This window comes from Phoca vitulina, unplaced genomic scaffold (genome assembly GCF_004348235.1).
Source record: "Phoca vitulina isolate PV1807 unplaced genomic scaffold, GSC_HSeal_1.0 scaffold12, whole genome shotgun sequence".
Taxonomy (NCBI): Eukaryota; Metazoa; Chordata; class Mammalia; order Carnivora; family Phocidae; genus Phoca; species Phoca vitulina.
The window spans coordinates 3,016,384-3,088,472 of NW_022589715.1; positions in this window are offsets into that span (position 1 = coordinate 3,016,384).

The window sequence follows — 72,089 nt, forward strand, 5'->3', positions numbered from 1 at the left end:
GGCATAAAGAAAGCATGAGTCAGAAAGAAAACGAGATTTTAAATTTATTTAAATTATTAGTAAATTATTAGTAAAATTAGTAAAATTGGTTACTGTCCCATTCTGGTGTCCAGTCTCATCAAATGGAAATGTGGCAAGAAGTGTGGGGAAAGTATTCAAGCACAGTATGGGCAGGAGTATAAGATTAGTATCCAGAAAAACTCAGTTTGATTTCCAGCTACTTAATTTCTGCATGCAAAACTTTAAGCAAGTTGGCAGAAACACCCTATACGTCAGTAGTCACAGAAGCATATTATCTATGTATTTATATTGTCTAATGTGTTAGATAATATAAATAGAAGTGCTTAATACCATGATAAGAAAGTAGGAACCTTTAAACCAGTGCTAACTGAATATGATCTCCCTTGGTCTTTAGTGATATTGATAGAGTCATTCTATAATAAAAAATAAATTTAAAACATCATATATATTTGTAGAGCCCTCACTATTAACTGTATTTTCTATTTAAGATAATTAAACTGTGGGAGATGTTATGGAGTGGAAATTTGCTTAAATATCATAGTGTTCAGGGTCAAATCAGGAGATGGAAACCACAGAGTAATTTGAACAATGAATGCTTAATATAAAGGATTATTAACTTGTAACAGGGAACTAGCTACCAAGGGGATAAACAGAAATCCAAAGAATGCAGGAGCAGAAGATATAGGGGTGGGGCAGAGTGCCAAAGAAGGAGCGACTTGGGAGAAGGGCCCTCCCCTCCAAGGGTAATATTCAGACCTCACGGTAGAGGATATGGCTGTAGCCTCCCAGTCTATAATGTAGTTCCCAGAAGTGCCACAGGCTAAGATTTGCACACAGGAAACTACCCTCTACAATGCTGAAAAACCTTGCCTGGTAGCTGCCTGGGGAGGTGCTGTTGAACTTGACTAGTGTACTGTCTACAACACCAGCAGTACTCATCAGGAAGCCGCCTACAAAAAGACCCTCAGCTGGGATATTAGCTAGGGCATCCATGGAACTCCCCAGTAAGTCATTCATGGGGCAAATACTGAAACACTTTGGGAGTTAGTACCACTAAATGTGTGTAGCTATGTGTCCCACATGCCAGCCGAATGCTGTAATAATAGCAAGAAGAAACAAAGATACACCAGGACAAGGAAGAGAAGGCCCTTTGTCCTGCAGTGTACCTCAATGCCCTCTACTGACAAAAATTAACAGAATTAAAGGAAGGAGAAATGTTTGCAAGGTCTAGCTTAAGTATCATAAGCAGGGTAATGAAGGGCAGAGTTGGAACTGAGAGGCACTAATTGTACACATATGCATACTTATCTCTAATGTATACATATCCACCTCTTGGGAAAATGGGATATTATTTACTGTTTATTGGCTCTTATAATTCAGTATCAGAAGGCTGATATTCATTTAGGAAATAAAATACCACTATTTATTCTTAGACATCAAGTCATTTATCACTTACAGAATAGGAATAGGAGCCCAGCTACTACCACTTTGCCTTTGGAAGCAAGACCTGAGAACGTTGCTGGAGACTGCTGTTTCTTTTCATAAAGTAAATCTGTAGTGAGTGATTAGCTGTTACCAAATGTGTTTGTCCCGATGTAGATGAAGGGCTATAAATCCCTCAGAGTGGAGGGAGAGAAATACAATGTCAAACAAGAGGAGCCTGTCTGATGTCAACAGGTACTACACACATGGGCTTGTTTCTTTGGTCAAAAAGTGTTGTCAGTGATATGCATCAGGGAAACTCTTTCATCCTTTAGGCAGATACATATATTGGCATAGCCAATTTGAAGACCGACTAACAGTATATAGTAAAAATGAAGATGTATACATCCTATTGTTGGCTTAAATCTCAGAGATAATTTTACATATTTTTTAAAAGATATGTACAAGAAAGTACATAAAAACATTGTTATAGCAAAAACAAAATTGGTAACAATATAAGTGTTTATCAGTAGAAAAATGGATAAATAATTTGCTGTATTCTCATACAATGAAAGACTAGAGCAGCAGGAACAAATTAACTAGAGCTATTCATGTCAGTAGGGACGAATGTCATAATTACTTTTAAACAAAAAATGCAAGTTGTAAAATGATGCATATATTTATATACAGTTCAAAGTAAAAAATATACATATACACATATATAGTTTAGGACTACATGGATTGGTAATAAATATATAAAGATATATATAAATGATACACACAAATTTCAGCATAATGGTTGCTTCTGGGAGTGGATAGAGAGGAATGGCATCAAGAAAGGATTCACAGGGAGCTTTAACTTTTCATGTAGTATTTTATGTCTTAAGCTAGGGATAAATACGTTGACATTCAGTTAATGATTCTTTTACTTATGCAATGTCTTTGAAAATTTTAATACTGTATTTTCTTAATTGGAGAAAGGTTTAACACAGGTGTATGACCACAGTGACACTGACTACTGGAGAGGCTTTAGAAGATCATGATGGAGGAACATTTTTATTCATAGCTTCTAAGATCAAGTCCTTGGAAACTACTTACATAAGGAGGAAGAGAAGGTGTTAGAGCTTGAGGAAGTAAATAATTCTTATTTCATAATAGAGAAAACAATTTTCATATAACAAATAAGGAAAAAAAGTGGGATCAAGAATAAAAAGGGAGTCTAGAGCCCAATTCCCAATGAGCCAAGGAGGCACTTCAGAAATTAGACTAGTGGTCCACCACTTATTTTCTTCCAAATTTCTTTCATAGCACAACAGTAAGATCTCAGTACTCTTGTTGAAGAAATTTAATGGACAAGCAGATTTCATTACATGAATTACATCAGTTGAGGAATTCTAAGATTTTACAGCATCCTTAGTCATGAGTCTGATATTACAGCAATTGTAAACTCAAAAAAATTTCATGAATATATGTACAGACAGATGGGTGGGTGATTTAGTATATGAATGAAAATGTAACATTACAGATGATGTAGCTCAGAATATTGAGGGAGAGAAAAGAATCTTATATATAATTAATTTTCTTATATTTTAGTTATCAAAAACCAAGGTGCAAGCTTCAGAAAATATATCCTATTAAAAATGTTATTTCAGTTACTCTTTGCTTTGAAACATCCGTGTAGGACTGCAAATATGTTTTACTCATCTGATCTGACAAGACACTATTTAGCCCGCCAATACTAACATTATGAATGCCAAATGTGGCTGGTGGGCATTACAAACTCCCTTCACTGCTTCCCCAATGACCAGGTTTAGAATACAGGAATCTATTTACAAAGCTAGAACAGGAAGCCATGTTCTTTTTTTTTTTAAAGATTTTATTTATTTGACAGTGAGAGACACAGTGAGAGAGGGAACACAAGCAGGCAGAGTGCGAGAGGGAGAAGCAGGCTCCCCGCTGAGCAGGGAGCCTGACGTGGGGCTCGATCCCAAGACCCTGGGATTATGACCTGATACGAAGGCAGACGCTTAACGACTGAGCCACCAGGCACCCCAGGAAGCCATGGTCTAATATTGATTTCCATAAAATTCAAAGCTACACATGAGAATGGTATGAGAATGACATATTCTTTCCCTTGTGCTTTTTTTTTTTTTTACATCTTTTACTATTATATATGTACTACCTGATTTTTGTCAGTCTTCTTTTTCCCTACTTCCAACCATATTTAAGTTTTGAGTACCTACTTAATAAATGAAACACTTATGATCAATCAAGAAGTAAAATTGGGAGTAAGCAAGACAAACGTAATTATGTACTAAAGTAGAGACAGACCAAAATAAAAATCATTATCCTCTGTCATGAGATTCAGGAAAACTTGACTTGCTTAGAGCAGAAGGGAATTCATCCCAGAAATGAATGTTCTACCCTTAAGACATTAAATTCATGGCCTAGAGATAAAATACAACAATTTAAGTTCAGTGTAATCAGAGGAAGAAAGAAAATCTTGGGCCACTTTCCTAATGGTACAAGGAGCGGAAAAAAAAAAAAACCACAAAGGAAGCAGGGAGGACTATATTCACTAAGAAACAGAGATAGGGACACTCAAGGACCTCAACTACCAACCTCCCCCTCCTCCCTCCCTCCCACCCCCACTTGGCCTTATGATCAGGTAGTTAAGCAAGAGGAAGAGAAGAAATTTTGCACCAGTGGGTAGCAGATTTGGGTGGGACAAGTGTTGGGCATGTCGTTGGCAAAACAATTTTTGTTGCAGCCATTACATGTGATATTGCCATATTACTTTTGAACAAATTGAATTCTAAATATTCTCTACTAATTCTATATTTATTGAGCCACAAAGGCTCATGCTATTCATTCTTCTAATGATTTATTAAGGCATATCAAATGTACTGAGCATTATAGGGGAATCTGTTTTTACTAGTGGTCTCTAACAATATGTGGGAGTTGGGAACAAACCAAAAGCATCCCTGCTATAAATGAAATATATCAATGAAAATAACTTAAACTTTGAAAATAAGAATTACAATCAAAACACTCTGGCCAAGTTTCCATTTTATGGGTCCTTGCCCCACCTCTCTCACTTGCCCTGATTTTTTTCACCCCATCCATTACCTCCCACAAATCCTTCCACCAAATAAAAAAGTAGAAGTTGTATTAAAAAACACTAGTTATTGTACAAAACATTCAAAGATTTGAAAGACTTTTAGTAATCATTAAACCATTGGCCTTGTCTAAGAAATAAATAAAGGGCACAGTCCAAGAAGGCAAGGGTGTGTGAGTGATTCAGAAGGCAACAGAGGAGGGATAACGAATAACACCCTGAGATACAGTGAATTGAATGGGAAGGAGGACTATTAGGATAAATAACCTGTTCATGGGTTTGTAAACCAACCTAATCAATTACCAGCAAAACTCACATACTTGGACCTTCAGAACTAAATCATTTCTGCAGTCTCTGTAATACTAAATAAATTTAGCTACCCTCAATTTCCTTAATAAATTGAAAATGGAGCTATTGGTGTCCAATTATTATACATGATTATAATAGAGGTTTTCTCCTACTCTCATCTTAAAAATATTTAATGACTAAAAACTTCATGTTAGAATTCACATGCATGCTTCAAATTCTATTATTCTATTATGGCTTGAAATGAAAGACATCCAGTTTCAAATCTTCCAAGAATAAATTGTTTCCCTAAATTCATCTGTGACTGTGGTGCCTACAGTACAGACATATGTTGAACAATACAGTTGATCAATACGTATGTGACTAGCAAGCGTTTTAACAATGGCCAGCCTAAACTGAGACATGCTACAAGTGTAAAATGCACATATCTCAAAACCTTAGTATGAAAAAGAAATTTCTCTTTAATAAATCTCTATGTGATTATATGTTGAAATAATATTTTGAATATATTGCATTAAATAAAATATATTATTAAAATGGATTTCACTTTTTCTTAACATGGCTACCAGAAAATACAAAATCACATATACGTCTCATATTTGTGGTTTGTATTATTTCTCTATTGGACAGCACCAGTACAAAGAACATGTAAACATCATAGGATAGGCACTCTTCTTGTTTTGTTCATCGCTGTGTCCCATGCAAACATAACTGTGTCTGTTACATAGAATGCATTAAACAGTTGTTGAATGAATGACAAGAGTTGGGATGTTTTGCCCCCACCCCCCACCATATGACCTTGCAAAGATTTTAAATGCACTACAGAGAATATTGGTAAAGAATTAATTAGTTAATCTAATAGACATTATTTCAGAAAATGCTTCACAAAAAATGGTGCTTATGTTCTGTTTACTTCAAATGTTCATATACACAAAACTCCTCAATGTCAAAATACTATGACCAAAACAACTCTGTGATCAGAAAAGTATACTCAGAATATTTTGTATTTCAACACTGTGATTATTTTAACAATGAATATTTGTTTAGCTGTTAAATTATGCTTAACTTAAAAAATAAAACATATACTGTCTTCTGAGACTTAATTGAAAACATATCAGAAACCTAAAAACTAGAACTTAACTGACATATTGAAAATGGATACAAAAATAACTTGACTTCTGATGGCAAAATATAATAAACAGATCACAGTTTATGTAGTCTGGAATAAGATTCTGTGGTATCAAAGGGCAGATCTATTATAATAAAAGAGTTTATACTCAAATTATGCATAGTTTAAATTCTTTCTAAGTGATGCATTATAAAGATTATTATGGAAGGAGTTTAACCAAATACTAGACAATGCCAAATTTCTTTGCTATGTAAGGTAATGTAATTAAGGTTCATTTTCTATTAGATTCACACCTTTTTAATACAGCAGGCAAAGACTTGCAGGTTCAAGCATTAAGTATTTATATGCTTATAAAACACACACACTGTGAGGTCTAAATGAAAAAATAACATAATGCAGCATTCAAATGCTTATAGTAGGCATCAAACAAAGGTAAACATTCAGCTTAAGTGGTACTTTGTGCATTATGTTTATTGACACAGAAAAACACATAAAATCTAAAATTGTCCCCTGAATAGGGATTTAAGAATTGAAAGAATACATTAAGTGCCCTCTCTCTTCAAAAGGTGGACATGTAAAACACGCACGAAAAATATGGCAGATGGACACAGTAGTCAACTGAAAGAGTTACCAAATGGCCAAAGCTGGAATCATTTGAGCAATGAAATATATAATATAGTATGGGATTATAAACCAAAGTATAAAATAAATTTCATGAGTCCACACTAATATAAGTAAATGATGGAAGGAAGGAAGGGAGGAAGGAAGGTCTATTTACTCCTTGAAAGGAGGTAGAGCATAACCTCAACTCCTTAACTGCAGATTACACATGGTGACTTCATTCTGAAATGTACAGTAGGGAAAGTGGGAGGGGAGAGTAGCTTTAGAGAAGAGAAGCCTGACAAAAACTACCTTAGCCAAGTGATCAAAGCCCACATGAAAGTGATAAATCATGTTGACAGTATGTATCCTTGATATGATGTGGTGAGAATGGCACTTTACCTCTTTGATATTCTTTCCAAAAATCCATAACCCCATATAATCTGAAAAAAATCAACAAAACTCAAAAGACATTCTACAAGCTACAAAATATCTGACAAGTGTCACCTCAACACTTGTCAAGGTCACAAAAAATAAAGACTGAGAAACTGTCACAGTTTAGAGGAGTCTAAAGAGATATGCTGACTAAATGTAATATGGAATCTTGCATGGGATCCTAAAACAGAAAAGGAATATTAGGTAAAAATTAAAGAAATCTGAATAAGGTATGAAGTAATACATCAATATTGATTCATTAGATATGACAATTGTCCTATACTAACACAGGATGTTAACAGGAAAAGAAACTGGATGTGGGATATATGGAAACTTTCTATACTATCTTCACAATTTTTCTGTAAATCTAAAATCATTCTAAAATTAAAAATCTATTTTTAAAAATGAGAATATGGTTGTCTATCCTTTACCATCACTTGGCAAGTAGTAAAGGCAGGAAGTAAAAGAAACAACCTGAACTGTAAAGGAGTTTGTGTACATATCAATTATTCCTTGGGTTCATTTGTAAAATGACTTTCCTCAAGCATGGTTAAAACACCAAAAATTGCCATCATCTAGAATGGGCTCAAAATTGTTACTACAAATATTAGTAGTAGTAGTATTACCACTTTTCCACAATCTCCCAAAAAACTGGCATTTGCTATAGTATCTGAAGTAAATTTTTTATAAGAATATAATATTAGAGTCGTGGCTCATCAGCTGATACCAGAATGAAGGGCTTCCGAGAAAGGTTAGGAGGCTCTTTAAAGTCTGAAGTAGATGTGTTTAGTAGAAGACACGCGATAATCTGATTAAAGAGCATCTGAAACTTAAAAATAAGGTGAAGATAGAGAAAAATGTAAGTAAAATGGTAAAACTCTGAACTACAAAGCATATAAAACATAAGGAAATGACAGAGTTCAATTCAATGTAATCATTATTTACGGAGGTTATTGAGTCCCTGATATATTCTGCTAGACTGAAGGATACCTAAAGATGAGTATGAAGACGTGGTCATCCCACAAGATTTTTCCTCCTGCTGTTTTGGGTAGTAATCCATTAAATCTCAACTGTCCAGCATTATAAAATTCAAAAGACATATAGTATCCAATACCTCTGGCCAATTGTATACCTTTGGAAAACTAAGGGATTAGAAAATTCTGTTTCCAGGAATTTCCATAGTTTGAATGACTTATGTTTAGACTATGTCAATGCAATGCACCTCTGTCCACAATAAAGCTGTATGTACCTTAACCTGTTTGCCTGTGCACCACTTTTTGTCCACCCTTTTTTTCTTCCTTCTTAATGCATCTGGAGATCTAGCTGTAGACCTAAAATTCCAAGATCAGGGATCAGCTATTTCTCCCTTCTTATTCCACAAGCTTGATTTTTTTACTGCATTTGTCCTATTATTATACCCATTTTCAGAACCCCAGAGAGAATAAAATGTGGGAGTTTGTATGTAAAGTTAAAGAAACTTAGAACCAAGCACTTACAGTAATTAGTGGCAGATTGCCAACCACTATCAGTATTGTCTTGCTTACAGTTCACTGTAAAGTTTACACTATAATATTCTCCTGCTTCTACTTCTGCATAATGATAGATGTGAGAGAGATTCCTAAAGCAAGCTGCTTAGACCCTCTAGAAATGAATCTTATCCTTCCCCCATCAGGTCTCAATGGCTGCTTGGCCATGGTTCTAGACAGATTTTTATTCCTTGTCAACATTATTCATTATGCCTATTCCAAATCTTTCCCACTTACTAAAGCCTTCAAATCCCTCATTCTTTTTAGAGCACATTTCATTCATTTCTCTACATGAAAATCTTCAGCTTCTTTTCTCTCTAGCTCAGAACTTTTTTCTAGCTTCCCTCTCACATTTCAAAGAATGGAGCTCCCCTCCTTCCTGTGAGCTTGGCCTCTTAATTCTGATATCATGCTCCCTGCTTATCTCATCGGTTTTCCTTTCTTCTTGGATTTTTCATCTCCCTCTACTAAATTATGTGTGCATACTTAAAGCCATACAGAACTACATGCCTGAATACAGCATGCACATTTATGTAAAAACTATATAGCAGAGCCAGTTCATTCTCTACTCTTAGTAGGATGTGGTATTATAGAATAATTAATTTAGCATTCAAAGCAACTGCTAATTTTTAAATTTTTATTGAGTACTCTTTATAAAATTGCAAAGAAGAAGCATCTTCATTAGACATATAAGTTTTTCTTAAAAGTTCTCTTTTCCCACTGATTTCACTCTGAATGCCTCAAAAACTAGCTGTCTCCAATCACTCACATACAATTCTAAGTTCTGAAAACACTCTTAAAAATCTGCCTGGGTAGGCTTTTGTCTCTTTCAGTTGTCACTGTGGCTCACATTATTATTTAATATATTATTTTAACCTTTTAAAATTTTTTACAATTTCTCTATTTCCTCATTATGCAGATTCTATGAAACTAAGAGAAATTAGAAGGTTAAAGGACAAACCCGAATCCTTTCACACTGGAAAGGTGGGGCTGGGGGAAAAGATTACAGAATTTACAACTTAGTTTTGTTTTGTACATTCTGACTCTTAAAAATCCTTTCTTTGAAGGGGCACCTGGGTGGCTCAGTCGGTTAAGCATTCACCTCTTGATTTTGACTCAGGTCATAATCTCAGGGTTGTGAGATCTTGTTCTGTGTCAGGCCCGCATGCAGGGTTGTGCTCTGGGCACAAAGCCTGCTTAAGATTCTCTCTCTCCTTCTCTCTCTGCCTCTCCCCCTCTCTAAAAAAAATCTTTCTTTGAATCAGTAACCTAAAAATTTGACCCAATCTCCTCTGTTTTACTATCTAATTTCTAAAAGTACAGTCTATATTGACTCCTTCATTTTATTTATACCAACTCACAACTTAACCCATTGCACTTATGTCCCCTTGACTCCACTGGGATCATTCTTTTGAAATTCACTAATGACCTCTTATTTATTTATTTTTGTTAATTTTTTTACTGAGATACTACTGACATGTAACATTGTATAGGTTTAAGGTAAACAATGTGTTGATTTGATACATTTATATATTTCAATATGGTGATCACTGCAGCTTAGCTAACAATACTGTATTATATACTTCAAAATTGCTAAGAAACTGGATATTAAACGTTCTTAACCACAAAAAAGAAATTATAATTATGTGACATGATAGAGGTGTTAACTAATGACCTTTTAAGGATCAAACCAATATCTTCTTTTCAGACTATAATCCTCTTGATCTATAATTCAGTTTTTGATTCTCTTGATAGCAGATTTCTTAATAAAACTTTTCTCCTCCATGCAGTCTTTTTTTTTTTTTTTTTTTTTTTTTTAAAGATTTTATTTATTTATTTATTTGAGAGAAAGAGAGAGAGACAGAGAAACAGCATGAGAGGGGACAGGGTCAGAGGGAGAAGCAGGCTCCCCGCTGAGCCGGGAGCCCGATGCGGGACTCGATCCCAGGACTCCGGGATCATGACCTGAGCCGAAGGCAGTCGCTTAACCAACTGAGCCACCCAGGCACCCTCCTCCATGCAGTCTTGATCTCCAGTTCTCTGACTCTCTGATCATGACCTGTCTGGCTCCTCTCTATTCTCTCACCTTCTGAATAAGTGTATTCCATTGTCAGCTATCCTCTTCCTTTTACCTTCTGCCCTGAGCAACCTCCTAGACTACATACTTTCACTATCATTCCACATATATCTTTCAAAACTCAGCATTTGCTAAAGTCAAACTAGAATTTCTCCTGAGACATATGCTAAGCTTTTAAACCTCCGTTCTCCTAATCTTTGTATTCCTCTCTTTCCTTACATTTTATAAGCCCACTTCCATCTCACTGTCTCTTCTTCCCAGAAACTTTCTTTCATTATCTTAACAAGAAGAAATATTTACCTTCTCTGATATTCCATAGGACTTTATCTACACTTCCATCTTACATTATTGTAAGCATGTATGCAGTGTATCTACCACAACATCTCACACATTGTAGCCCCTCAACTGGACAAAAGTAAACTTGTATACTCTCACATACTTCCTTTTTCAAGGAAAAAGGGCTGGTGAGTAATACTGGTAATACTAACACCTAAAAGCAGCATCAGACAAGTGGAAAATGCTCTCCATTGTTTACCAAGATATGTAGGAAATAACAGGAAGTTCTCCATTTGAGAGAATTTTTTAGGGAAATGTATGAAGAGAAGACGAAGTTGTAATTTGTTGGGAGTAGTAGTGAGGATTCAAGGTAAGGAAGGAACAAGACAGTATGATTGGAAATGGTATAAACTGCCAGAATGGAAGAAGTTTGTACATGGGGAAACCATGGAATAGGGCTATATGGATGGGAGTGAGCAAAGAATGAAATTATACCTAAAGATGGGAAAGGAGTGCTAAACAGAAATAGGATATTGAGAGAAAATGCCAAGACAGTGATGAAAATACCTTCTTCAGTGATGAGGAAGCAGAAGGAAGAGTCAAGAGGACTGGCTGAAGAGGATGGTATTTCTTTTTTTGTTTGTTTTTGTTTTTTTCTTACTTGTGAGTTACAAATTAACTTTATTTTTTTATTATTGTTATGTTAATCACCATACATCATTAGTTTTTGATGTAGTGTTCTAAATTAATGATAATATTTCAGTGCTCAAACTAGATTAGCCAGTTTTTCCCTTCTTTTCAGGTGTTGGTCTCAGCTGTTGTTTTCAGCAGTGTTGTGCCTCCTCAGGGAAAGTTTCCAGATAAGTTTCTCCTGATGGGCTGCCAATGGGTCAGGTTTACCTTATCTTTAGCAGAACAGATAATGCCTTTTGAAAAGTGGAAAATACTTTCCTTTTGCTAAGGGGAGTTGTAGCTTTCCCAGCTGGAAACATAGCTATGAGCAAGAGCCAGAGAATTCTCAGGTACACACAGATCTAAGTCCATGCAGGAAGGGCATGGATGGAACATATCTTCGTTTCCATACCTGAAAGGTTTAATTACAAGCATCCTTTCACCTGTAACCAGAATTGAACTTCATTCCACTTTCTGGAATGAGGTACAGCAAATGATAGCTTAAGAAAAAATAGTTCTTTATATAATGAGTAAAAAAAAATCTATGATGAACACATTAAAACGTGTTTATTACTATGATGCAGAGACAAATACACAAGTCCTTAGAGTAGTGTTTTCCATTATCAAAGGGATACCAGAGTCATTATGTTGTGCCCGCGTACCTGTAGTCAGGTGTCAGTAGATGGGGAGTGTCTGTACACAGTGTGGGTGTGTGGGTCTATGCAGGATTGGAGGGAGATATTTATAATTTGACAATAAACTTCCCCAAAGAGTCTACTATTTATAAACACTACTTGAAAACCACTCTTTCAGAGGCAGGAATTATTTTCAGAGTCCAGATAGGACAAGGACAGCATTTATCTTTGCCCTGTGCACTAAGTGCCCATATTGCATTAGTAAGAAATGGACATTTTATTAAATCTTTTTAGAAGGGTTGTATTTTACAAATTGTTTCAAGTCCCTCTGAAAAACAAAATCCTCGTCAAACATCTCTTCTGGGAGTACCAGCTCCTTTTGGCCTATTTTTCAAATCCCCTGTATCTGTGAGTCATCAGAACTTCCACTCTATAGAGCTCTATTAACTTCATCTTGATATCCCCTTTATATTCAGAGCAATTTAGTTATCTCTCTACTTCATTCATTTTTCATCCTGACTTATTATTCAGTGACTCAAATCTTTTCTAATGAGATGTCAAGGTAAGGGACATTATAATATATATAAAATATATATAAAAATATTAAATGTAAATATTAAATATATTTTTGTGTGTGAGAAGGGGGGGGGATACATATCAGAATCTTCCTTGTTTTCTAACCCATCTCTTTCTGGTCTCTAACAAGGCATGCCCTCTGTATTTTCAGGACCATTCCTTCTCTGAGATAACTCTTGACCTTGGACTCAAAGGCCTAGGCTTAGAATCAACCACATATTTACTTGCTGAAATATAACCATTCTGGTTATGCAGACTTCTTGAGACCCAGAGTCTCTGGTAGCCCAAAATCTTGCCAGGTTTTCTGTTATAATTCTTGCTTTGTGCTCTCTTGTTTCACCAGCTTCTGAACTTCTTATCCACCAGACTCTGTATGTTCTGACCTGCCTGGACTGCCAGATCTTGACTTAATCTTTCCCATGCATTGTTCTTGGTATCAACCATATTCATCTCATCTGTCCCCCAGTGTTGTCTGCTCTTGGCTTGCCCTAGTGCTGCTGTTGCTGAAGTTAATTCTGATACTTCTCTCCATTTGGCATTGATCCCCTAAACCCTCAGAAATGCAGCTACTGACTATACTTTTTAATCCTACTGTGACTTTAACTTCAAATTTTGGACTTTTAAGTTGGAAGGGAACTTAATGACAATACAACCCATCTCTTTTGTTCAAGAGATTAGAAACCTGATGTATAAAAAAATATTTGTCATAGCTAGAAATAAAACTAGAGCTTTCTAATTTCCAAGCCAGTGCTCTTGCCACTAAATCATGATTCTCCTTGTCGAAGACACTTGACCTCTGTGGCCTTAGTTTTTCATTTATTTATTTATTTTAAAAGATTTTATTTATTTATTTGAGAGAGCACAAGAGCAAGCATGAGCAGGGGGAGGGGCAGAGAGAGGCAGAATCCCCACTGAACAGGGAGCCTGACCTGGGGCTCGACATGGAGCTCGATACGGGGCTCTATCCCAGGGTGCTGGGATCATGACTTGAGCCGAAGGCAGATGCTTAACTGACTGAGCCACTCAGGGTCCCCTCTTGTGGCCTTAGGTTTTTCATCTTTAGAGTAGAAATAGCTTCTAAGATCTCTCTTGAATCAGATTTTGTGATTCATTACTGTGTCAATATCACAACTCATTTTTCTTCCAAATATATAGAGAATGATTCTGTGAATGAATGAACTGTGTTTCTTTTAATACTACAGAAAATTATTTGCATATTTATTTCAAATATTTTGCAAAAAAAGTTTAAGATAAAAGTAAATGTAACCATTTTCTTGTGGTGATAGAGAGCCTTGGATGGAATTTCAGCATCTCTTTAAATGAATATTTTAGGACTATTTATGTTTATCAATGAATATAGGTATCTAATAAAGTAAATAAAATCCTTTCCAACAGCAAACCTTTTTTAGTGATGAATTAGTCCTATCACTCTAAAATTTCAAATAATTTCAATTTTATCAGCAAAACTGAAAACATCAAAGCAGCATAAGCTAATGAATGAGGATCTGCTAAATGCTATATAGAGTACTGTAGATGGAATTCTTGTCCTCTGAGGGCTTAAAATTTAAAGTGGTTATATGAAAACTGACATGACCATAAGTAAATGGCATAAAGAAAGCAGAGCATAATTAAGTCAATTCCCATTACACTAAATAGCATTACTATAAAGATCCCTGCATGAATAATTTCTATGTCATAAATAATAGCTTATTTATTTCAACTAGTATTTAGTAATAAAGTTTTATATGCTTAGGAAATGAGGAGTCATATATATGCTAGAACTAATTGCCAGTTTCTACTGCTCCTACCTAGTTAGCAAAAGTCAGCAGTGGCAGGGAAGACAACAGCAAAGAGGTTTCAGAATCTCCTCAGACACTGCTGCATGAAAAGGGCATGATAATATGAAGTTATATGCAGGGAGACACAGAAAATTATCAGAGGTGACTGCAAAGAAATGAGAAATAGGAAGAATGAAGACCAGGAATAATACTGCAATGCCTTCTGTATTATGTTTGTCTCCCTATCTGATAAGAACACTAATAATATATGGTGCAAATTAAGCTGGCGGTTCAGAATAAAAAGCTAAAGACCTGAGGAATGTTTCTGTCTATTTTAACTGCACCCCAACTGACCTCAAGTGTGCAGATTTCAAATATCATCTCCCAAGGACATGGTCAGGGAATGAGATTTATTAAATTCATTATTTCAGAAGTGTGGTAATTCTGGATGACAATAATATTCACGATGAGTCTGTGGGAATGGGTAGTTCAGAATCAACTGCCATGCAGGTCATTGTAGGTAAGAATATATTCTTCACTAGACATACATGAAATAGTTCAATGCCAATATATAGAAATAAAAGAAAACAAAGCCAAGAAATAACCCTGGTGTATATCAATTAAAGAGTCAGCAGTTGGCATGACTCCAGAATCTAAGGTTACAATGTTTTTTGTGGCATTCTCTTAGGAGTGTTGCCTATCAGAACACCTCAACTTTTACGGTTGTTGTTTCTTTAGATGACTGATTTCCTGCTAGGTTATAAACTACTTACAGGTGAAGTTCTAGTGTCTTTTCTTCACAGTAAGTTCCCAACAGACAGCAGCTCATCAATGACCTTGCTGGTTTCTGTCTCCTAGTGCCTCTCAAATTCATCTCTAATGTCAATGCTTTGATGACATGCTTCAGAGTCACATCATCTCTTGCCTAGACTACAATAGCCTATGATCCCATTCTTCTCAAATCCATTCTCTCTTCTTCAGCAAGAGTCATTTTTATAGGACAAATATTATCACTTCACTCCTCCACTTAAAACCCTAGAGAGCTCCCCTTTTCCTACAGGAAAAATTCCAAGTTCCTTACAATGGAATTAAAAGCTCTTCAAGTCGACTCTCAAAAGCATTAAATCCTGCCTCTTCTTTCCTTTTCATGTTGTGCTATTTCAATCATTATTCCTCCCACCTGGGCAGCCATTTTCACTTGACGAATGCCTAATCATTCTTTAAGATATCGTTTAGACTGTCTTCTAAAATAATACCTCCTGTTTTTATAATATTTAAAAAATTCTATTTCTACCACTTTTGGCATTTTATTTGTAATTGTTAATATGACAGACATTATTAATGAACACCTATATCATGGGCCCTTTCCTTCTGGGATGTACTTCCTGCCCCTTCATTTGAAAGTAAGCATGGCATGTGACTTGCTGTGGACAATGACCTATGTGAGGAAGTGACCTAGATGAAGCATTTAATTACCAATGACTAACTCTCTGCTTCTCTCTTTTCTGCTGAGGCAACAGTAAAAGCCTCATTTTGATAAGGAATTGCAATAGTGAGCCATCTCATGGGGAATAGCTGTCCTAGAACATAGGTTGCCTAGACTTTCAAAAGACTGCATTTAAGCCCCTCAAAGCTGAGAGTCAGTTTTTTATTAGTATATACTGAATAGAATTATTAGTTTACATTCCTTCTTCCACACTAGACTGAAGTTCTTGAGACCTAGTACTGTATTCACTGTGTTTTATACAACAAAAAAGGAAAAAAGGAGAAGTCAACTGAACGATGGGACAGCCTAAGTATGACTAATCGATATTTATCCCTTGTTTCTTTTTATCGGCTACAAAGCCTCTTATAGTTTTATTCTTCTCTATTCACACTTGTTCCTGATGATGTGAAGTCAGCCTGACCGATACCAAGGTAAAACATGCAGTTCTTTATTCTCTGAGTTGCTACTTTAGGGTATTATGTTATTATGAAATTAGGTATGTGAGGAACCAATTTCACAAGACTGACTGCAGCAATATGTATGCATTACAAAAGAGTAATCAAGGTAAAGTTGAGTTCATTTTCCATGAAAATTTCATGCATAGCTACTAAAAGAAATCATTTCGGAAGAGGCATTTTAAAGGGCAAAAAATTGTAGGTGCAAATAATCCAAATGGTAAATGTTTTTGCTCTCTCATCTTGAAGGTAAATTTCGTGTTTTCAGCACTAAAAATTCATTAGTACTATATTTTCCCTCTTCTTTAGCTCAAGTGGACACCAGAAAACCTTTGCATAAAATTCTGAACTATCACCAAAGCAAATACATCTTTGATTGACTCTCTTCCAATTCTGCTTGGTTCAGGATTTTTCATAGAGGAGTTTGGGATTTCTCCCTCAAACCACTTTCAGGACTGGAACTCATTTATCTAAAGATGCTAATTGGGGCCTCTGTGCACTTTTAACCCTGAAGTTTCAACCATGAATCCACACCTCATTAAGAGGCCTTGTCTATTGTGTTTGGCAATTTGTCAAAAATTTAAATGAACAGTAAAAATTTCTACATCTGAAAATAAGTAAAGGTAGTCTTGAATTAAGTTGTCAATCTTAAAGCACATTCTAATTTGCTCTGAAACTTTAATAAACATCTTATAGCCTCCTTTTCTTCATCTGTAAAATAAAAAAGAAAATCTGAGGAATTTTTTCCTAATAGGATAGAGATACCAAAATTTATAATAGTCATTATTCCTTTGATGTGGTGAAAGTCACACTCCCTATTATTATAATCTAATATGTTTCCTGTTAAGAACAATATTAAATAAATCAAAACTAAATGTTGGGATGTCCTTATATACCTTATAATGTATATGTTTTAAACACAGTGACCATAATTTTCATTTTCAATACATATATTTGAAATAGCAATGTAAATGAAAAAAATTAAATTTCACCAGTTATTATATATTAGACTGGTATATATACTAACATGTAATATTACATGATTTAAAAATGGTTATGTTTAGGGGTGCCTGGGTGGCTCAGTCAGTTAAGCATCTGACTCTTGATTTCAGCTCAGGTCAAGATCTCAGGGTCATGAGATCAGGCCCTAGGTCAGGCTCCATGCTCAGCATGGAGTCTGCTTGAGATTCTCTCCCCCTCTCTCTCGGCCCCTCCCCCTGCTCATGCTCTCTATCTCTCTCTCTAAATAAATAAAACCTTTAAAAAATGGTTATGTTTATTTGGACTTGTGATGAAACTATTTGAAATATGTTTTAACTTTTTAGTTCATTTAAATTTCAGTATTAAACAGTTGCAATCTAGTGAATATGATGTGGCTCCTTTAACTATAGCAGTTTATAAAAAGTGAATTGAATTGACTTGTAAAACAAGCCCCTATCTGGATAGATACAACTTCAGATTAATTCTAGGGACTGTATTTGGATTTCAAATGATACTCTGTCATCTTTCAGGAGAGAGTAGGTTTTCTTTTCTGTCAAGGCAGAATATGTGCTTATAAAATGTAGAAAATATAGTCAAGTTGCTTTAAGTGACTTGTTTTCTTGCTTTAAATCCTATTAAATATGCATATTCTTTTATGTTGCATTTTATAGTGAAATAAGAGTCAGAGGAATGGCAAAATTAATTTACCCTTCAAAAGACTAGAAGCCCCAACTAAGTCCATCTTTTTAATTTTTCTAGAATTCTAGATATGTAAAAGAACTATTTGTAGCTTCATGAAGAAAGACTGCTACCATAGGAAATACTTTGGTCTATCTAAACCTGTGCTGTCCATCCTGCATGATATTTTATTCCAAGGTAAAGATATGGGTGAGTTACAAACTTCCTTCAGTTAAGTGAAAGGATTAATAAGCCAGGCATAAACAAATTAGATTTAAAAAACATTTTATAAGTTAGGTATGAAAAGTATAGAGGGAACACAATTTTACTTGGGTGGTTATTCATTTTTAGATAGTATTCCATAGGAATTTTTAAATTAAATTAGCATATGGTAATCTTCATAAAGGCACTGATTTCGATTAACTCTTTCTATAACTGATTTGGAAAACATAAGCATTCTTCTTAGTTATGTTTGGCTATGTGTGGTTTATGCCTGGCACAGGTAACTAAATGACCAAATGAATGCGAGCAATGGATATCAGTTGTAGTGACTGCAGCCTTACTTTTACTGAGATATGTAACCCCTCAAAATAAGAGGCATATGGTGATAAAAACACACACAGAATTAAGTTTTAAATGGGTTCTGTATTGTAGATTTCTACTCTGGACTAGAGGAATCAAGGTCTGACTTAGCGAATGTGAACTAATAAAGGAACAGAAATAAATGATAATGCAAACCCTCTAAAGAACAGGACTCTGGTCCCTTGGAGGGTTGGGTGTGTGTGTGTGTATGTGTGTGTGTGTGTGTGTGTGTGTGTGTGTGTGTGTTTGACAAAAGGGAAAAAGTCCTAAACTTAAGATTTAATCAAGGGTCATTAGATTGAATTTGAGCAGAATTTAGGTTATATTTACAAAATAGGTTATTATGACAATTAGATAATTAGATTCTATAATCCTTAGGAATTCAGGGGAAGGTGGTATATTGAACAAAACTTGGGTTACAATACTTTGCAGCTCCTTTCACCAAGAGATGAAGTCTATTTTTCCAATCCTTTAATGTGGTCTTGGTCCTGTGACTTTCTTGGCCAATAGGACATTAGTAAATATAAAGCCAGCAAAAGGTTGAAAATGCTTGACATTGGGTTTTCTTTCCCTCCCCTACTTCTTCTTGGAAACTTGAGACCATCGTATATGGAAGGGTAGCCTAGGGGAGGAAGAGAGATACATATAGTAGAGGCAAGCTGCCCCAACTGACACCCACTAGAACAACAACCCTGCCAACTGCCAGATGTGTGAAGAAGGCCATCCTAGACTACCTAGCTCTCGCTGAGCTACCAACTGATTACAAGCTGGCCTAGACCAGAAATAATGCCAGACCAGAAGTAAGGCATGGTTGACCAACAGAATAGAATCATAAGCAAATAGGATGATGGTTGTTTCATGCCATTAAGTTTGGAGTGGTTTCTTATGTAGGAAAAGAGAAAATCGTGGTAATTTACCAGAAATATTATCTAATTAGGAAATGGTTGGGGTTCAGTGCTGGTGGCCAAGAAACAATTCTTGAGATGTCTTCGGCGCAAAAAGGTGGTTTTATTAAAGCATGGGGACAGGACCCATGGGCAGAAAGAGCTGCACTGGGGTCATGAGGAGTGGCCCATTATATACTTTCAGGTTGGGAGGGGGTCAGGGATAGCGTCAGTCTCTAAGGAATTTTGGAAGCAAGGTTTCCAGGACCATGACAGGGCTAGCTATTGTTAGGAAAAGGTCATTTCTTAGTCTAGTAAAACCCTAGTCATGAATCCTTCAGATGTATATTGGTGGGTTGTATGTTTGGGGTGATTGCTAACATATATTTTGAGAGGGGCAGAGATAAAGGAAGTTTCCAAAGTAATTTTTATGTGTTAGATTTACAGGATCCTGGGGGGTTGGGCTAAGATTGCCTCTTGCCTTTCAAAGTATTAACATCGAGGCGGCTGAGTTCCCAGAGGAAGGTCACTCTACCTGTTCTAAGGATTTGTCGACGGGTTGTAAGGAAGTAAGGAAATTTAATTATTTTGCCTTTGTTTCCCACATCATCTATAAACAATGAGATTATATTAGCATTCATAAAAGAAAAACGAAATTTGATCTCTTCTTAAGGTTAAGTCTTGGATCTACTTTAGAAAATCCTATTGCTTCAGAGGAGGTTTGTGAGGAAGGGATCATGAACACATGATATGGCACACCTCCACTAGAAAGTGGCAAGTACTTTCCATCTTACATATTAATTCAGATAAATTGGAAGCGGAAACTAGGACTGCTGGTCTAAGAAGGGTTTAATAATCAACGCAAAGGAATACCATGATTGATTAGTACTGTCAGTCAAGAAACATTCTGTTAATTCAGGAAGGAATGGTTACTGAAGCATCAGAGGTTGGTGTAGAAAAGAGTCTAAGGGGTGGTCTTCCTGCTTTGTTAGTGCACTGGTTCTTAATCCTAACAACCACAGTATGGGTTTATAGCAGATGTTTTGCAAATCCCCCCTTGCTATCCTAAGTTAAATTCAGAGGAAATATAATCTCCCCACATGTATAATTAAAAAGCTTTAAGTAAAATATTTTAACTTAAATATAAACAGGAAATAAAAGAAAGTAATTTACAATAAAAATCAGTTAGATATTTTATCATTGGCCAATGCTCCAGTAACATAATATAGAAAGTATTGTTGCAGCTAAAAAATATAAACTGATCTATACATGCTGTATTGGTAAGCATCATGACACAGAATATGGTCATCTCTTGATTTACATACTAGTTCCATTTCCAGCAAATTCAGCGCTTATTAAAACCAAGCAAACAAGACTTTTCATTTATATATAAAACAGAGCTAAATTCTAGGCTCAAAAAATTACAGATTTTTCTTTCACCTATATAAATGTTCATCAAGAATGTAGGATATTTGAGACATATCAGTATTCAGTGTCTATTATTATGTCTCTGTAAATATTGTTCATTGCTGAACATCTTGCAGAATACTTTTTGTTCTGCGGTTAATTTTGTAGCCTAGAAGTAATTATAGTTTCATTTTATTTATTTATTTTATCATTTGTTTGATTTTTTTTCATATCCTAATCAATTTTCCAGCCTCCTCTAACAGTTCCATGAAAGTCCATCGAATATTTATCAATTCTATATTTCTTCTTTTTCCTAGAGATATCCCTTTAGGTGCCATCTCTTCCGTTCCTGGATACAATTCCACCGTGTGTGTGTGTGTGTGTGTGTGTGTGTGTGTGTGTGTGTGTGTGTGTGTAGGCTTCTCCACACTAACAAGCAATTCTTGGATACCAATAGAGGGTTCAAGAATTCACCTCAACACAATTTTGATTCTAACTACCCAAAGATAGCATCAGATTCCACAGGTAGAGGGCTCAGTCCCACAAGACACTCCCTTCTTCCACTTCAAACACTAGTAGCAAGTCCAGGTTGTCACCCGAGCTTCTGATCAACTGGCTATAAATCAGAGGTTCCCATGACCCTATCCTTGGGTTTGACTAATTTGTTAGATAGGCTTATGGAACTCAGGAAACCCATTTACTCACTAGAAAGGATATGAATCAACAGACAAAGGAAGAGATATATATAGGGCAAGTTCCCAAACAAAGGAGCTTCTGGCCTCCTGGAGCTTGGGACCTGGCACTCTGACATGCAGAAGTATTCTGGTTCCCTAACCTGGAAGGTCTCAAATCCTATCCCTTTGGGATTTTTACGGAGGTTTCATTATATAGGCATGATTGATGAACTCATTGGTCATTGTTGATTAACTCAACTGCCAGCCCTTCTTATTGGCCTAGAAATCAGGGGGTAGGAATGAAAATGCCAACCCTCTATTCATGATTGATTCAAGATTGATTCCCCAAGCAACCTGTTCCCACCCTTCGATGCATTCCAAAAGTCACCTCAATAGCATAAACCCAACTGTGTTGGAAGGGGCTTATAATGAATAACAAGACACCCTTTTTACCTTGATGGCTCTAAACCATTTTCAGGAACTGATGACAAGAAACCATATATTATAACAAAAGATGCTCCCATTGCTTTTATCACTCAGGAAATTCTAAGAGTTTGGGGAGCTGTGAGCCAGGAACTATGGGTGAAGACCAAATATATCTGAGAAATATATTTTGGTGATCTGAATAACCAAACACATATATATATATGGTCCCAAACAGTGTCACTTGGACCAAGTCACCAAACTGGGGCTTCATACCTACCTAAGTTAAGTGTGCTTTCAACCTCTCCCCAGAAATGTTAGTCTTAACTGGTCTGTTGGAAATGGGAAATTTTTCTGCTAAGTACCAGTGAGATAATCTGCCACCTGTACCCTCTTTATCTCCCAAAGGAATATGAAGTAATCTTCATGAAAAGACCCTCTGCCCTGCCTCCTAAGGGAAGGTTACCTTGCCTGAAACAATCCTTTCTTTTCTTTTGCTAATAACGCCTTGCCCCACCCTCCTTCCTATAAAAACCTTCCATTTTGTACAACTCCTCAGAGCAATTCTCTACTTGCTAGATGGGATACTATCTCGTTCATGAGTCCCTTAATAAAGACAATTAGATTTTCAAATTTATTCCACTTTATTCCTATTGTTTAACTATGTGTTTCTTATAAGGCACAATATCACAGCCTCCAACTCTGTTTCTCCCATTTGGATTGTTTACTCTCTTAGTTTTCAGCACAGGTATCACTATGGGCTTTCCCTTTCCTATCATTGGGGAGATTTCTTCACCCCTCCTCTGGGTTGATTTCCCAATTTTTTGTTTCTTCTTGATTTAATGCCTCATTTTAGTACAGAGACCTTACAGTAGCTCCCTGAAAAATAATGAAAAGGGGTAAAATTTTAGAGACTAAGTCTTGAATCTTGGTTGAAATTCGTATTTGCTCAGAATTTTGACATTGCTTCCAATTTTGCTATGGAGAATCCACTGACATTTTTATTTCATATACTTTAATATGTGATTTAAAAAAAAAAAAACATCAATGTGCTTCTTTTCTCTGGAAGCTTTTAGGAGTTTCTCTATAACCCTGGTGTTCTAAAAATTTCCTGTTGTGCGCCTTAATGTAGATGTTTGTTTTCATTCATTTTGCTGGACTTTAGGTGGACATTTGATTTTTTCTAGAGAAGCATGTATATCAACATTGATAAATTTGCTTAAATATTTCTTAATTTCCTCTCTTGCTTTTCCCCATTTCTCTGTCCTTTCATGAATCCTGTATTTTCTATTATAACTCTCAGCACATTAGCTTTGTTTTTTGGACATCTATCCATGCATTATCTCCATCCCCCTTGTATTCCTTTCTCTTTTTGTTTTCTGCTATACATGGTTCAGGTTTTCTCCAAATATCTGATGATCTTTGTTCAAGCACATTTAAGAGTAAGGCACTACAAAATCCCTGATACATGAGCCTGTGTAATCCATGGAGCATCATTCTACTGACAGGGGTGTACTAGCAAGACTTTCCATCCCAGCACATCCACACAGAAAGATCTGTGGATCTTGTCTCTGACACATTCAGTTTATTAGTGATGAGGGAACAGAAGGCAAGCTGAGGACAAAGCAGAAGCGGACACCTCACACACACACACACACACACACACACACACACACACCCCGCCATGGGATATATGTGACATTCCTCAGGCACTCCTGGCTCTCCTGGCTGCCCTAAAGGAAAAACAAATAGTTAACGTGTAGAGATCACAATCCTGCAAGACCTGAGTCTCCCTCAGTTTACTTACAAAAGCCCCAGCAATAGCTTCCAGAAGGGAATGTAAATACAATTAAATGTCTTTATAACCTGGAGCCCATCCACAGATGCTGGAAGTGGGCAGGGTGTAATGTTCCTCCAGGAAGTTCCCAACTATCTTAATGTTAATGCCTTACTAGAGGGGTAAACAACCTTAACTTGACAATGGCAAGGCCTCAGGTATCTTGTAGGTCCTCTTTAGCATATGAAAGTTCTTTTGAAACCTTCCTTTTTCCTTACCTCTCCCAACCCCATAGTATATAATCAGCCACCCCTCACAACCCCAGGGCAGCAGCTCTTTCTGCCCACAGGTCCTGTACCTGTGCTTTAATAAACCACCATTTTGCACCAAAGACGTCTCAAGAATTCTTTCTTAGTCATAGGCTCTGGACTCCACCCCACTGAACCTCACCTATATTCCAAAACCCCACCATCAGAGGAGACCCAACAATCTCTTCTTTAGAGATGGCTAGTAGTGTTAGGGACACAAGTCTCTGCTGTTGCTCAGGAGCCAAGCTGCGGAATAGACTGGAAACTCATTCTTTAGCATAAAAATGTTTATAATGACATCTCTTTCCCATCTCTTTGGCCAAGGTGTCTTAGAATCAGAAATCTCTTTGAATTCAATTTTTCCTGGGAAAAGACTTCTCACCTCCTGTAAAAGTGTAGAGGATGGATATTCATCTGATTACACAAGGTGGAGGTAGAGACCTGGGGTTCTAACTGCTCCATACCATATGTGTACTTAAAAATGTCCTTTCTGTTTTTAGCCCTCTCCTTTTCATGATGCATGCTGACTTGATTTCTGAGCAATATCAGGATTCTTCCATGCAAACAGACTTCTTCTAAATACGATACTTTCTACTGCAGCCTCATAGATTTTGCGCTTCTTCTCTGCTACATCATTTACCATCCTTACATTCCATTTTTATCTTCCCATATTCTGGTCCAGAGACACATGTCCTCTATTTCATTAAATAAGCAGCTTTATAGGAAATATTTAGATATACAGTAGTTTCTGTCCAAAGATACCCTCTTTCAGGTTTGAATGATTCTGGACACAAAGAGATGAGCGTGGAAACTGGAGACGTGACCATCTGCAACCATATATGTGCTTTAAAAGGGGTTAAAATCATACGAGAATAAACTGAGGATTTATACTTACAATGAGATAATAGCCAAATATTCATTTTTTCCCTAAGAGAATAGTACTTGAAAAAATAAATGAACAGGTCTTGGAGCAAGATGGCAGAGGAGTAGGAGACCTAAATTTCGTCTGGTTCCAGGAATTCAGCTGGATAGGGATCAAACCATTCTGAACACCTACCAACTCAACAGGAGATCGAAGAAAAGAATAGCAGCAACTCTCTGAACAGAAAAGCGACCACTTTCTGGAAGGTAGGACGTGCGGAGAAGTGAATCTGAGGCGATATTTGGGAAGATAGACGTCGGGGGGAGGGGGCCTCTGTCAGCTGCTACTGTCAAGTGATAGAGCAGCAGAGCACAAAATCGGAAATTTTAGAAGTCGGCTCTGCTGAGGGACGTCGCTCCATTGGCTAAGCATTGGGTGGAACCCTCACTGGGACAGTGTGGCCTCAGGACCCTCAGGGTCACAGAAAGACGGGGGGTGCGTGAGTGCGGCAAAGCTCCCAGGTATTGGAGCAAGAAGCCAGCTGCAGAGATGGAGCTGAGGAGTGGGCTCTCAGCTCTGGGTTGCCATAAACCGTGATCTGTGGCACAGTCACGCTCTTCCAGCAGAGACCCAACAAGTGGCAGAACTGGGGAGACTCCCCTTCCTCTCCAGGGAGGAGCGGCACGGGAGCGCACTGCAGGAATCTGCTGGGTTTGGAGACTCCAAACAGGGTCATGTGTCAGAGATAGAAATGCTCAGTCACAGGCCGGGTGAGCACGGAGTGCGGCTGGAGACTGGGAAGATGGGAGTGATTGACTGCTTTTCTCTGGAGGCTCACTGAGGAGTGGGGCCCCGAGTTCTCGGCTCCTCCGGGGCAGAGATTGGGAGGCCGCCATTTTCACTCTTGTCCTCCAAAGCTGTACGGAAAGCTTGCAGGGAACAAAAGCTCCAGAGAGCAAACCCGAACAGATTACTTAGCCTGGCCCCAGCAAGGGCAGGGCAAGTTGGCCTCCGGCAAAGACATTTGGGAACCATGGCAACAGGCCCCTCCCCCAGAAGATCAGTAAGAACAGCCAGCCAAGACCAAGTTTACTGATCAATGAGAACGGCAGAACTCCAGCGCTAGGGCAACACTGCACATAGAATTCATGGCTTTTTTCCCATGAATCTTTAGTCTTTCAAAGTTAATTTTTTTTAACTTTCTTTTTCTTTTTTTTGAATTTTTCTTTTTCCCTTTTTCAACCAACATCTTATCAATCCCTTTTTTAAAAAAAATCTTTTTTATTTTTCATTTTTAGAGTCATATCCTATACCTTCATAGTAGTTAACCTTATTTTTGGTATATATATATATATATATATATATATATATATATATATATATATATGTTGTTCTCTCTTTAAAATTTTGGGATACAGTTTCTTCTAACAGACCAAAATATACCCTAAATCTCTAGTGTATGGCTTTATTCTAGTCTTCTGCCTGATCACATTCTCTCCCTCTTTTTTTTAATCCTCTTCTTTCTTTTTTCAACCAACTTCTTATCAATTCCTTTTATAAAATCTTTTATAATTTTCATCTTTACAGTCATATTCCATCCCTTCATCATATTTACCCTTATTTTTGTACATATATAAGTTTTTCTTTCTTTAAAATTTTGGAAGGCACTTTCTTCTAACAGACCAAAATACGCCCCAAATCTAGGGTATGGCACTGATCTATTCACCAGCCTGATCATATTTGACCATATTCTGTTTTTGTTGTTTGTTTGTTTCTTTTTATCTTTTTCTTTTTCTTTTTTTTTTTTTTCTCTTTCTTTCCCTTTCTTTTTCCCCAGATTCAGGCCTCTTCTGATTCGTTTAGTGTATATTTTTCTGGGGCCGTTGTTACCCTGTTAGCATTTTGTTCTCTCATTCATATATTCTCCTCTGGACAAAATGACAAGACAGAAAAAATCATCTCAAAAAAAAAACAAGAGGCAGTACCAAATGCCAGGGACCTAATCAACATGGACATTAGTAAGATATCGGAACTAGAGTTCAGAATGATGATTATAAGATACTAGCTGGCCTGAAAAAAGCATGGAAGATATTAGAGAAACCCTTTCTGGAGAAATAAAAGAACTAAAATCTAACCAAGTCGAAATCAAAAGGGCTATTAATGAAGTGCAATAAAAAATGGAGGTTCTAACTGCTAGGATAAATGAGGCAGAAGAAAGAATTAGTGATATAGAAGACCAAATGATGGAAAATAAAGAAGCTGAGAAAAAGAGAGATAAACAACACCTGGATCATGAGGGCAGAATTCGAGAGATAAGTGATACCATAAGACAAAACAATATTAGAATAATTGGGATCCCAGAAGAAGGAGAAAGAGAGAGAGGGGCAGAAGGTATATTGGAGCAAATTATTATTATTATTAATGCCACCCCTATCAAAATACCATCCACTTTTTTCAAAGAAATGGAACAAATAATCCTAAAATTTGTATGGGACCAGAAAAGACTCCGAATAGCCAGAGGAATGTTGAAAAAGAAAAGCAAAGCTGGCGGCATCACAATTCCGGACTTCAAGCTCTATTACAAAGCTGTCATCATCAAGACAGTATGGTACTGGCATAAAAGCAGACACATAGATCAATGGAACAGAATAGAGAGCCCAGAAATGGACCCTCATCTCTATGGTCAACTAATCTTCAACAAAGCAGGAAAGAATGTCCAATGGAAAAAAGACAGTCTCTTCAACAAATGGTGTTGGGAAAATTGGATAGCCACATGCAGAAGAATGAAACTGGACCATTTCCTTACACCACACACAAAAATAGACTCAAAATGGTTGAAAGACCTCAGTGTGAGACAGGAGTCCATCAAAACCCTAGAGGAGAACACAGGCAGCAACCTCTTCGACCTCAGCCGCAGAAACTTCTTCCTAGAAACATCGCCAAAGGCAAGGGAAACAAGGGCAAAAATGAAGTATTGGGACTTCATCAAGATAAAAAGTTTTTGCACAGCAAAGGGAACAGTCAACAAAACCAAAAGACAACTGAGAGAATGGGAGAAGATATTTGCAAATGACATATCAGATAAAGGGCTAGTATCCAAAATCTATAAAGAACTTCTTAAACTCAATACCCAAAGAACAAATGATCCAATCAAGAAATGGGCAGAAGACATGAACAGACATTTTTCCACAGAAGACATCCAAATGGCCAACAGACACATGAAAAAGTGCTCAACATTGCTTGGCATCAGGGAAATCCAAATCAAAACCTCAATGAGATACCACCTCACACCATTCAGAATGGCTAAAATTAACAAGTCAGAAAATGACAGATGTTGGAGAGGATGCGGAGAAAGGGGAACCCTCCTACGCTGTTGGTGGGAATGCAAGCTGGTGCAGGCACTCTGGAAAACAGTATGGAGGTTCCTCAAAAAGTTGAAAATAGAGGTACCCTACGACCCAGCAATTGCACTACTGGGTATTTTACTCCAAAGATACAAATGTAGGGATCCGAAGGGGTACATGCACCCTGATGTTTATAGCAGCAATGTCCACAATAGCCAAACTGTGGAAAGAGCCAAGATGTCCATCAACAGATGAATGGATAAAGAAGAAATGGTATATATACACAATGGAATATTAGGCAGCCATCAAAAGGAATGAAACCTTGCCATTTGCAACGACGTGGATGGAACTGGAGGGTATTACGCTGAGCGAAATAAGTCAATCAGAGAAAGACATGTTTCATATGACCTCACTGATATGAGGAATTCTTAATCTCAGGAAACAAACTGAGGGTTGCTGGAGTGGTGGGGGGTGGGAGGGATGGGGTGGCTGGGTGATAGACACTGGGGAGAGTATGTGCTATGGTGAGCGCTGTGAATTGTGTAAGACTGTTGAATCACAGACCTGTACCTCTGAAACAAATAATACATTATATGTTTAAAAAAAAAAGAAGAAGAAGAAGATAGCAGGAAGGGAAAAATGAAGGGGGGGAATCGGAGGGGGAGATGAACCATGAGAGACTATGGACTCTGAGGAACAAACAGGGTTCTAGAGGGGAGGGGAATGGGGGATGGGTTAGCCTGGTGATGGGTATTAAAGAGGGCACGTACTGCATGGAGCACTGGGGTGTTATATGCAAACAATGAATCATGTAACACTACATCGAAGACTAATGATGTAATGTATGGTGATTAACATAACATAAAAAAAATAATAAATGAACAGTTTTTTCTTTATCCTCAGGAAATAGAAGCAAGAACCTGACAGAGCAAGCAAGAATTAGTTGGAGTTTCTCGAAAGCAATGTTTTCTACAAAATGAGATGATATTAGACTCCTAGTTTTTAAATTTGTTCGGGTAGCAAAATGCCTAGATGTTATGTTCTTTGAGAAAACATGTGAAACATTAATCAATTTCATCTTATGTTATGTTTTAAAAAATCAGTTGCTTTTGGGACACCTGGGTGCCTCAGTCCATTTTGCGTCTAACTCTTGATTTCGGTTCAGGTCATCATCTCAGAGTTGTAAGATTGAGCCCCTTGTCATTAGGCTCTGTGCTGGACATGAAGCCTGCTTAAGATTCTATCTCTCCCTCTCCCTCTGTGTCCCCACTAAAAAAAATCAGTTACTTTTTCTAGTTTGCTATGGGTTTTATTATGAATGAGTGTTAAATTTTTCAAAATATTTTGTGTAGCTATAGAAATGATTATAGGACTTTTCTCCTTTAGCTGGTTAATCTGGTGGATTGTATTAATGGATTTTTTAATGTTAAAACATTCTTTCATTTCTAAAATGAACTCAACTTTGACATGATATAACCCTTTTAATATATTGCCCTAGATTTTAATTTGCAAATATATGTGTGTGTGTGTATGTGTGTGTGTGTGTGTATATATATATATATTATTTTATTTATTTATTTTTTAGAAAGGAGGGTGGGTGGATGGGTAGGGCAGAAGGAGAGGGAGAGAGATTCAGCAGAGTCCATGCTCATTGCAGAGCCTGAGGCAGGGCTCAGTCTCATGACCCTGAGATCATGACCTGAGCCAAAATCACGAGTTGGATGATTAACTGACTGAGCCACCCAGACAACCCAATTTGCAAACTTTTTGTGTTACCTCGATGCGCTTGAGTAGAATTAATTTGTAGTTCTGCTTTTTGTACAGAATGTGTATTTGTTATCAATTTAATTGGCACAATCTCTCTATGTCCTCCCTTTTTTCCTACAATAGATTTTAAGTTTCTTAAATTACTGATACCATTCATTAGTGAAGCTGTCTGATCCTGAAATAAATTGGTGGGAATATTTGGACCATTGATAAGGTTTCTTTAATATTATTTATTCATATTTCTTCCTGGGCAGGTTTTAATGTTGTATCTTCTGAATAATATCTCTATTTCATATGTATTTCTAGATATATTGGCATAAAATTATTCTTAAAAACTCTACCTTTTTAATCTGTAATATCTATTCTGGTTTTCCTTTGTTTTATTCCTAACACTGTAATTTGACATTTATCTCTTTCTTCATTCCTGTCACTGAAAGTCAATTAATTTTCTTTTCTTTTCAAAGGATTAATCTTTCTTTCAATTGCTTATTTGATATCTACCTTGTTAATGTATACTCCTATGTTTTTTATTCCCTTCTATATATTTTCCTTGGGTTTGTCTTCGTGTGTGTGTATGCAATATGCAATATGAAACATATTTTTCTTTAATAGATGCTGTACTGATTAATTTTTAGCCTTTCTACTTTTTTCTGATATACTCATTTACAGTTATATGTTTTTATCTATGTGTTATTTTAACTGTATTCCAATATTTAAAATGTGGCATTTTCATCATTTAGATCAATAATTTTTTTTAAAGATTTTATTTATTTATTTGAGAGAGAGAATGAGAGAGAGAGAGAGAGCACAAGAGAGGGGAGCAGGAGAGGGAGAAGCAGACTCCCCACTGAGCAGGGAGCCCGATGCAGGACTCGATCCCAGGACTCCAGGATCATGACCTGAGCCAAAGGCAGTTGCTTAACCAACTGAGCCACCCAGGCGCCCTAGATTAATAATTTTAATTTCTGTTATGAATCTATCTTTGGTTTACCTGTTTTGAGTACTTAATTTATTTCTTAGCATGTAGTGTTTTCTAATTATCTCTTAAGTATGAATTTTTAGCCTAATTATAGTATGGTTACAGAAAGTAATTTGTATTATTTTTATCTTTTGAAATTTCTTGAGACTCTTTGTAGCCAGTATATGATCAGTTTTTGGAAATATTTTATATATGCTAAAAAATATATTCTATAGATGTATGTCAGGTAAAATTTGTTAATGATATTAAGACCTTTATACCATTAATTTATTATTAACTAAAGTCCATATTTTGTTCAGGTTTCTTATTTTTAATATAATGACAGATTTTTTTGCCTGTTCCAATATCCCATTCAGCATCCACATTGCATTTAGTCATCACGTTTCCTTGGGTACTTCTTGGGTGTGACAGTTTCCCAGACTTTGTTTTTAATAATCTTGACAAGTTTTGATGAGTACTGGCCAGATATTTTGTAGAATGCCCAACAATTGAGATTTGTCCAATGGTTTTCTCATGATTAGACTTGCTGCTATGGTCAAATGTTTGTGTCCCCCGCCCCAATCCCCCCAAATTCATATGTTTGAAGCCCAAGGTGTTGATACTAGGAGGTGAGACCATTGGGAGGTATTTAGGTGATAAAGGTGGAGCTCTCAAGAATGGGATTAATGCCCTTACAAAAAAAAAAAAAAAGAGGCCTGAGATCTCCCTCACCCCTTCTATGTGAAGACGCAACATAAAGTCAGCAGTCTGCAAAATGAAGAACCAGAACCATGCTGGCAGCCAGATCTTCAACTTCGAGTCTCCAGAATTGTGAGAATAAACATACATTATTTATAAGCCATTCAGCCTGTGGTATTTTGTAACAGCAGCCTGAATGAACTAAAAGACTTGGTATATGTGCTAATGGTGGCTTTGATGAACCTAGGTCTTAATTTTAGTGAAGTCTAATTGATCAAGCTTTACTTTTATGGTTAATGCTTTTAGTGTCCTTCAGGGGAAAGGGTAGCCTACTCTAAGGGCATAAAGATGGTCTCCTATGGTTTACTTTGATAGCTTTATTAGTTCACCTTTCACAATTAGGTCTGTGATCCACTGGAAGTGATTTTTCTGTACCATGTGAAGCAAAGTCAAGATTCATTTTTTTACCCCAAATAGATAGCCAATCAATTTAGCATTATTTATTAAACAGGATATTCTTTCACTGCTGTGTCACTGTGTCACTTGACATAAGCCCCTTGACTACAAAAGTTCTAATTTGTTTCTGAACTCTTTATTTTGTTTTATTGATCTATGTTTATACTAATAAAACAATTCTTAATTATTTGGTTCCTAATAAAACTTAATATACAGTACTGCAAGCCTGCCAACTTTTATTCTCTTTAAAAGTAGGGTGTTTTGTTGTGTTTTGTTTTTTCAATATTGTCTTGGCTTTTCTCAGCCCTTTATACTTCTGATTGAATTTTAGAATTAATTTGAATGAACTTGTCAATTTCCACAATAAAATATATTCTCATTTTTATTGAAATTGCACCTGTATATTGGAATCTATAGATATATTTGGGTAAAATTGAGATACATACTGTAATGAGTCTTCCAATCCATGAGCATGTGGTATCCTTCCACTTGTATACATTTTCTTGACTTTTTTCAAAAGGTTTTTTATAGTTTTCTGTTTATTGCTACTACATAGAAATAGAACTGAATTTGCTATACTGACTTCTGTCCAGTGACTCTTTAAAATTTACTTATTAAATCTTGTAGTTTCTTCATGAACACTTTTAGATTTTTCATTTATAAAATCAAGTCATCCATACATAATGAAAGTTTTATTTTTTGTCATTAATACTTATAACTGCTTTTTTCCTTACTTTATTGCATAGGCTGAAACATCTAACAAAATGCTAAAGAGAAGTGATTATTGTAGACATCTTTATGTTTTCCCAATTTTGGACTAAATATTCAATATTTTACCAGATATAATGCTTAATGCATATTTTTATAGATAATTGTATCAGAATAAAAAAGTTTTTTATATTCCTGCTTTGTTGAGTTTTATCATAAATGAGTATTAAATTTTAAATGTTATCAAATACCTTTTCTGAATCTATAGAAATAAATGTATGCTTTCCTCCCTTATTCTGTGTTATAGCCAATACTAAATAATTTTTAAACTTTATGCCAATCTATCTTTCCTGGATAAATTCCATGTGGTCATGGTATATTTATCCTTTTTGAATATTGCTAAATTTGATTTGCTAATCCTTGGCTTAGAATTTTCTATTTTCATATCTATTTTCCTGAGAAGAATTGACTTATAATTTTCATTTCCTTTCTTCTAATATCCTTGTCATATTTTGGAAACAAGGTTATGATAACCCTTTAGAATGACTGTAAATGTTTCCTATTTTCTTTGCTTTGGAAAGTTTTGCATAAAATTATTGTTGGAAAGTTTACCATAAAGGTATATGAACTCAAATTTCCATGAATTAATATGATAACACTATGTGATTTAAAAAACAAATCTTGTTCATTTTGGTATACTTTTTTTTTTTTAGGATATTATCTATTCCATGCAGAGTTTCAAACTGACTAGTAAAATATCATTTATCATATACTCTTATTTTATTTTCAATATCTGTAGGATCTTTATTGATACTCTTTTTTTTTCCACTGCCAATAATGCTTATTTGTGTGTGTGTGTGTCTTTCTTTAGGTCAGTCTTACCATGGGTATGTCAATTTTATATATTTTCAAATATCAACCTTTTTTATTAGTTGATTTTTTATTATACATTTATTTTTAACTTTACAATTCTGCCTTTGTATTTTCTTCCTTCTACTTTCCTTGAATTTAACTTGCTCTTTTTTTAACTTGCTAGAGTGAATATTTAAAATATAATGGATACTTATAAACATTCAAGAATATATGAATTTTATAATATGAATTTTTAAGCATAGGTTTAGTCATATCCAACAATCTTTGATATGTGGATTTTCTATTGTTAATTAATTTAAAATATTTTCTTTCATTAATGTTTCTTTATTAGCTTATGGATTTTCTTGAACTGCCTTAGTCTTTAAATAATAACTGAATACATAAATATTATACATGCACATGAAACATTTTCCAAAATTGAGTACACTCATGTTCTATATGCAGTTGAAAATGTGTATTCTGTTGTACGTTCTGTCATTGTTGGAGGCAGTGAACTATTCATGTCAACTATGGCAATTATGCTTACCACAATGTTTATATTCTCTGTATACTTGCTGATGTTTACAAATCTGCATGTATTACCAGTTATTGGGAGAGGTCTATTAAAGTCTTTCACTGTGATTTTAGATTTGCCATTTTTAATGTAATTCTGCATATATTTATCTTACATATTTTGAATCCCTACAGTGAAGCTCATATAAATGTAACACTATTATATCTTTCTAGTACATTGACCTTTGCATCATTAGGAGGTTCTCCTAATTATCTTGTTATATTTCTTGTCATTGTATCTACTTTGTTTCTGTTACTGACATACCAGCTTTCTTTTTTGCCTGATAGATCTTTTCCCAACCTTTTATTTTTAACCTTTCTTTGTCACTATGTTTAAAGTGCCTTTGCCAGTAAATTTGAGTATTTTTAAAAATCTAGTCTTACAGTTCTATTTTAATTGGAGCATTATGTCCACTTATACTAAATGTATTGTTTGAAATATTTGATTTTATATTTACCTTTTACTATTTATTTCTATTTGTCCCACCCATTTTATGTTCTTTTGTCTCTTCTTCTTGGGAATTAATTATTTCATTATTGATTCATTCTCTTTTAATTAGCTTATCTGTTATATATTCTTTACAATGATTTTAGTGGTTACAATATGCAACTTTGACTTATTAAAGTCAGAAATAAGTTATTTCTTTACCTTTTAGCTGAAAATGCAATGACTTTAAAATACATTTAATCTAGTTACCCCTTCCTATTGTTATTTTGTCATGTAATTTAACGCCATATATATGGTATGCATCTCAATACATTAATATTATTGTTTTGTACGATTGATATCTACCCATATACTTAGTTTTTCTAGAGCTTTCATTCCCTAATGTATTTCTTAGCTTCCAAATGTGATCAGTCACCTAAGGAATTCCCTTTTAGTGTGTGTGTGCTTTCTTTTAAAGTGGGGATTTGCTGGCAATAATTTCTTCAGTTTTTGTTAGAATGAAAATAAATTTATATCATCTATATTTTTAAAGGATATTTTCACTTCCAATGAATTCTATTGAGTCAGTTATTTTCTTTCATTTCTTTAAAGATGCAATTCCACTGTATTACCACACTTTGGTTTCTGCTTAAAAGCCAGGTCTCAGCCTCAATATTCCCGTACCTCTCTGCTTCGAAGACTTTTTCCTTTGTCTCCTGTTTCCAAGTTTCACTGGGTTCTTAGGTATGAATTTCTTCATATTCAATTTGTTTTGGATTCAAGTACCATTATCTTTTAAAATATTGCTTCTGCCTCTATCTTGTCTTCCCTTCTGTGACACCAATTATATGTGTATTAGTTGTCTTAAGTGTGTCCTGTATGTCTTACACTTTCTTCTACACTTTCCATATGTTTTTCTCCTTCTTCAGCCCAGATTAATTTTACTCAACTATTATTTTACTCATCATTAATTTAATCACCTATTTAGTTTTGTTTAACCTGTAGTTAACTCTATATGTTGTGTCATTAGTCCCTATTATTGCTTTTTTAGCTCAAAAATTTCATTTGTTTATTTTCCACCAGATAACAGTTATCTGATAAAATTCTTAGTGTTGTTATCTATGCTCTTGGACATATTAAGTTGTAAGTCTAGTCTCACAACTACAATACCTGGATCATCTGGGCTTTGTTGTCATTGTTGGTTTTCCTGTTCCTTTTTTTTTTTTTTGTATGTTTAGTTTAGTCTTGTCTTTTTTTTTTAATTAAGTGCTGAATATTACACCTGAAACATTTAGAGCCATTGAATAATATTCTCTTTTTTCAGCTAGAATTGAGCCTGTCCTTTCTTAGGCAGGCTATAAGTGAACAGATCTTTTATTCAACTGGGGAGTGAACTGATTCAAGGAAGTTATGCAGTTTGGGGAAAGCTTTGTGTACTTCTGTTTGGCCACAGCTTCTCACTTCAGCTCTTAGAGATCTCAGCCAAGAGCCTGTGAGTGTTTACTAAAGGTCCTCCTTCTTTGCTAGTTAAGAACTCCCATTTTTGTCTTCTTTTCACCAAGAGATTTGATAACTGTATAAATTTTCAAGTATTCTTTTAGTTTCTTAGTCTCTTTCTCCAAACACCTTAAGAATTCAATAAATGCTATAAGGGGAGAAAATGAGAGGAGTCGGCTCACTTCTCAGCACCTCCTTTCTCTCCTCGATGTTGGCTCCTCAAATCCTGCCTGCCTTGAAAAGTTTGTACTTTAACACTGACTGCTAAAGCTCTGCTTGCTTCTCTGGTTCTTGGCAGCTAGCTACCCTCAGCCTGGTGTTTCAGCTTCTCACTTAACATAAAGATTTGGCAAATTCCTTATGGGATAAACTATGACAGACAGTTGGGCTCTTCTCTCTATGACTCCCACTTCTCCAGAATCTTGGAGTTTAATGTTGTTACCTCAATAGCTCAGGATGACTTCAAGCAGATATTAAAGTATGTTTTACCTGGCTTTTCCCATTGTTTCTAGTGGCAACTTTGGTCTGCCCTAGCCTATTCAATCATAGCTTTCATCTATGTTCTTAAGAAAATATTTGTTATTTTTCAGAACTACCTAAACTGTCTTTAACTGGTGAGTTGATCCAAATACTCTAGCCTGTTCTATTTATTCTAATACATTCCTATGCACACATAAATTACTATGTCCTAGTTCCAATACAAAATAGAAGTGTTTCAGATATTCTGAGTTGCATCTCTTACATAGTAAGTGGCAGAATTTACGGTAAAGAAAATCAGTTCTATCCAACACCAAGTCTTAATAGTACAATAAGTTCATAAACACTCATGTTACCAAACACTCAAGAAGTAGAATTATGAATTATTGGCTATTTTCAATTGTGTTAATTAATATGAATTTGCTATTTTTTTCATCACATGGTAATCTCCTAGCACTCACCATAGGATAAATGGTAGCAGATGCCTTCATTTTAAAGTGCAAAAAGAAAGAGAAAACACTTTAAAGTGAGAAAATTCTACTCATCTATCCTCTTCTAGAGAGTGGGATTTTTCTTTATTACTTGATATAATTAAAACATGATATCCGGCCAGTTCTTACAACCCAGCATAGATAATTTGGATGACCTCTTTTGTTACATTAAAGCAGGAATCTGCATATATTCCATTAATTTATTTGTTTCTGTATTTATTTATGGAGAAAGTGACATCAGGATAAACTTAAGTTATATAGCTAGATCTGGGACTAGAATTTTTCAAGCATTTTTGATATGACTGTGAATACCAGAAATTCCATAATAGTGTAAAGTCTGTGCTCTCTGAGAGCTCTCAATTTAGTGTATTACGTGCCAAAAGAGTGGTTTAATCAAAAAATATGGGAGGCTTTATAAGGTTTCAAAGAATTAACCAATTTGGACTGGATTTGTCAGTAAAATAACAGATTTTTAAAATTCAGCAAGACTTAAACATGTCAGGACAAAGGAAATTATTTTCAAATATCAACAAGATGTCTTCATTACCTTAATACTTAGCACTGTGCCTATTGCACAAAAAGTAATCACAAAGAGGATGAGAAAAATAAATACCTGCTGAGTTCTCTAGACTTGAAAAAAATGTTTCATGATTTTTTTTAAACATTTTATTTATTTATTTGACAGAGAGAGAGAGCACAAGCAGGGGGAGCAGAAGGGAGAAGGAGAAGCAGGCTGCCCACTGAGCAGAGAGCCCGATGTGGGTCTTGATCCCAGGACCCTGGGATCATGACCTGATCCAAAGGCAGATGCATAACCCACTGAGCCACACAGGTGCCCCATTTTATGACAATTTAAAAACACTTTCAAAATGGCATCTATTTTAGAAGGGATACCACACTCCATGTTCTTTGCCATGAAGGGAAGAAGGGGAGAGTATATCAATCATTTCTAACCATTTTTGGTCTCTCACACCATTCCCATATCAAATCTCACCACACAGTAAGAAGAGAAATTATTGGGGCAATAAGAATGTGGTAGTAGCAATGTAGGAATGAGGGCTAAAGATTTATTTTTTGGGGGGGACAGGAAAACATTTTTATTAGTTATATCCCCCTTACCCCATTTCCTTTCCCCTTTCTGAGGAGGAAGCATCTGTTAACTACCCTATATTTCCTAAGAGCTTGTACATGTAAGCACACATGTATGCGTGTGACACACACACACACACACACACACACACACACACACACCCCTAATCTTTATCCTTAGTTTACTGGACTTCTGCATACTTGAAAACAACTCTATTTTTTCCCTTTAAATGTTTTAATTTTTAATTTTTTTAATTTTAATACAGAAATTTTTTATTATTATATTCAATTAGCCAGCATATAGTACATCATTAGTCTTTGATGTAGTGTTCAACGATTTATTATTTGCATATAACACCTAGGGCTCATCACCACACGTGCCCTCCTTAATACCTTCTTAATACCCATCACCCAGTTACCCCATCCTCCCACCCTCCTCCCTTCTGTAACCCTCAGTTTGGTTCCCAGAGTCCAGAGTCTCTCATGGTTTGTCTCCCTCTCTGATTTCTTCCCATTTAGTTTTCCATCCTTTTCCCCTGTGGTCCTACGCACTATTCCTTATGTTTGACATATGAGTGAAATTGTCTTTCTCTGCTTGACTTATTTCACTTAGCATAATCCCCTCCAGTTCCAACCATGTCGATGCAAATGGTGGGTATTCATCCTTTCTGATGGCTGAGTGGTATTCCATTGTATATATGAACCACATCATCTTTATCCATTCATCTGTTGAAAGGCATCTTGGCTCCTTCCACAGTTTGGCTATTTTGGACATTGCTGCTATGAACATTGATGTGCATGTGCCCCTTTTCACTACCTCTATATCTTCGGGGTAAATACCTAATGGACCAATAAACAGGAACAAAATTGAAGCAGTAATTAAAAACCCCAAAAAAAACAAGAGTCCAGGGCCAGATGGCTTCCCAGGGGAATTCTACCAAACATTTAAAGTAGAAATCATAACTATTCTACTGAAGCTGTTTCAAAAAATAGAAACAGAAGGAAAACTTCCAAACTTGTTCTATGAGGCCAGCATTATCCTGATCCCAAAACCAGGCAAAGACCCCATCAAAAAGGAGAATTACAGACCAATATCCTTCATGAACATGGATGCCTAAATACTCAGTAAGATCCTAGCCAATAGGATCCAACAGTACATTAAAAGGATTATCCATCACTACCAGATGGGATTTATTCCTGGGATTCAAGGGTGGTTCAACATTCACAAATCAATCAGTGGGATAGATGACATTAATAAAAGAAAAGACAAGAACCATATGATCCTCTCAATTGATGCAGAAAAAGCATTTGACAAAATACAGCATCCTTTCCTGATTAAAACTCTTCAGAGTATAGGGATAGAGGGAACAAACCTCAATATCATAAAAGCCATCTACAAAAAGCCTACAGCTAATATCATTCTCAATGGGGAAAAACTGAGAGCTTTTCCCTTAAAGTCAGGAACACGACAGGGATGCCCACACTCACCACTTTTGTTCAACATAGTACTAGTGGTCCTAGCCTCAGCAATCAGAAAACAAAAAGAAATAAAAGGCATTCAAATTGACAAAGAAGAAGTCAAACTCTCTCTCTTTATGTGGAAAACCCAAAAGACTCCACGCCCAAATTACTAGAACTCATACAGTAATTCAGCAACATGGCAGGATACAAAATCAATGCACAGAAATCAGTTGCATTTCTATACACTAACAATGTGACTGAAGAAAGAGAAATTAAAGAATCAAATCCATTTACAATAGTACCAAACACCATACGATACCTAAGAATAAACCTAACCAAAGAGGTAAAGGATTTATACTCTAGAAACTACAGAACACTCCTTGGATGGGAGGAAGATAAAAAGAGATGGAAAAACATTCCATGCTCATGGATTGGAAGAATAAACATTGTGAAAATGTCTATGCTGCCCAGAACAATCTACACTTTCAATCCAATCCCTATCAAAATACCATTGACATTTTTCACAGAGCCAAACAAATAACCCAAAAACTGTATGGATCCAGAAAAGACTCTGAATCACCAGGGGATTTTTTAAAAAGAAAAACCAAAGTTGGGGGCATCACCATGCCTGACCTCAAGCTATATTACAAAGCTGTGATCCTCAAGACAGCATGGTATTGGCACAAAAACAGACACATAGATCAGTGGAACAGAATACAGACCCCAGAAATGGACCCTCAATTGTATGGTCAACTAATCTTCAAAAAATCAGGAAAGATTATCCAATGGAAAAAAGACAGTCTCTTCAATAAATGGTGCTGGGAAAATTGGACAGCCACATGCAGAAGAATGAAACTGGACCATTCTCTTATACCATACACAAAGATAAACTCAAAATGGATGAAAAACCTAAATGTGAGACAGGAATCCATCAAAATCCTAGAGGAGAGCATAGGCAGTAACCTCTTCGACATTGGCCACAGTGACCTCTTTCAAGACATGTCTCTAAGGGCAAGGGAAACAAAAGCAAAAATAAACTTTTGGGACTTCATCAAGATAAAAAGCTTTGCACAGCAAAGGAAACAGTCAACAAAACTAAGAGGCAACCTACAGAATGGGAGAAGATATTTGCAACTGACATTACGGATAAAGGGCTGGTATCCAAGATCTATAAAGAACTTCTCAAACTCAACACCCAAAAAACAAATAATCCAGTGAAGAAATGGGCAGAAGACATGAACAGACACTTCTCCAAAGAAGACATACAAATGGCAAACAGACACATGAAAAATCACTAGCCATCCAGAAAATACAAATCAAAACCACAATGAGATAACCTTACACCAGTTAGAATGGCAAAAATTAACAAGATGGGAAACAAGTGTTGGTGAAGATGTGGAGAAAGGGGAACGCTCTTACACTGTTGGTGGGAAGGCAAGCTGGTACAGCCACTCTGGAAAACAGTATGGAGGTTCCTCAAGACGTTAAAAATAGAGCTACCTTACGACCCAGCAATTGCAGTAGTAGGATTTACCCTAAAGATTTATTTTTCTAAACTCTGACATACAGAAGAAGACTGAGTGTCATCTATGTTGTTTGAGATTTTTACAAACAAAATATCTGTAATAAAATTCATTTTGCAAGAGAAGAAATAGCCTATATTTATATATTCTATATTCTATATAGCCTGTAAGGGTCTATAATAATACAGGGCAGCTTTTCTTGATGGCTAGGCTTGTCTTACCCTTCAGAAAGAGCTCACAAAATTGATTGCTTTAGTGAGACATGAGACATTTATTGTGCATCTAGACTCTGCAGAATACTGGGGACTAGTTCTGAGACAAATGCTAATGAAGGAGCTAGTATCATAAATACACAAGATATTTATTTACTTGAAGAATTTTTATTTCTTAAACAATGGGATTTCATTTTGATAGTTTCTTTGTTTGCCATCACACTCTTCAGCAATGCTGCACTAAAACCAGGAATACAGTCAACTATTTTTGACTAAAACCAGAAGAAAACTGAGTCTTTGCTTAAAAGAAGATATACATAGGGAATACTATAAATCAAAAGAAACAATAAAAGCTACTTATTCACATCTTAGCCACTAAAAAATACATGGATTACAAATGACTTATTCTTGGAAATAGTGCCTCAAATCCAAATTGTAACATAACTCACAGTCCAAATAAACATGAGAAAGCTGTCAAATATGGCTCTAAGTCCCAAAGATACCATCATCTGCATTAAAAATGAATGAAATGAGAGAAAGGGAAAAAAAATCTGCAGTTTATATTTGTCATTCTTTTGTTATCTTCATGCATTTCAGGATAAAGGCTGGCGAAGTGCAGAAAAACCTTCAGGAATTCAAACGGAATTCATGGTTGCAATTTTAATATTTTAGAGTAACCCATATTTTGGACTAGACAGCCATTAAAATCTGTTGTTGCCTAGTAGTCTCTTTCTTTAGGCAACAAGCCTGTTTTTGCTACAGCTAAAAGAAAGAGCTGTTCCAAGTTATATACTGCAGATGAGAGGAGGAATAGGAAGAAAATTTCATGATCATTAGTCAGGAACCAATGATCAGAGTACAATTGGGAGTGCCACCAGTTCTAAATCTTTGATTTGAAATTTTGTCAAAATTAATATGTTCTGGAGCCTTTAGATGAGAACATTCAGTTTAGTTTAAAGTATATCACACTCAGACCCTACTGGGCTGTATGGTCTTCTTAACATCTTCTTTGAAAATTCCTCTATTAAAAAAACAAATTATCAGGCACTTAATAAGTTGTATAAAATAGTGACACAATTCTCAAAAGGAAATCATTTCTAATACATATGAGACTCTAATCATGTATGTCAAGGGAGCATATGAACCAAGTACCTGATTCAATAGGAGGTTTACAATACACTGAATAAGCAGAGTCCCACAGCTCGAGTCAACCATGTGGCAGATGGAAGTATGTGTGTGCATGTGTGAGTGTGCAACACTCTCCGGTCACCTTGCTTTTACCACTATTGTGGTAGTACCTAAAAAAGTGGAAAAGAGGGGCACCTGGGTGGCTCAGTTGTTAAGCGTCTGCCTTTGGCTCAGGTCATGATCCCAGGGTCCTGGGATTGAGCCCCACATCGGGCTCCCTGCTCGGCAGGAAGCTGGCTTCTCCCTCTCCCCCTGCTTGTGTTCCCTCTCTTGCTGTGTCTCTCTCTGTCAAACAAATAAGTAAAATCTTTAAAAGAAAATGGAAAAGATAAGAAAGCTGGTGCAACTATACTCAATTCAGAAAAAAACAGACTTTAAAACAGACTGTAATAAGAGACAAAGATGAGTGTTATATAATGATAAAGGAGTGAAACCAACAAGAAGATATAACATTTGTAAATATTTATGTACCAAACATAGGAGCACCTAAATACATAAAGCAAATATTAACAGAACTAAGGTGAAAAATTGAAAGCGATACAATAATAGTAGGGGACTTTAACACCTCACTTATAGCAATGGATAAATAATGCAAACAGAAAATCAGTTAGGAAATATCAGTGTTAAATGACACATTAGACCAAATGGACTTACTATGTATATATAGAACATTTATCCAAAAGCAGAATACACATTCTTCTCAAGTATACCTGGAACATTCTCCAGGATAGACCAAATGTGGGGCCACAAAGAGGTCTCAATTAATTCAAGAAAACTGAAATCATATCAAGCATCTGCTCTGACCATTATGGTATGAATTAGGAACCTATTACAATAAGAAAATGAAAAACCACAAAAACATGGAAAACAAACAACATGCTACTGAACAAGCAATGAGTCAAAGAAGAAATCAGAGGAGAAATAAAAAAATACCTTGAGACAAATGAAAAGAAGGATACAACACACCAAAATCTGTGGGACACAACAAAAGCAATTTTAAGAGGAAAATTCACAGAAATAAAGACCTACATCAAGAAAGAATAAAAATCTCAGATAAACTATCTAACTTTATAGCTAAAGAAACTAGAAAAAAAAGAACAAAATAATCCCAAAGTAAGTAGAAGAAAGGAAATAATAAAGTTCAGAACAGAAATAAATGAAATGGAGACTAAAATAATAGAAAACATTGATAAAAATAGAGCTGTATCTTTAAAAAGATAAACAAAATGGACAAACCTTTAGCTAGATTTACCAAAAAGAAAAAGAGAAAGGGCTCAAATAAATAAAATCAGAAATGATTTTACAACTGATACCACAGAAATATAAAGGATCATAAGAGAATACCACAAACAATGTATGTCAACAAATTGGACAACCTAGAAGAAATGAATAAATTCCCAGAAACATGCAATCTTCTAAAACTGAATCAGGAATAAAAAGAAAATCTGAATAGACAGATTACTAGGAAGGAAATTGAATCAGTAATCAAAAATCTCCCAACAAAAGTCTGAGGACCAGATGGTGAAATCTTCCAAACATTCAAAGAAGATTTAATACTTACCCTTCTCACACTCTTCCAAAAAATTAAAGAGGAGGAATATTTCCAAACACATTTTATGAGTCCAGCATTACCTTGATACCAAACCAGACAAGGACACCACCAAAAAAAAAAAAAAAAAAAAAAAAAAAAAGCAAAGAAAAAAGCAAAGAAAGAGAGGAAAAGAAAAAGAAAAAAAGAAAATTACAGGCCAGTATCCTTGATGAACATACATACAAAAACCATCAACAAAATATTACCAAACTGAATTCAACAATATATTAAAAAGATCATACAGCATGATCAAGTAGGACTTGATCCGGCAATACAGGGATGGTTCAACATCTACAGGTATATCAATGTGATATACTACATAAAAGAAAATGAAGGATAAAGATCATATGATCATCTCAATAGATGCAGGGGAAAAAAATCACAATAAAATTCAACATCCACTTATGATAAAAAAAAACTCTCAACAAAGTGGGTATAGCATGAACATACCCCTAGTAAACATACCCAACATAGTAAAGGCCACAATGACAAACCCGCCACTAACACTATGCTTAGTAGGGGAAAGCTAAAAGCTTTTCCTCTAAGACCAGGAACAAGACAAGAATGCTTACTCTCACCACTTTTATTCAACATAATATTGGAAGTCCTGGCCATGGCAGTTAGTCACAAAAATGAAATAAAAGCCATTCAAATAGAAAAGGAAGAAGTGAACTGTTAATACTTTCAGACGACATGATTCTATACATATAGAAAACTCTAAAATCCCCTCTCAAATCTCTTAGAATAAAAGAATGCAGTGAAGATGCAGGATACAAAAATATTAATATACAAAAATCAGTTGCATTTCTACTCAGTTGCATTTCTACACACTAATAACAAACTATTAGGAAGAGATATTAAGAAAATAGTCCCATTTACAATAGCACCAAAAATAATCTAATATCAAGGAAAAATTTCAACCAAAGAGGTGAAAAACCTGTACACTATAAGACTATAAGACACTGATGAAAAAAAACTGAAGACATAAAAAATGAAAAGATAGTCCATGCTCATGGATTGCAGGAATTAACATTGTTAAAATATCTATACTACCCAAAGCAATCTACAGATTCAAAGCAATCCCTATCAAAATTCCAATGGCATATTTCATAGAACTAGAACAAATAATTCTAAATTTTGTATGGAACCAAAAGATCTTGATTAACCAAAGCAATTTGAAGAAAGAACAAAGCTGGAAGTTTTAAACTCTACTACAAAGCTACAGTAATCAAAACAGTATGGTACTGGAACAAAAACAGACCCATCTGGAAGAGAACTGACAGCCCAGGGAAAAACCCATGCATATATGGACAATTAGCTTATGACAAGGAGCCAAAAACATATAATGGAGAGTGGAGTCTTTTTAATAAATAGTATTTGTGAAAACTGGCAGCCAAATACAAAAGAATGAAAGTAGACCACTATCTTACACCATACACAAAAATGAACTCAAAATAGCTTAAAGACTTGAATGTAAAACCTTAAACCATATAATTCCTAGAAGAAAATATAGGTGATAAACTCCTTGACATGGGTCTTAGCAATGTTTTTGTGGATCAGACTCCAAAGGCAAGGGGGAGAAAAAGCAAAATTAAACAATCAGGACTACATCAAATTAAAAATCTTCTGCACAGTGAAGGAACCCACACTCAAAATGAAAGAACAATCTATTGACTGGGAGAAGACATTATATATCCAATTAGGGGTTACTATCCAAAATATAAAATGAACTCATACAACTCAACAACAACAACAAAAAAAAAACCTAAACAATCTGATTTTAAAAATGGGCAGAGGTGGTATTGCATTGAGGTTTTGATTTGGATTTCCCTGATGCCGAGCGATGTTGAGCACTTTTTCATGTGTCTGTTGGCCATTTGGATGTCTTCTTTGGAAAAATGTCTGTTCATTTCTTTTGCCCATTTCTTGATTGGATCTTTGGGTGTTGAGTTTAAGAAGTTCTTTATAGATTTTGGATACTAGCCCTTTATGATGGGAATGCAAGCTGGTGCAGCCACTCTGGAAAACAGTATGGAGGTTCCTCAAAAAGTTGAAAATAGAGGTACCCTACGACCCAGCAATTGCACTACTGGGTATTTACTCCAAAGATACAAATGTAGGGATCCGAAGGGGTACATGCACCCTGATGTTTATAGCAGCAATGTCCACAATAGCCAAACTATGGAAAGAGCCAAGATGTCCATCGACAGATGAATGGATAAAAAAGAAGTAATATATATATACAATGGAATATTAGGCAGCCATCAAAAGGAATGAAATCTTGCCATTTGCAACGATGTGGATGGAACTGGAGGGTATTATGCTGAGCGAAATAAGTCAATCAGAGAAAGACATGTTTCATATGACCTCACTGATATGAGGAATTCTTAATCTCAGGAAACAAACTGAGGGTTGCTGGAGTGGTGGGGGGTGGGAGGGATGGGGTGGCTGGGTGATAGACATTGGGGAGGGTATGTGCTATGGTGAGCGCTGTGAATTGTGTAAGACTGTTGAATCACAGACCTGTACCTCTGAAACGATAATATATTATATGTTAAAAAAAAAGAAGAAGAAGAAGATAGTAGGAAGGGAAAAATGAAGGAGGGAAAATCAGAGGTGGAGATGAACCATGAGAGACTATGGACTCTGAGAAACAAACAGGGTTCTAGAGGGCGGGGGTGAGGGGATGGGTTAGCCTGGTGATGGGTATTAAAGAGGGCACCTACTGCATGGAGAACTGGGTGCTATACGCAAACAATGAATCATGGAACACTACGTCAAAAAGTAATGATGTAATGTATGGTGATTAACGTAACATAATAATAAAAAAAATGGGCAGAGGATCTAAATAGACATTTTCCCCCAAAATGACATGCAGGTGGCCAACAGGCACATAAAAAGATGTTCAGCATCACTAATTATTAGGGAGATGCAATCAAAACCATAATAAGGTATCACCTCATATCTGTTAGAATTGCTGTTTTCAAAAAGACAAAGAATAACAAGTGTTTGAGAGGATGTGGAGCAAAGCAAACCCTCGAACACTGTTGGCATTGTAAATTGGTACAGCCACTATTGAAAACAGTATGAAAATCTTCAAAAAATTAAGGATAGAACTACCATATGATCCAGCTATTCCACTTTTGGGTATATAGCCAAAAATATGAAAACACTAATTCAAAAAGATATATGCACCCCTGTGTTCATTGCAGCATTATTTAAAATAGGAAAGATATGGAAACAAACTAAATGTCTGTCCATCAATGGATGAATGGATAAAAAAGATATGTATACACAATGGAATACTACTCAGCCATAAAAAAGAATGAAATCTTGCTATTTGTGACAACAAATGCAGTATTATGCTAAGTGAAATAAGTCAGAAGGAGAAATACTGTAGTATTTCACTCATGTGGAATATTAAAAATAATAAAACAAAACAAGCAAACAAAACAAAAACAAACTCATAGATATGATGGAGATTGGATTAGTGGTTACCAGAGGAGAAGGGAGTTAGTGGGAGAAAGAGGTGAAGGGTGTCAACTGTAGGGTGATGGATGGTAACTAGACATTTAGGGGGGCTCACTTTTTATATAAACACACATTGAATTGTAATGTTGTATACCTGAAATTTATATTTAAAAATATATATCCCATATGTCTTATAGGCAGAAATCCTGTCCATGGCAGGTTGCTCTGTAATTCATTTGAGCACCTGTATTGTGTCTTATTCATGCTATTGTAATAAACATACTAATTCCAAAATGTTCACCAAAAAAAGAGAAAAAAAGAATCCTACTATCGTTCATGAAGCTATGTGTATTTTGTGTAACTGTGTATATGTAACTTGTCTGTGTGTGTATTTAAATTATATTACTACCATATAAGTATAGAAATAAATATTTCAGTAGTGGTAATTGTCAGAATAAATGATTTTATTTTTTTTTATTTTTTTTAAAGATTTTATTTATTTGAGAGAGACAGAATGAGAGAGAGCGAGCACATGAGAGGGGGGAGGGTCAGAGGGAGAAGCAGACTCCCTGCCAAGCAGGGAGCCCGATGCAGGACTCGATCCAGGGACTCCAGGATCATGACCTGAGCCGAAGGCAGTCACTTAACCAACTGAGCCACCCAGGCACCCTGACTTTCTTTTTAAAAGAAAAAAAAATGGCTTCATCCGTTCTGGCTTACCAAGAGTAGATCTCTCATTCAGCAACTGTCTTCAATAAGAAAAGAAGTACAAGGAAACCTGGAATGTGCTCGACACAGGCATGTAGCCATTGGAACTCGTGCCACAACATGCCCACAAATGAAAAGCATGCACAATAGACTGCACGAAGCCAGGGGAGAGACAACCAAGGGTGATGCATGTGTAAATATCATATAGTGCTGAGTTTAAATTGAGTAGCATTGCAGAGGAGCTCAAATTGTTTTTGACAGACTATAAATATATCCTTGGATATTGCTTATAATAGAAGAATACACTTGCACTTCTTTTTTTCCTATTGGTAATGGAAATTTAAGCATTGCCAATAACTATTCTCTCGAGGACAACAAAAGGAGGATATAAAAGGCTGCAATAAAAAAATAGGATTATTTAGTTTAAATATGTATACAGAGCCAGGTTTCCAAAATTTGCTACAGAATTAGAGAAACATCTGATTATGAACATTTTCTATCACAGGGCAGCTCAATGTCCCCCTGCCCAACACTACAATAATCAACAAAGAGAGATGTAGATTCTAGTTCCTGAAGAATGGTATAGTTGATTTTCTCCTTGATTTCATCCTTTTTAAGTCTGTAGGGAGAAGGAAGTGTTCTAAAAGAGCAAAGACCAGTAAGTCTACATATGGAAAGCAATTTGTAGTTTGGGGTGCGGTTAAGTTACCAGTACATTTAGATATATACCAAGAAGTAGGCCTATGGAAAATCACACGTTTAGCAAGAACATTGTGGGGCATGCACACACACACAATATATATATTTATATATCAGCCATCATGCCCTAAATCAATTAGAGAAAGCAATGGTTTATCAATATACAGCATCCACACTCAGAATGCAAGTGAAATATACGTAACATTGAAACAAAACAGCTACTTTGGCAGAAAATTCTTACATTATTTCTGCTAGATCAGCATCTGCTCCCAGGTGTGAAGTACTTTCGGCCTGCAAAATTGTAGACTTGGAAAGAGGCTGCATTTGTCTAGAACAAATATAAAAAGTGGCATCAGCTAAGAGGAGATGCTGACACAGCATTGAGGTAACATAACAATGGGAAAATTTTGAAGGGGAGCCCAGTGAGTTATGTGGACCAGTGATTCTGAACTCAGGGCCATTTTACCCCTCCGCGGACATCTGACAATGTCTGGAAACATTTCTGGTTGTCATAACTATGGGATCTAGCGAGTAGAGGCCAGAGATCCTGCTAAACATTGTACAGTGCACCAGACAGCCTCTCATAACAAAGAATTATGTAACCTAAAACATGATTAGTGCTGAGGTTGAAAAGCCCTGCTCTAGCCCAAAGGCAATGTTTTCACAATGGGAGAAGAAGGCGATTTTGTCTGTCTACTCTACCAGAAGGAAAACTTCCTGGAGGCAGGAAATTTGTCTGCAGTATACACTGCATTATGACTAGTATGTAGAACAATGCCTGACACACAGTAGATACTTAATACATGTGTCATGAATGAATGTAAGACTGAGAAACCATAGCAGGAGAGGAGGTGGCAGTTAACTGGTTGGACTGAAGTGGGAGAGGGATGATAAACCCCCGGGAGTCAGAGATGTGTTTCATTACCCGCCTCCCCCCACCCTGCCCCGAATCCTAACACTGTCTGAACATCCTAGGAGACTAATGCAAAGGGCTAAATCTCAAAGGACAGAACAAATCATATATTATTCTTTATGTAATCCTATTCAATAACAGAAAGGAAGAGGATAATACTTATCAAAAACATTTAAGTCAAAACTTTCCATTACAAATTTTTATCTTCTCAGAGAGAAAATATTATAAAGGGATATTTTACCATCACTGCTGAGTCACTAAACATCACCTTGACCTTCAGAGTCAGAAGTTAGCTAGTGACTGGGATAGCATTCAACAGCATATAATCCTTAAAGTTTGTATATGCTTGGATGAAAATTCCAAAACCTCCATCTTTAGGAATTGTCTACTTTTCCCTACTCAGTTTTTAAATCATACAAGGAAGTGAATTTTTTTTAAAAGGAAGTGAATTTTTAATTAGTCTGCTTCTGTTTAAGAAAAAATTTCACAGAAAAATAAAAATAAAACAGCCAAAAAATCATCGATTTCCCCCTATAAATTTACCGATTTAAAAATGATGTGAATTTCTTGTTCCATATTTAGATTTTATTTGATTACTTAATTTCTTAACATCTATCAATTTCATCTAATTAACATTGGCTTTTCACTTGATATTTTTCTTCTTTTGGTTATCTGAAATATAAAATTACACCTTTTTTCTTCTTCTCAATCAGCACAATGCCTGAATTGAATGTATTTTTGGCTACGACTTTTCAGAGAACATTAAATTCTTATCTTTTTTAGAATGGAAGACAATGAGTAATTCAAAAAGAAATTCACTGGGTCATATTGCTGCCAATAGATAAAGCCACGAAACTGATTTAAATGGCTAAAAATAGGCATTATTTAATGTCAAATGGCTTACTTTAAATACTAATTACATTCCACCATTACAGACTTATAAAAAATTATTCCTCAATCCATCTTTGTATTACCAATTTATCTTTTTTATTTTTTTAAAGATTTTATTTATTTATTTGAGAGAGTGAGAGAGAGAGAGTACAAGAGAGGGTGGGGTCAGAGGGAAAAGCAGGCTTCCCGCGGAGCAGGGAGCCCGACGTGGGACTCGATCCCAGGACTCCGGGATCATGACCTGAGCTGAAGACAGTAGCTTAACCAACTGAGCCACCCAGGCGCCCCCAATTTATTTTTTTTAAATGTCGGAAAACCACTGGGGTAGGTTCCAGAAGCAGTTATCACCATGACACCAGAACCCAGCCCTGTCTGCCTAATAATAGGAAAAGGATAGTGTAGTCATGTGGGGCCAGGACCTGTGCCAATTCAAGTACTATGAGGATGACTTGGAGCCATCCACTCTTCTTTTTCTAATCATGATTTGTGACCTTGCATGTTCAGTCTTTTGTTTACATTTAAAGGATTTCATATACACCACTGGTCTTCTCATTCTGATTTCAGTTCTTCATTTCTTGGATATAAGTTGTTGAGTAGTTTTATTTTATTTTTGTTTTTCAGTAAGAACTCCAGAATATTTTATTCCTGAAATGATTTTGTATTTGAGAGTACCTGTCTGTAGCTTTTATGCTTGTCCAGCGTGTTGTGTGAGTTATCTTCTAGCATGATATTACTTTTTTTCAGAACTGTGCAGGAATTGCTTAATTGCCTTTTGGCAGTGATTGCTGTGCAAAAGTCTGAGACTGGCTTAATTTTTTTTTTCCTCTTTATCAAAAAAATGATTTTCTTCGCAGAGTTCATTTTCTTCTTTTGAAGTGTGGTGACTTACATAGTATATGTCTCTGTGTTTATTGTTCTGTAGCTATCATGAACAGAACACAATTTTTACTTTTCCTGCAGATTCCATTCGGGAAGTTTTCTTCTGTAATGTCTCAGTGTTCTCTGTTCCATTTGTTTGGTTTTCAACTTCTGGTATATTTATGACAGTTTATTACATTTCACATATCCATAATATTATCTATAGTTTTTTGTGTCCTTTTCCTTTGTGTTTACATAAACAAGCTTTTCTTCTACATCATTAATTAATATTTTTATTAGCTGTTGTCTGGTCTGTTCTTCAACCTTTTCAATTTATTATTAACTTTTTAATGTTGCTCTTTTGGTCTTTGTTTTATTTTCTTTTGCATTTAAAAATTTCATTCAGTTCAGTCTTGTGTCTACTATTTTGTTTGAACTCTTATATCTAAATTCTCTAATGAGGAGCTCTCTTGGGGAATTTTCTTCTATTTCTTGGACTTCTTTCCAGATTAGATTCTTCACCGGTCTTGTTGCATATTAGATTTCTCTTCCCTTTCCCATGGTGGTATGTTTACAGTTTCCATGCTTTTCTTTACTTTTACCTCATGTTTCAAGTGGAATCATCTGTCAGGATCATCTATGTGCTCTGTACATACTGAGTGGATTCTTCTTGACCCCTTCCACAGCTGCTGAGACCTAGTCTTCTCTCTTCCACCTATAGTTTGTGATTTGAGCATTTTGTTTCCTATCCCTCTTTTTTTTTTTTTTTTTTTTTTTTGTCTGTAGCCTCAGGATGGAGAGCAACACAAAAGAGAGCTCAGCGTTGGTTATGTGCTATCTTACTTTGGTTCCCCCCCACCACCACCAATTGAATAGGATTTTGTCAAACACGCTTTTTGGTTGTTGTTTTTTTTATTTTTCCCACTTCACATTATGTATTGAAAATCATTCCAAATGAATGCATTAAATCTACTTTATTCTTTCCTTGATAATCAATTGCAAAAAAACTTAGTAAAGATGTACAGACATTTATGTTGTTTTTAAAAGGATTTGGTAATGCTCATAAGCATACATGATAAAAATTATTGGAAGATATAAATTCAAAAGTTTTGGCAGGGGAAAAACAATACCAATAGAAGACTGAAAATTATATTAAAAATAAACAGTGATATAGTCATACCATCATTTCAATTTCTTGTTTTTTATCACATATCTCTAGGTAACCTCGTAATAATTACAATGCGAAATTAATTTCCTGACAAAGATTTTTCAGTATGTATTTTCATTTATAAATGTATTACTTTTTTTTTTAGCACCTTTTTTTTTTTAACCAATGACAATAGGAAGAAGTTTATAAATCATCTGGATATATCTGTTACACTCAATGTAGTACAAAGTAGATGAAGTAATCTTTCCTCTTTAGCATTTATTATAAAACTTAAACAGACTTAATGAAGCTGAACATTTAGCAGGTACCTACAGTATTTTCCTGTTTTTTTCTTTCTTTTTATCTTTTGATCCCCTTCACCCATTTCTCCCCCCCACCCCTAACCCCTGTCTCCAGCAACTACCAGTCTGCTCTCCATATCTATGATATTGTTTTTTTTTCAAAGTTACACATGTAAGAGAGATCATACAGTATTTGATTTTCTGATTTATTTCATTTAGCTTAATGTCCTCAGATCCATCCATGTTGTTGCAAATAGCAAGATTTCTTTTTTATGGCTGAATAATATTCCTGTGTGTGTGTGTGTGTGTGTGTGTGTGTGTGTGTGTATGCATCTCACAATTTCTTTATCAACTCATCCATTATGAGTATCCATTATGTTGTTTTCATATTTTGACCATTGTAAATAATGCTGCAATTAACATGGGGGTGCACATATCTTTTTGAATTAGTGTTTTCATTTTCTAGGGCAAATACCCAGCAGTGGGATTACTGGATCAGAAGGTAGTTCTTTTTTTCATTTTTTGAGGAATCTCCAACTGTTTTCCACGATGGCTACACCAATATCCATTCCCACCAACAGTGCACAAGGGTCCTCTTTTCTCCACAACCTCGCCAACACTTGTTATTTTTTATCTTTTTGACAATAGCCATTCTAACAGGTGTGAGGTGGTATTTCATTGTGGCTTTGTTTGCATTTTCCTGATGATCAACAATGTTCAGCATATTTTAATGTACCTGTTGACCATCTGTTTGTCATCTTTGGAAAAATGTCTATTCAGATCTGCCCATTTTTAATGAGATTGTTTTTGTTGTTGTTGCTATTGAGTTGTATGAGTTTTTTATATATTTTGGATATTAGTCCCTTATTGATGTGATTTGCAAATATTTTCTTTCATTCAGTAGGTTGGCCTTTTCATTTTGTTGATGGTTTCTTTCACTGTGCAGAAGCTTTTGAAGTATGATATAGTCCCACTTATTAATTTTTGCCTTGTTTATTTTGCTTTTGGTGTCAAATTCAAAAAAATCATTGCCAAGACTTATGTCAAAGAGTTTACCACCATTTTTCTTCTAGGAGTTATATGATTTCAGGTTTTACATTCAAGTCTTTAATCCATTTTGAGCTAATTTTTGTGTATGATATAAGATAGTAGTTGACTTCTTTTGCAAGTGGCTGTCATTTTCCCAACATCATTTATTGAAGAGACTGTCCTTTCCTCATTGTATATTCTTGGCTCCTTTATTGTAAATTAATTTACCCTTATATGCATGGATTTATTTCTGGGCCCTCTATTCTGTTTCATTGATCTAGGTGTCCATTTTTATGGTAACACCACACTGTGTTAATACGTAATAGGTAATGTAGTATTAATACTTAATAAAGCTATAGTAATAGCTTTGTAGTATAGTTTGAAATAAGGGAGCATTATGACTCCAGCTTTGTTATTTTCAAGATTGCTTTGGCAATATTTTTTTTTTTTGGTTCCATACAATCTTTAGGATCATTTGTTCTATTTCTTGAAAAACTGCCATTGGAATTTTAATGGGGATTGCACTGAATCTCTACGTTGTTTTGGGTAGTATGGACATTTTAACAATATTGATTCTTCCAACTCGTGAACACAGAATGCCTTTCCATTTGCTTCTGTCTTCTCAATTTCTTTCATTAATGCCATATAGTTTTAAATATACACATCTTTCACCTCCTTGGTTGAATTTATTCCTAGGTATTTTATTCTTTTTGATGCAATTGTAAATGGGACTGTTTTGTTGATTTCTCTATCTCATACTTTGTTATCAACAAATAGAAATGCAACAAATTTTTGTATATCGATTTTGTATCCTGTAACTTAACTGAATTCATTTATTAGTTCTAACAGTGTTCAATGAAGCCTTTATAATTTTCCATATATAATATCATGTGATTTGTAAACAGTGACAGTTTTACTTCTTTGTTTCCATTTTGTATGCTTTTTACTAAAAGGCTTTCAGATTTTCAACGTTGAATATGATGTTAGCTGTAGGCTTATCATATATGGGCTATACTAGGTTGAGGTACATTCCCTAATGTATTGTCGAATTCACTTTGCTAGTCCTTTGTTGAGAATTTTTGCATCTATGTTTATCAAGGATATTGGCCTATAATTTTATTTTTTTTATGGTGCCCTTGCCTGGTTTTGATATCAGGGTAATACCTCATGAAATGAGTTTGGAAGAGTTCCCATATCTTCTACTTTTTTAAGAGTATGAGAAGAACAGGTATTAAATCTTTGAATGTTCGGAAGAATTCACCAGTGAAACCATCTGGTCCTGGATTTTTGTTTGCTGCTCCCAACAACATTTGATTATTGATTCAATCTCTTTACTAGGGATAAGTCTGTTCAGGTTTTCTATTTCATCATGATTCAATCTTCATAGGTTGTATGTTTCCAGGAATTTATACATTTCTTCTAGGTTGTTGAATTTGTTGGCCTGTAATTGCTTATGGTAGTCTCTTATAATCCTTTGTATTTCTGTGTTATTAGTTCTAAAATCTCCTTTCATTTCTCATTTTATTTATTTGAGCCCACTCTGATTTTTTCTTGGTGAGTCTAGCTAAATGTTTCTCCATTTTGTTTATCTTTTCCAAGGACTAGTTCACACTTTCATTGATTTGTTCTTCTTTTTCTAGCTCCTTGAGGTTTAAGTTTGTTTATTTGAGACTTTTCTTCTTTCTTAATGTAGGCATTTACCACTATAAACTTCCCTCTTAGAACAGCTTTTGCTACATCACACAAATTTTCATATGTGACATTTTCATTTTTGTTTGTCTCAAGGTATTTTTTTTATTTCTTTTTATTTCTTTATTTGACACACTGGTTGTAAAATAACATGTTATTTAATCTCCACTTTTTGTGTGTGTTTTTTTTTTAAGTTTTCTTCATGTAATTAATTTCTAGTTTTGTATCATTGTGGTTAGAGAAGGTGCCTGATGTGATTTGAATCCTCTTGATTTTACAAAGACTTGTGACCTAACATTTGATTTATCCTGGAAAATGTTCCATGTGCACATGAAAAGTATGCTTATTCCGTTGCTTTTTGATAAAATGTTCTGTATCTTCTAAATCTAAAATCTTCTATGAAGTCCATCTGGTCCAATGGGTAGTTTAAGGCCAATGTTTCCTTACTGATATTCTGTCTGGATAGTCTCTCCATTGATGATATTAAATTATTAAAATCCCCTACTAATATTGTATTGCTGTCTATTTCTCCCTTTAGGTCTGTTAATATTTGCTTTTTATATTTAGGTGCTCCTATGTTGGGTGCATAAATATTTACAAATGTTATATTTTTATCTATATCATGTATCTATAAGTGTATATATATATATAAATGTTGGATTGATCCCTTTATCATTATATAATGCTCATCTTCATTTCTTATTACAGCCTTTGTTTTAAAGTCTATTTTTTCTGATATAAGTATAGCTACTCCAGCTTTTTGTGTTCGTTTGTTTGTTTCCATATGCACTGAATATCTTTTTCCATCCCTTCACTTTCAGTCTGTGTCTTACATCTAAAATAAATGTCTTGTAGACAGCATACAGATGGGGCTTGTTTTCTTATTCATTAAGCCACTCTATCTTTGGAGAATTTAGTCCGTTTACATCTAGAGTAATTATGGACAGGTATGTACTTATTGCCATTTTATTAATTGTTCTGGCTGATTTTGTAGTTCCTCCTTGTTCCTTTCTTTTCTTGCTCTCTTCCTTTGTGGTTTGATGACTTTCTTTAGTGGTATGCTTATATTCCTTTCTCTTCATTGTTTGTGTATTTACTATAGGTTTTTGCTTTGTAGTTGCCCTGAGACTTACATATAACAACTTATATCAGTGGTCTATTTTAACTTGACAACTTATGTTTTATCCCATTCTAAAGCTCCCATCTTTACTCTCCCCCCACCATTTTCTTTGTGATGTGACATTTTACACTTTTTAAATTTTGTATATCCCTTAACTAATTAGTGCCATAATAATTGTTTTTACTACTTTTAACCTTCATACTAGCTCTGTAAGTGATTAATCCACCAACTCTACTATATATTTACCTTTCCAGGGAGATTTGTTTTTTCATGTTTTCTTGTTATTAGCAGCAACTTTTAGTGATATTAATAGTAACTAAAATACTTTTACAAATGTGGCTTTTATTATCTGTATTCTATTTTATATTAATAATATATTAATCAACATTTTAGAATATGTGTTGTCCTCTTCCTTTACATAAACTTATTGGTTTGCCTAATCCAGTTTTTTCAACTGAGGTTATCTGTGCTGTTTACATATAGGCACTCCAGTCTTTCCTGTCCAGATATTACTTATTGCAAATCTGCTCATTTCCCCTCAATGCTTTAATAGTGAGTACAGTCATGGATTTTCTAATCTTGAGGGCATAAATAAGGCAAATAATTCATCAGTAAAATTCTACTGGTAATAAAACAAAAACAAATCATCATCTCTTTAATCATATATTTGAAAGCTGTAATTTTAAAGAGGATTGGATTGTGAGTTGGAGCCACATGCAGCCACACAGATGGACGCCCTTTTATAGATGGTTCTCATAGAGTTTTATTATAGAATTTTCCTTGTCATAAATTTCCAGCTTGTAAGCTTTATTATCTCTAACTCTTCCTGTTCACCACAAACAAATCCATCTCTCTTATTCCTTTCAAATTTAGTAAAACCTTTGGCCAATAATTACAGCATTTTTTGGTGTTAAAAGATAAACTGAGGCATATTAAAAACTGTAATAGTTTATTTGTGCAAAAATCATATCCAATCAGGCAGCGCCAAACTAGAAGTAACTAGAAAGGCCTCACTGACACAACCAGGGGATAAACTTATATAAAGTGCAGAAGCAAGGAAAGGAAATTATTGATTAGCTATAACATAAAGCCTAATTGGGTGTTTGTGATTGGTATCCTTAACATTTTGACTTTTGTAACCTTGAGACATTTACAGGCTTAGATTTTGGTTTGCTTATGTAGGCTGCCACACCATTAGAACCACCTCAGTCTAATGGCCTCCTTGTTTAATTAATTCAAAGACTTCTCTAACCTGGTTTTCTTTATTCTAATTGTGTTGTGGATAACATGGGTTCCATCTTTTCTTTCACCAGTGCTAATCTTAATGCAGTTAATTTTACCTCAATGGTTTTCAAACTTTCTCACAAATTTACTTGAAAATGTCCTCATCTTTTCGTCTGTCTTCTAATCCTTACTGATTTTCTCAAGAGCATTTTCTGTCTTTGATACTTAACTGTGTTTCCCTTCCAATCCACCTCCTTCCCTTCCTCTCTGATTCCATTTTCATATTAAATGCCTCCAAACTTGTTAGATGTTCTTAGGATAGTGGTCATGGCTCTCTACATGTGGGAAAACAGACATCATAAACTTTCAAGTAGAAGCCTAGAAAATAAAGAGCCTGTGTCACCTATCCATGTAGATCTTGAAAGTTCAAATCCCCCAAAATCTCTCTGTTAAACATAGTATACCTCTTATTTAGTGTCGTTTTCTCAAGCACCACTATTTATGATAAATTCAAAACAAAATAATAGTATTTGATACTTTAATGTTTATTTTTAAATTTTAATTCCCTCAATTGGTTCTAAAATTTCAAGTATGCAGTCATTTAACTATATTAAAATTTAAGCATATATAGGTAAGTAAGTATAAGTCATTTTTGGAGATTACACATATTTATTAATTGGTTTTGTGGTTTGAAGCAAGAAATATATAGGTGACCTATAAATTAGTTGTATTTTTTAAATGTGCTCATTTGTTACAGGGAGAATTAGTATCTCCCTGTTGAGATTTTGGATGTAAAGTAAAATGCATTATTCTAATGTGTGAGTACTATTACTTACAGATGGTAAAATAGGTCCACGACAGGAAGAGCAAGTCAGAAGCAGGGCCAAAGGTGACCTGGGTTAGAAGTGAGGTGTTCTGAATTTAGAAACACTTAAGGGAGTCACAGATGCTTACAGTGAATTATGGAGAGGTGAGAAGCATGACTTTTAAAGGACACACTGATAGCCAAAGTTCTATGACACTATAGTCAGGAATGAAAGAGAGTTCCACATATTAGTGCATCAGTGCTGTGGAAAGGGAATCAGAGGTCATCAGAGCTAGATTGTGTCCAAAGAGAGGAGCAGCAGGATGCAGAAGTCTGTAGGTAGCTAAGGTCAGTGACAGGTGCCAACAATCATGGTAAGGTCAAAACCTAAATATATATATATATATACATTTTTTTTTTCAGAGAAGCATTGTTATCAAAGTAAAAACAATGCATGTACGCTCTAATCCCTGGATAGGAGCTACTTATATTTTCCTCACTCCGTTCCTATGGAAACAAGGGATGTGTTAACTTTCCCTGGTCACTAATCATTTCTCCTCTGAATAATTCCTTCTTTCCTGTCCTCTCTCCACAACTGTATATTCAATCTATCTTGCATTCTAAGGTGTTGATTAACATGTGTTAATTAACATGTGTTCATTTATCATTAATCACATATATTTTAATTCATTTATCCTCAAGGTATAAACTTTTAATCACCTCTCTATCTGTAATATTTCTCTTTGATTTCAACCTCAGCTTTTGGATCTATGTCCCTTTCAAGCCAATGAAAAGGGCTTTCAATTAACTGACTTTTGCTGCAGTTTAGACTTTCACTTTCATTATATCTCAAGAAACTCTTTTCCTTACACAACAAAAGGAATTTAATTCCCATTAATGTGTCTAATTTTTTTTAAAGCAAGTACTGGAAAGAGAATAGGCTTTATTCAAATCTCATCTCTACCATTCAGTTGATGTATAACTTTTGTCCAGTCGCTTCACCTATGTAAGACCCTCATGCATATTCACTTATAAAGCAGGATTTAAACTTAACCAGATATTAGGTGTTTTGTAAAGGTTACACAGGATAATATATATTAACCACCTGGCAAAAACCTTAGCACATAATAAGATTTAGCAAGGTCTTAGAAACTTGACCTACTGTTCACATCAAGAAGCCAAAGAAACTGGATTATTCTTTAAAGTTTTTGAAATGGAATCTAACCTGTAAATTTCAACCAAAATATTTTTAGGGCAATTTTTGTGCGTTTTAGATCCTTATGGATATAGAATCTGATTTATACCTGCTTGAATTCTTAAAACATGGCACAAAGAAGAAACTCAATAAATATTTAATGACAATAATAGTTATGATGTAATACTACTGAGAAAATTAGGGTTGTATAATTACCACCATGCAAAATGAGAAAAATTTACAATGTCAAATAAATAAGCTAAATTGTGGAGACCAACAGTTTAGCACATAGTACTATAACTGACATTAGTTACATTTCAGCAAACAGTGAAACAAGTCCTCAGAATATTTGGTACCAGAAATAAGTCAAATTGACTTCTGTGAAAAGGCAAACCCAAAGCAAATGTTTTAAAACTATGGGTAGAATTTCCTTTTGTTAAAATATTCTCAAAATTTTAATTAAAAATCTTTGGTTTCCAAAGGAAGGGAATTTTAAGCACATCATAAAAACAAATTAAAACTGACAACAATGTTCCTAACAGAAAGCATAGGCAGTAATCTCTTGGACATCACCTTTAGCAACATATTTATAAATATATCTCCTCTAGCAAGGGAAACAAAAGCAAAAATAAACTATTGGGACTACCCAAAATAAAAAGCTTTTGCACAACAAAGGAAACTATCAATAAAACAAAAAGCCAAGCTAGTAAATGGGAGAAAATATTTTCAAATGATCTATCTAATAAGGGGTTAATATCCAAGATATATAAAGAACTTATACAACTCAACCCCCCCAAAAAATCCCATAATGAGCAGGGCACCTGAATAGACATTTTTCCAAAGAGGACATACAGATGGTTAACAGAGGGACAAGAAGATGCTCAACATCACTAATCATCAGGGAAATGCAAATCAAAATCACAATGACATATCACCTCACATCAGTCAGAATGGCTAGTATCTAAAAGACAAGAAGTAGCAGGTTTTGGTTAGGATGTGGAGAAAAGGGAACCCTCCTGCACTGTTGTTGGGAATATAAGTTGGTACAACCACTATGGAAAACAGTATGGAGATTCCACTAAAAATTAAAAATAGAGGGGTGCCTGGGTGGCTCAGACATTTAAGCGTCCAACTCTTGATTTCAGTTCAGGTCATGATCTCAGGGTCCTGGGATCAAGCCCCACATCGGGCTCCACTCTCAGCGGGAGTCTGCTTATCTCTCCCTCTCTCTCTCTGCACTTCCCCCTGTTCATGCTCTCTCTCTCTCTAAAATAATAGATCTTTAAAAAAATTAAAAATAGAGATACTATGTGATCCAATAATCCCACTACTGGGTATTTACCCAAAGAAGATAAAAACACTAATTTGAAAATATATATGCACCCCTATGTTTATTGCAGCATTATTTACAATAGCCAAGATATGGAAACACTGAAGTGCTCATCAATAAATGAACAGATAAAGAAGATGTGGTATATATATGCAATGGAGTATTACTCAGCCATAAAAAAGAATGAGATCTTGCCATTTGCAACAGCATGGATGGACCTAGAGGGTATTATGCTAAGTGAAGTAAGTCAGACAGAGAAACACAAATACTGTATGATTTCACTTATATGTGGAATCTAAAAAATAAAACAAACAACCAAACAAAAAACAGACTCTTAAATACAGAGAACCAACTGCTGGTTGCCAGAGGGTAAGTGGGTTAGGGGTTAGGTAAAATAGATAAAGGAGATTAAGAGGTACAAACTTCCAGTTATAAAATAAGTAAGTCACAGACATGAAAAATACAGCGACAGGATGTAACCTGAAACTAATGAAGCATTATATGTTAATTATAGTTCAATTAAAAAAACCTGATATCATGTCAGTAAATTGAGTTACCTAATTTTGGAAATAACAGAAGTTTTAATTAAAAAAAAAAAGCTGTGTGTGTACTTTTGACACTTAAAGTCATAACACTGTGTGTTCTTATAGATGAAATATACTTTTACTGAATTCTTTGATTTCCCCTCAGAGATAAGCAGAGGTCATAGAGAAAGAGTATTTGAATAGAAGATCAGATCACAGGTTTTAGATACAACAGAAAATAGAATTTGTTTCCTCTTCAATGGCATCCACAAGAAATAATTGACAAATAACAGAAAGTAAAAGTGTTTCAGTCATGAGAAATGCTTAGCTCATCAGAAAGGAAAGCCTAGTTGATTGAAATTGATGAGTTTGTCATTCAGAGTATAATTTATTTTTTCTAAATTGATAATAAGTGACAAAATGATTTGGTTGGCAAAATGTGACTGAGTTAAGACATAACTCCTGTATTATGTATCTCCCGATCTCCTGCACACCTACTAATCAAGCTGCAAGGGCAGTGAGCCAGTAAACAGCAAACCACTATAGAACACATGTCTGAGTTCCAATCCTTTATCCACTACTGAAGTGAGTAGCTATTTGACTTGGATCAAGTTACTTTATCTTGCTTTGCCTCAGTGTCTTCACTAATATAACTGAAACAATCACAACACCTACCTCGTAAGGCTGGGGTGATAACTAAAGTGCTTGGAACAGCATGTGGCAAAACAGGTACACACCAATTGTTTATTATTATGTGCTACGTTATATGTAATACAATAAGCTACTTTTAATTACTATAGTAGTTAAAACTGTCTAAAGTCTTCCTGACATGTAATTGCCACCTCATTCCATAGAACTGGTTCTGATATCTCTGACTCAGAACAGTTTTCTTGCTGAACTTCTGACAACCCATAGAGGTGACAACAAACACTGTGCCTAAGAACTAAATATTTTCCAGTCTAAAATAATGTATATTCATTTTAGGAAAGGGACCATGACATCACTTGAGCGCATAATATTTATCCACATTTCCATATTCTTAATTGCATTTTTTACTCTCAAACCTGATCCTTTTTCTTCTTTTTTTTTTTTTTTCTCCCTAAACGGATGGCTGGTCAATCCTTAATTCCACTTTCCAATTCCTGCCAAAAGTTTCCTCATTCTTTGAATTTAAATTAGATGGTCAGATTATCCCAATGCTTTTTTTTTTTTTTTTGACCTTTTATGACCTTTTCTTCACTTAAAAAAATACGATCGTTTTCTCAATGGTGAGATAAATTTCCCATGATCATTTCCTCTTCTTGGGCTGCTCTTTATAATATTTTCCTATATGTTCATTCTAACATAACATTCGTTTTCTAGGGGGAAAAAGATAAGCACAATTAATGTAAAAATTGGAATAATTCATTTGAATTCTACACAGGGACGTGAAAGTAAGTCTATTGTGACACACTTAGCATAATGTTTAAGAGAGGATTGGCCAAGTGTAATTTGTGAAATGGTTCTTCTAACTTTGAATATAATACATCCTCATTAGAGAAAATACTGGAAAACCAAAAAATATATTACAATAATACATTGTTCATTCATATTTCTTCTATGTAAAGACAGCTATAATTAATAACTTTGTATATTACTGATTATTAAGATAGGAAACTAGATTCTGAACACAGATGTCAGAACCGTGCTTTTTACTGTAATTAGATGTTATAATTATATTTTCCTTTGTCAATGCAGTTCTGCTAATAAACGACTTTTTGTGGTTGAATAATATTTGGCTATGGGACAGTGTCTCCAACAGCATGGCAACAGATGTGGGCTAGTGGGCCCAGGCAGGAACTTCTCAGCTTCTTGTCTTTAGATCGCATTCCTTCTTTACTCTGCTCTGTCAGCCCTCTCTTTCTTTTCCATCACCTTTGCAACTAAAACACTATTAGAATTCCTTCTGTTTCAAATATATCGGTTTCCCTTTTCTTGGTTGGACTGTAAATGATAAAAATCTCTATTTCCTTAAGAAAGATTCTTAGAGTGAAATTCATAATTCAAAGCATATAAACTTAAATTTGTTTTGAGGCTGAGAATTTTCAGTTTTTAAAGTTCTAGAACTAACAATATACAAATATAAAACATGCAAGTGTAAGATAGAAAATGAATATAAAGAAACAAAGACACACATGTGGCAAAACAAATATTTTTCTTCTTTCAACCTTCATTTTCTCAGCATTATGCTCAGCATATTTTCTCTTGATGTGTTCTTTGAATGAAAGAATGAATAGATACATGCATGCTATGAGGTTCTTATTATGGGCAACCCTAAGATATGAGGATGTTGGTCTTAGAAAACACCTTACAAAAACACTCAGCTCAGCTGTCATCATTTTCTATATAAGAAAACTACTGACGAGAATGATCTTCCATCATTCTAAAGAAAAATTTTGCAGTTTACCATAATTGTCTTATATGTTGAAATTTATATTACTATGGTTTGATTTTATATATTCAAAAGATAGGCATAGCAAAGAAAATGACCTTTATTTTGCAACATCATCCAACACTGGCCTCCAAAAATAAAGGTCATAAATTAAAAATTCATGAAACATACAGTTGTGAAGAAAAAGTAAAATTGATGGAGCAGACTCTAAAGGAATGCTGTATGAGTACAAGGAATTTATTCATCTACATAAAACTATATTATAAAATTATGTAACAGCTCATCTAAAATGTACTATGTGTTATAACAGCATACATTTAAATAATTAGTGTTTATAGATAGTATTTGATGTTACCTGCAATGAAACAAGGAAATCTTGAATTTAACACATCATAAAAGATGACAAAGGGACTTAGTACAAAAGGACTATTTAACTAAATGATAAAGACAACTTAGTATATAATTTAGTATAAAATGTATTCCCTGATGATCAGTAGCATATTTTGAAAATATAGTGAAAGAATATTATTATCTCCCTGGAGAGGCAATAGTCATAAGAAAACCACCATTAACTGCAAATTTCTGTGTAACAATTATTTTGTGGTACAAATACATAAAATATTTTATCTCACATTATATAATTAGAGATCTTGATTCTGTCATTTCCAGGATTGCTCCTCACTCACAGATTGAAGCTGAAATGGGTGCAGAATGGTTGACTTTAATATTTAAATTTGTTCTTGTTTTGTTGTTCTTTTTCTATGCAAGTAACCATGCTGTTAGAGAACGAACTATTAAGCCTGAGCATTTATGAATATAGGTAAGGAATGACATTAAAGAAAACAACAAAATTGTGCTGATAAGCATCAAACCATGAAATGTTTTATTTGGCTTTATGGTAATAAATAATACACACAATTCCTATGATTGACTAAAATTAAGATTGCTTTCAGGCAGGTCAACCTAGCATACTTGGATCAGCATGGGAGAAATGGGGATTAAAACTTACCTAGTTGCTCTGCTGTTCCATGCAGATGCCTAGCTCCCCATAACTATCCCAGAAGATACTGACAGCAACTATAATCTGATACCAGTCTCAAAAGTTCTTCTCAAACTTTAGTGTTCTTAACAAGATTACCTAGGATGGCCCATACCAGAGCCTCAGCAACAGGGATCCTGAACTAGCAATTCAGTAAGAGGGTACTGAAATCTGCATTTGCAAGCATCCCATCTCACTTAGATGGGGGATTGGAAAAGCTTCTTAGAGAAATTGTGTATAACAGCAGTTTTATCAGATCTTCACTGCTTCTGTCAACACTAGGATGTCAAAGATTGTCTTTGAGGGCTCCATACTCCTTGAGCTTTCAGTTGTATTAAGTAGAGAGGATAATGTGAGCTTTATTCTGCTTCTCTTCTCCATATAAACAGAGATACCAACTGCAAGTCTCAAAGAGCATCAGAAGGAAAAACAGTTTCCTCCAATTCCTCTTGATATATACCAGGCAATATCCACTCATCAGAAAAAGTATTAGACCTAGACAAGTGGCCCAAGGGCATTCATCGGCTGATAAGTCTACAGTGGCAAAAAGGAAGATTCCCATGAACAAGATAATATCATGGCCCAGCTGCTAGGTGCAAAGAAAGAAAATCATGTACACAAAATGGGCTTCAAGAGTATATGTTAGTATATAGGAAATCTACATGGGAGTACCAGAAGTTGATTCAACAAATCTCTCTGGAACTTCCTTCTACTACTAGAATAAATGCCCCACAACTAATAGGACTTCTACAGCCTTTCTAAGAACTGAAAACTTTCTGCCTTTGGGAGGTGGTGCAACTGGCCAGAGGGGAACTTGGTAAGAAGAAATGAAATAAATCCTAATTTCATTGGATAAAGAAAGCTCTAGTATTTATAAGCCATTGGGCCTTCATCACAATGCTGCCTGAAGGGGATAATAGAGCTGTTTTCCAGTCAACAGTGTTTTTATAGCATCTCTTCAATTTTGGAATCATAAGCAGTTCATTTTTTCTTAATATCTCTTTTATGCTATTATGATATTGTTATCATGAAAATTGGGAATTTGGTGACAGGGTATGAAAATGCTGTACATGTACACATTAAAATGTTGCCTTATAGTAGAAAGAAAAACATTTTCCCTAAGTGTGCTGACAGATGAAAATTTTACAGCAGGCATCCCTCAGAAGTCATTCCCTTTTAAGTTTAATATATGAAGAAATATCATGTGCTCTCTAAGAATTGCAATGATGAAAAGAATAAAAGAACAAAAGAACAAAAAACTAGTCACTATACTTAACCCAATTCATAGGCCAGTGCATATTTTTTTAGGTTCTTTTTCCTATGTCCTGGAGGAAAACGATCTAAAATGTTTTGACCTGAAATATTTCAGTATTATGCCAGTAAGACACATTTTTTAACCCAATGATTATAGAAAGTCATTTGGTAACTCCTAATCTATCTAGTATTTAAGATTTTGTAGTCTCTGACCACATGAAGACCTCAAAATGAAATTATAGAGGTATGCCTACAAGCCATACTTCCATTGAGAACTCTTTCTGCAATCTTTCCATCTATATGATCTCAGTTGTTAATCTTTTTAAGATTTCATTTATTTATTTGACAGAGAGAAAGGGATAGAGAGAGGGAACACAAGCAGGGCGAGTGGGAGAGGGAGAAGCAGGCTTCCCTCTGAGCAGGGAGCCCGATGTGGGGCTGATCCCAGGACGCTGGGATCACGACCTGAGCTGAAGGCAGACGCTTAATGACTGAGCCACCCAGGCACCCCATTGGTTGGTAATTTTTTAAAACTAACACCTGATAACTTTTGTCTGGATGTAATGATCACTGATTCTAGAAAATTTTCTGTAAATCTCTACAACTAACAACCAGACTTCACTACTTTCATAGTACTTATTTAATACTTGCTTGGAGAAAATGGAATTTGTTCAGAGCCCCAGCAACAGGAATCCTGATATAGAAGCTCAGTAAGAGGGTACTGAAATCTGCATCAGCAACCATCCCATCTCAGTTGGATGGGGGACTGGAAAGTCTTCTTAGAAAAATTGTGTATAACAGCAGTTTTATCAGATCTTCATTGATCATTATTACTAAGGAAACTCAGTAATAATAAATAATACTTGATAGTAAAGTCTGCATAAATTATTGTCCATGCTTCATATCTACATTATCACACCCACATCCATTTTTTTCTATTATATATTAAGTAAAAGCTTCAGTTGTTCAGACATTTATTAAAACAAGCTTTTATTGAAAACCAATTCTCTTCTGGGCATTACATTTAGAAACAGGATATAAAGTATTGTTTCAAGGTTCTATCTCCCTTTTGGAGTGCCCCACTAACCTAGGGGAATCAAACAGGCTACTGGGAAAACCAATTTCAACTTGCTCAGACCACACTTTCTTCAATGCAATAATTTTAACAGCTGAGCAAAATCAATAAAGCAATGTAGATATAGCATTAATGATTTATTAACTTATTCGACCTTATCAGAATAAGCATGAGAAGCAATGGGTCTACCGAACTTCAGAAATTTTCACATAAGCATATTTATAGCAACAAAATGGAGATGTTTTACAGTCAACTATCTACTTATAAACTACCACTTACTTTTTTCCTATTTATTTCCTTTTTTTTTTTTTTTTGGTGTTCTATCTGGTAGTCCTCAAGAGGAGACTGACTATCCCTCTAGGTAGATTCTTCTGTACTCAATTAAAGTTTGGAATGTCCCTCTTGTAATACTCTGCCTAACTGTGAAAGAGACCTGGTGACCTCTGAACCTGGTGGATCCTAGATAGTGCTTCTTTGATGTTTTTGTCGGGTGTGGGCATACCATATTACACCTTAAGGTCAAAACTATCCAAATGGTAAGATTTTTTTTATAGATCCCAGGTTATTACATATTGAGCTCTTTTTAAAACTGCCTTTGAACTTCCCAAATTGCTTTTTGGTGCAGGTAGTGTCAAAATTTATTTACGAACTGTAATTCAAACTTTAACCTGATAATATATTTTGTGAATTTTACTTCATCAGTTTTTTTTTTCTCTCCCCACAATAAAGTTGAATAAGACAGGCTCCAGGTGTTCCAGTTAATGTTGCCCAACACTATAAGCAATCATGGTCAATCAACTTTACACATGAAATATCACTGTTCCTTTAAGTTGTATTGCCATATATATTTCAAGACAAGAAATACTAAAATAAGCATATAGCTCTATCCCGTTCTTCAGGTCTTCTGAACTAATGACAAAACTTTTTACTTATTTATATTTATTTTTTTAATTAAGTTTGTTATTTTAATTCCAGTATAGTTTACAGTGTTATATTAGTTTCAGGTGTACAATACAGTGATTCAACAATTCTATCCATCATTACTCAGTGCTCATCATGATAAGTGTACTCTTAATCCCCTTCACCTATTTCACCCATCCCCCACCACCTCCCCTCTGATATGCTTGCTTGCTTGCTTGCTTGCTTGCTTGCTTGCTTTCTTTCTTTCTTTCTTTCTTTCTTTCTTTCAGAGAGAGATGGATGTAGGGAGGGGCAGAGGGAGAGAGAGAGAGAGAATCAAGCAGGCACAGAGCCCAATGCTAGGCTCCATCCCACAACCCTGAGATGATGACCTGAGCCGAAATCAAGAATCAGAAGCTTAAACAACCTAGCCACCCAGGTGCCCTTGATATGATTTATTTTAAATGAGTACCCTCAGTTAAAGTTATTTTTCTTTCAGCAAGATCATTTTTACTTGAAGCATACTTCAGAATACATGATTCTAAAAGATACATATAAACATTCTATCCAAGAAAAATAGAATACACATTTTCTTCAAGTACACACAGAAGAAACCTCTGGTTAAATCACATAAAAAGAGACATAGCAAATATTATAAGAAGACTGAAATCATACCAAATATATTTTCCAACTTATTTGTATGATTTTGATAAAGATTGTCATTATTTTTTTAACTGTAGAATTCACCAATGAAACCTTGTGGTCTTAGGCTTTACTGTGGTGGGAGATTTTTTATTCTTAATTCAACTTTCAGTCTTGTTATTGGCCTAGGAAGATTTCCTATTTCTTGGATTCAAGATCCATGATTCAATCACGGTAACTGGTACATTTTTAGGAATTATCTGGTTTTTTTCTATGTTATCTGATTTGTTAGCATATATTTATAATAATCTGTTATCACACTGTGTATTTCTGTGATGTTTGTTGTACTGCTTTCTCTTCCATTTCTCGTTTTGGTTTTTGAGTCTTCTCTCATTTTTTCTTAGTTAATGTAGTTAAAGCATAACCAATTTTGTGTATTTTTTTGGAAAAACTGGTCATTACTTTCAATGTTATGTTCTTATTTATTCTGGTCTCTATTTTATTTATTTCTGATTTTTCTTTGTTTGTTATTTCCTTCCAGTACTAAATTTCAGCTAAGTTTCTTCTTTTTCTAGTTCCTTGTGATGTAATGTTAAGTTCTTCATCCAAAATTTTTTTTAATACAAGCATTTATAGCATAAATTTCACTCTTACATCTGCTTTTGCTGCATCCCATAGGTTCTGGAATATTGTGTTTTTTTACTTTTGTTTTGAGACATTTTGATTTGCCATTTGATTTCTTATTTGGCCCATTGCTTGTGCAGTAGTTTGTTGTTTAATATTTACATATCAAACATTTAATATTCACATTGTAGATTTTCCAGCTTTGTTTTACTGTTGACAAAACTTTTTAATTGAGTTGCTTAACTGAGACCATTTAAGGGACTACTCTGTTACTGAGAGGAATTCCCAGTTTTGGTGGTTACCAAAGCAAAAATGACCTAATACAGCTAGCTCTAATTTCATGCTATAGATTTCACAGACTCATCTTTATTTGAATATACTTAATGAGATAGCAGAGCCCAGAATGTCATAAGATTGTTTTACATTTGTTTTGCAGGTGTGTGTGTGTGTGTGTGTGTGTGTGTGTGTGTGTGTGTGTGTGTGGTGTCCCACTTTAGATATGTTGCTTTGTTCTGACCTCAGTAAAGTTAGGTAAGAAATGTATGCTACTTCATATTTATTTTAAAATAGATTGCTTTTTGACTTTAAAAGTATTATGCCAAAGGAACTCTGGTACTACCCATTGTTTTCCAAATCCCTCCCATTCTCTTTTTAGCCATCAAGATCATGTTAGTAACCTCATTTCCTCTATACCAGAGTGGTTTTTTTTAACTTCAGTGTGCATTTTAATATTTCCTGCTTCTGAATTCATTGATGTGATGGTTCTGATAAATCAAATCTCTCTAGGTAAGACAGGTGTTGCTAACAGACAGATCACAAAAGCTTATGTGCCTTCTAATGAATCCAATATTTCTAATTTACTTTTCCTTCAAGAATGCATTTGCTTTCTACATTGCTTCGGAGTAGAACCCTCAATCATCTATCAGCATGTGTTCTTAGGATGACATTTCTGAAGTGATAAAAGTAGAATTTTAAACAGGAAAAAGAATTTTAACAACTACATTTAGTCTAAAAATCTGTCAAGTACATCTTGAATATCTGTATGAATGTAACATGATTAGCTCCAGGAGACTGTAAGAAAAATAAGAACATAGTTCAGTTAGGCTGTGTATCATGTTCCTTTACACTGGATAGAGAATCAATCATAATGTGTTTAACTTAATTAATAAAGAGGGTATATGTTTTCAATCCCATCCTTATATTGTTCTTTATACTTAAGAAAATACTTTATGAATTATTGCATTTAATTTTCACATAGCCCCCAAGATAGATAGCATTATGCCCACTTTACAGATGATTAAACTGAAGGTTAAAGAGATGTTAAGAGGTATGTCCAGGTTTACACAGTTATTACCAGCAGAGCTGGAAGCCACACCAAAGGTGTATTGACTTGGAACTCAGCTGCCAGTTACACTGGTCTAATGCTAAAGAGTCCTGGATCAGAGGGAAAGTTAAATCAGAAAATGATGGTTACTGAAAAGAAAAAACAGAAAAGAAAGAAAAAGAAAATGATTTTCCCTCCCTAAAATATCCATTTAAGTTCTGTCTTCTGTGATAACATTAATTCATCAATATTTATAAGGAGCAGTATCACTATTTTAGGGGCATCCCACTCACAAACCTCTCATAGGTCATAGAAAATCAAAATACCCCATTGTCAACTTGACTATGAACATACTGAAACAGCATGAGAAATCTGAAAGAAGCATATGCCTACATTTGGAAAATACCATTTTGTCCCAGCAGGAATTAGTCAAAGAATCCATAAATGGGTTTATGACTTTCATTCAATGTCTGTAACAGAAAAGATTTTGCAAA